Here is a 55,896-nt window from a genome sequence, read left to right on the forward strand (position 1 = left end):
CTAAATCAGACAAACACATACACACACATGCATATCTCCATCACAAGGACATTTCATAACAGTTTTTGCACAGAGCGAATAATATATATGTATATATATCAGTTTTCAGTGTATATTTTCTGAAACAGCTACAACGCATCCATTAATCATTGTTAGCCTAATCATTACTAATAATACAGGCTAATTATTTCTACAGATTCAAGACATTCTAATCACGTTAGAATTGCACCAGTAATTCAATCGTATTAATTCTCACTATCTGAATCAGTCATGTATGAAATCTGTATCTTAGTGTGTGCTGATGATTCAGTTGAGGACATGTTAAGTTACTCCTAAATAACTATTTAGATCAAAGAAAATCCGCGGAAGCTTCTGTCTGGACTCCTGGTTTGTCCTGGATAGTTTAAAGCATCTGTCTCTTTATTTAAAATAGCTACCCTGCCCAGTGCGTGTGTAAAGTATTGATTGTTTGAAATTAATGATCTATAAGCCCTAAACCTGCAGATGGATCACAACGGAGGCTGCTCGGATGAGTCAGTCTGAAGATACTTTACCCTTGTTGCGTTTTTGGTTGCCCTGACAACTTTACATTCTTTCCACGAAAAGTAGGTGGCAGTATTGTACAAGATTCGTCGTTCTTCTTAAACTGTGGTACGCGCGCCTCCAGGTGGTTCGATTCAGGAAATTAAAGGCACAATATGTAAAATTTTCGTAATAAAATATCCAAAAATTACTTGCACAGTGTATATATTTCATACAGTGGTGTACTTACGTTATTCCAAAAGTGTAAATCCAGTGAAATTTTAATTTTAAATAATGGCTAGGCCCTGGTCATTGTCGCCTATCAATGACGTAATATCCGCACTATCCTCAGTTTCCGTTTGTAGAAACTATGGCAACACACTGACACAAATGCTGCTGTAAAGTTAAACTAAATGCATTACGGCTGTTTCGAATAAAATTAAAATTAACTGAAACGCGTTGACGGCAGCACTAAATTAGATCTGCACAATGATTGTTTTATGTGTTTTTACAGTATTGAGCATTATAACCAATCACACACGAGTCCGCTGAGCGTATGAATGCAATGGCCAATCAGAGGCGTTCACATGAGTATTAAATAAGAAAGAAATCTGGATGCTAGTCGTTTTAACGAGTTAAATGCTAAAACTAAAATTTTAAATAAATTCAAAAGTGAACAGGAAAACAGTGAAGGGGGCCAATATTTGTGTAATATATTCTCACTTTTGCATTCCTGTTAACAAACAAGCAGGAGCATTCTGTATCATCTGCAAACATGTGAGGGAGGCCTGGTTAATACCCACATAAAGGCCATTAAAGAAGTTCAGGCGGGTCAAGATAAAAAATATACATGTATAACCCTTTCAAAATCATTAAAAGACTTGACTTTGGATAATTGCTTCAACTGGAAAAGCTAGTTTAATAACTGGTTTAATCTGTTTATCCACTTTAAAGTCAGTGTCTATAATAATGCAGGTTTGTGCTTTTATAGCACCAAGATCTAGATAAGAGGACATCAAGATTAAGGCCATCCAGGCTTTAATATCCTTTAGCCAGTCCATCTATGGTGCTATGAAATTGGCATCTTTCTGTTTCAAAGGCAGAGAAAGTTTTGTATAATCTGCATACCAGTGAAATGAGATGCCATATACTTCCTACAAATAAGGAAAGCGTATATAAGGACAACAGGATAGGTCCGAAAATGAATCCTTGAGGGACTCCACACAAGAGAGATGGTGAGGAGGACACAAAATCTTCATGGGAGACAGAAAAATGTATGTCAGACAGATAAGATCAAAACCACTCCAAAACAGTACCTTTAATGCTAACACAATGTAATAAATCAGAAATCACGACGTTATGGCCTACAGTAGGGGTGTCAAACTCAATTCCTGGAGGGACACAACCCTGTAGTCTAGGCTGTAGAGTTTAGCTCCAACCCTAATTAAACACACCTGATCCAGCTAATCAAGTCCTTCAGGCTCAATTGAAAACTACATGGTTTGTGTGTTGGAGCAGGGTTGGAACTAAACTCTGCAGGGCTGCGGCCCTCCAGGAACTGAGTTTGACACCCCTGGCCTACAGTATCATGAGAACAGCATAATCGTCCGAGTCAGTGGCTAGTAGCAGATCATTAAAAACTTTTACCAGTGCTGTTTCAATGCTGTGAAGGGATTTAAAACCAGACTGGAACGCTTCTTGAAAATCATGTAGATCTCAGAAAGATTGCAATTAGCAACTTCAGTGGTCCCACTATTGCATGTTTAAAATTCTGAGGTACAACTTCTGAGGCAAGACTGCTATTTATAATTATTTGAATTTTAGGTCCAATGGTTTCAAAAACTTTTTTTTTTTTTTTTTTTTTGGAGAACATAAGTGGGGGAAATGAGGGATAACATAAGATTTAAAAAAAATAATAAAATAAGGAGGTCTATGCAACAAGCAGATGATTTCATCTTACAAATAATATCTCTCAAAGAAGAAAGACACTAAATCGTTGCTGGTCCCCAATGACTTCCATAATATTTTGTTATACTATAGAAGTCAATGGCTACCAGCAAATATCTCCTTTTGTGTTCAACAGAAGAAAGAAACTCATATGTGACTGAATTAGTAAAAGAGTACAAATATCTTGGCATCATTGTTGACGATGTCCTATCTTTTGGCTCTCATATTACTCAACTGAAGAAAAATTTAAGCCAGGAAAATTAAGCTTATTAAGGTTTTATTTTAGGAACAAGTTTTGTTTTTCATTTAATGCAAGAAAGAAATTAGTTTCTGCTACTTTTTTACTTGATTATGGTGATGTAGTGTATCAGTTTGCACCTTCATATCTTCTTTCTACTTTAGATGCTGTTTATCATGGTGCTTTAAGATTGATATCAGATTGTAAACCCTCAACTCATCATTGTACCCTGTATAGCAGATTAGGTTGGCCTTCTGTGTCTATTAGGAGAAAAATGCATTGGTATGTAATTATTTATAAAGCCATCTTGGAGATGTTGCCTTCATATCTTTACGGTCTTATACAACAGAAAATTGTCAAGAAATATTTTCTTCATTCGCAAAATTGTTATACTCTCTCTGTTCCTTTTGTTCGATCTGAACTAGGTAAGAGGGCTTCTATGTATGCAGCTCCGTCTGACTGGAATCTTCTTCAATCGAAACTGAAATTGCAAAATTTACTGTCTTTGGATCATTTTAAAACAGTTATTCAGCAAATGGAAGTTGGCTCGGTGATCCTTGTTCCATGTGTTTTTAGTTTGTTTGTGTTGTGTAAATCTGCGTTGAAACTGATTGTATTGCTGCCCATCTTGGCCAGGACACTCCTGTGAAAGAGATTTTTCTCAGAGAGTCTTTTCTGGTGAAATAAAGGTGAAATAATAATAATAATAAAAAATAAAATAAAATAAAATAAAAAAATATATATATCTATATATATATATAAGCTTGGACCAACTTGACAAAATTTTCATTTTGGGGTGAAATATCTCCAAAGGCTAATTTATGTGATGTGATCCATATGCAGAAACATTAATGAAATGGTAGATTACAAATAACAGATTAAAGAAGAAGGTAAATTTTTTAATAATTTGTTGCTACACTCTACTGATTGTTGTTTAATTAACAGGTTTACTGATGAATAGTAGATACAATAGTGCAGATATTTTAATCTCATTTTTACTTCACTTGGTAATGAATTGAATCTTCTATGTGGATTAGGAAAATTTACTTGAGTTTTTGCTGAATCATTCACTTCTCCAGAATAAGGGTCAATAGACACCTCAGACGTCAATCATTAACTCTAGTATGATAATGATTCTAGGCTGACTGAGGTCCAGTGAAAACTAGATTAAACCAGGACCAAAAAAAAAAAAAAAAAAAACATTTATTGTGCAAAATATGAGGTATGGATAGCAATACAATTTATTTTAATGTTATTTTGTATTCTGAATATTGGGGCTGTTATTTTTGTCATGTTATGTTGACATTGCTGTTTGGCCATCACTGTTTGTGCATTGCTGTTCTACAAAACAGCAAGTATTTAAATAAAAGTGATGTCCACATTTTAGTTTGTGTATAATACTGTTGGAGTTTGTAATATTTGTATCATACTATGTTTTTGGAATGGTATAATGGTAATATCATGGGTTTTGGACATGGTAACATCATGTGGTATTCTTTAAACCATGCTTTATTTGGTTATACAGTATTCAAATACAGTATTGCTTAATATACTGATATTAATTACTATGGAATTAATATCTGTTGTTAAAAATGCACCATGGCACCATTATAGACTCTTATAATAAGTGTGATAAACAATGTGAAGTATCAGAATGTGAAAATTTTGTGTGCTGGAATGAGTGAAGCAAAAGTATTGGTCTGTGAGATCAAGATTGCTGGGTGAGGTGAAGGTTGAGACACATTTCATAAGCGTTTCAAAATCTATTGATAGCACAGAACTTTCTAGTGGATTAAATCGTATTACTGTATTTAATATACATATTTCATATTACTGTTTTTACTATACTGTATTTCAAATGTAATTTACACGCTTGCATTGCAGCTAGGCTGTGGCTAACAAAACTATATTAAACTGTATGTATACTCTTGTATTTTTAAAATGTTAATCATGATGGCTTTATTGACCCTGTATTGAAATCAATCTTAGATCATAATGAAGATAACTGCACAGCTTTTGAAGACACTCCCCTAAAACAGCAGATATTACGTTTGTAATGGTAGCCTATTAAAAAGATTTCTTCTTTGGCAGTAAACACATAATACATTTATAAGCTTATATAACTTCTTTTGCAAGAACACTCAAATAATCTACATTGGAAGCATGTGTCACTATATAATCTACTTACCGATTTAAATGGGATTGCATGTCTGTATAGTTTTGGTTCTTTAAATTCAGTTTCATTCCCTATGTTCAATCCTGGGCTGTTTCTGGAATTGCCCCCTATACCCTGAAATAGGGCACTACTAGACATTTGTAGTAGTTCTGAAACCATAGTGGGCCTTATCAAGTGCACTCATTCTCATAATGCACCTAACTGATGTACACTCAAGGGATATACCCAAAATGCACTGTGAGGGTCATGCCGAATAAATTCCGCATCTTGCCTTAAGATGATGCCTGCAGCTGAATGATCCATCCATCCATCGATTTTCTAAACTGTCCATTGTGAGCACAACATAATATTTTACAGGTATATTGGGGATTTTGAACACAACCCTGGTGTTTTTCCACAGTTACTCATTGGTTGATTGATTAGTCCCACCTGTGCCTTGCTTTGTCCCACATTAAGCCATTCTTGCCCAATCACTTTTCTTTATCCGACAAAGCCCTGAGAAGTGCCCTCCACTAATTATGGCACACTAAGTAAATATGAGCAAAAAAGTCTATGGAAAAATGCTTTTTCTGTTGGATCCTTCATTCAAAATACACTCTTAAAAATCTGAACTTTAATTAAAAGTAAAACAACTGCAATAAGTTATGATCATAAAATAGATTTTTCTTGATTATTGTCATCCTTTTATTTTTTGCCTCGCTTTGATAAAATTACAGCTCTTCTTCTATTGTTCTGATACCATTTCCACATGCAGAGCTTTTCAGATGCTTCATATTCTGTGGTCCAAGCTTGTGTACTCTCCTCTTCAGCTCACCCTACTGGGTTTCTATGGAGTTTAGGTCAGGCCACTATTTTTCTTTGAAAGCCTGGGGGATTGGAATGGCCAGGGCAAAGCCTTGATTCTGTGGTCAGTGAACCATTTTGTGTTGATTTTGATATTTACTTTGGATCATTGTCCTGCTGGAAGATTCAACTGATGCTTCTACATGCTTTAAACTTCATGACAGAGGCAGCCAGGTGTTGATTTAATTTTGTATATGAAATAAAAACTGCCCCACAACATCTAAGATCCACCACCGCACTCTAAAATAGGGATTTGTTTTTTCCAAAAAGCTTTATTCTTCCGACCAAAGAACCTAGTCCCAGTGAAATGTCTGGTAATGTTTGGCAAACTGTACGCACATTTTATAACAGGAAATGTGCTTATGCGTCACCTGACACAGTTTTGGAGACTTTCAGATGCAGGATTCTTACTAATATCAGACTGCAGGTGATTCTAGGAGATTGTTTGGGCACTCAAACCATCCCCACTATGGGGCCAATAGATACACATCTTCCATGTTAACGTCTCCATTTTATATACAGAAATACTGAACGCAATTTTTGTTTAACTAACTTCTAGGAAATCACGTTATCACATATTATGCAATATTTGACTAAAATACAACAGAATCAAGAATTCCCTTACCCAAGGCTTGTTTGATTGGCATGTCTGAATTACTGCCCAGACAAACACAGCCAGGTCAATACACGAGATATTCTTTTGATTGATAACCTGCAAGCCAATCACATTATATAACAACTATAAAATTTTGGCATATGTCCTGGTAAAATGACCTAAAGTGCCAGTCAGGGTTTGTGAATGGTTGGCATTTGTAAGGTTAGCTCTTGGTTCGACTGATTATGATTTGGTTTTGGATCCTACATTCCAAAAAGCGTCCAAAAAGCGTCATTTTTTACTGTAGGCTATTATGTTTATTTAATTTGATCAATTATCAATGCAGTGAAAACATTTTATGTATGAGGAACTCGTTTTGTTAAACATAGCTGGGGCAACAACAAAATGTCCTATTCACAGAGGCAAATTAGGGCTGCCCTATTTCCCGCCTTTGTTTTCCTGCTAGTTGCTCTTGTTTTAAATTTCAAGAATAATGTGATTAAAAGTATAAGAATTCAAGATAAAGAATAAAGAAAATGTCCCAATTCACACATGACTCCCCAATTTTCTTATATTTGGCAGTTTTTGGATTCACACATGTTTGGGCTTTTGGTTTTGTCTATATGATTTCTTATGATATGTCTTATGTTCTGTTTTTCTTGTTATTCTGTAAGGCCTATTGTTAACACAATTTCAAGTCACTAGGCACGAATACATTTTTTTTTAAATAAATAAAACAATACAAGTTTAATTTTGTTTTGGACCCTCAAAAGTATTATATCGATTATAATCTTCTAGTTTACTCTTATAAAAACAAACAGATATATTTATATATCTTATAAATATAGTGGTAGCAACAACGCATCACATTATAGAGCCTACACATTTGTCTTGTTTTTACACCATGATTTCAACAATGCTTCTAAAACTGTGGAAACTTTCGGTTCCACCCCCTCGCTATTGGTAGTCTGATTGCTGGCCTGCAATACAGTTGTGCTGAAATAAATAGCAACAGTGTCTGCTGAATCCTCCTTTCCCGCAGAGGAACAACTCCAATCTGGACTTGCAAAGGTATGATTAGTGTAATTAGTGTAATATCTAGCTACATGTAGATTGCTTAAAAATGCAAGCGTAATAGCAAATTGTCCCATAGACTGTGCGCAATGACAAAAGGACACATGCTTGTTTCGTGTCGTATTCGTAAATTAGTCTTGTGTGAGCGAATAAAAAATAAACAAATGAATATCGCCTAGTTCATGTAAAGTTCATGTCATATGTGATTTGACTAATGTGTTGGCTTCTTTTCAGTATAGTAGCCTAAACTCTGTGACATGCTATGTTGTAGGCTATAAATGAAATCGTGCCATAAATGTCCGGTTAAATATTTGGGTTGTTGTGGGCGTATCTGGTCGATCGAACTTTGTGTGACCCTGCAGTGCACTCTGATTGAGCAGCTATCCTTCAGTGATGAGCCTTTTCTTTGGTGGGTTTCACTGCTTTCTGATATTCACTCATTTTAAAAAAACTTCTCTGTTGCCCGGCTTGGAATGTTACTGCTTGGTGATATTCGTGAACGAACCGAATCATTCTTTTGAACCGGTTCTTTTCAGTAAACCAGTTGAACCTGTTCGCCAAAATCGAATTGGCCACTTACACACTACAGCTAAATTCGGGTGTCAGTTCACCTTTTACTCCTTAATCGCGTTCTGTACACACATAATTCACTAAAATACGGGAGTGACAACCGCATTTAGAGAAATTCTACGCAGTGTGTACAGAACTGAACTGAACAACTTGACGTATTTGAACGTGCATCAGTGTATTCGTCTGTGTGTGAGATGCAAGAAAACACTGAAAGAAGTCTTAACTTAGCACGCGCTCATGAACCAAGTGTGTTGCCAGATCTTCATAAGAAAAAACAAGGACAAGCACAAAAAAAAACACTAAACCTAAAACCCAAATGCTTTGTTTTATAACAAAAAAAACAACAACATATATCTCATATCCGTGACAGACCACTTTATTAACTTCAAACTATTTTGTTTCTTTTTTGTCTTTGGGAAAATAAATGGGGAATAAATATAGATCTGATGAGTACAAACAGGAGGAGTTTAACAATTAAAAAGGTGAAAAATCTTCTCAGGAAATATACAGCTGCAAACCCAGTGTGGGGAACATGACCAAAACAGCCAAATTTAATATGCATCATGTACTATAAATGTTGGTTGCTCCTATGACAAATTGCTTGTGATTTTCCTAATTTTTAAGTCACTTTGTATAAAAGTGTCTGCTAAATGGTGTGGGGCAGTTGTGGCCTGATGGAGAGTGTCAGGCTTATAACCCAAGGTCACGGGTTTGAGTCTCTGTACTGGCAATGATTGTAGATGGGGGAGTGAATGTACAGCGCTGTCTTCCACCTTAATACCTCAACTGAGGTGAGATCCTCGAGCGAAGCACCAAACCCCTGGGCCCCGCAGCAAAAATGGCTGCCCACTGCTGTGTGTGTGTGTGTGTGTGTGTGTGTGTGTGTGTGTGTTTGTTCACTAATCACTGCTCGCTACATACTTGGCCATATGTCATGTCCTTTCCTTTCCTAAATGAATACATGTAAATTGTTTTGGTGTACAGGTTTAAACTTTATTAACTTTGTTGCATAGCTTTAAGATAATTCTTAAATTATAGTGCCCCATTGCATTGTAAATGGATAAAATATTTTCTTTAATGTGTACCAAGTTCTGTGAAGTTTAGAACAGTGCCTGAAAAATTGTCTCTGGGCAGGGTAAAGGTAGTTTCAACATTGTTCCAATTCCTCTTTTTTCCTCCATATAAGCATATAATATTTGGAATGGGCAGAGCAGAGGGGAAAATTTTTTGTGACTAATCAATAAAATAAATACATAAGCTATACAATTATAGGTATGAAATTATAGACTACAATATTAGTTAATTTTATCTTTCTTGGAGCTTGACACTTCTGGTTCACTTGGATTTATATGGACACCTAATGTATGACATGTTGCATGGGGTCCTAAATTGCATACAATATAGCGAATTAAGCAATTAACATAATTATTCAAAATGAAAGTATAAGAACCGCACAGCTAAAGCAGTTCTAGGGAGGTCTTCAGTGCATTACAGGTCCATAAAATTACGCCAAACACTCATGATACATGTACACAGAGACATTTAGGCTGATGATACATTGGGCAACTTTTGAGCAATGTTGCTGGGCAACTTTGGGAAATGTTGCTGTCAGTGGGCATCCAGGTGAGACACAGAGCCCATGACCAATATAAAATATCCAGAAACATTGGCCAAACACTGTTAAGAGCCACACATACTTTTTTTAGAAGAATTTTAAGTCTTCTAAAGTGTCTCAGTATCACTCTTTACACTTGTCACATTTTATAAAAAAATAGGATATATTATTGGGAGTTACAGACCTTCCTGTATTAAACATTTTAGAGCTAATATAATTTTGTAAAGGCTAGTAACTCCCTAAACATCTATGCTGTAAAAATGGCATACAGAGTAAAATAAATGTTTACATTTGCAAGGCATAAAAACAGATGTACATAATAAATTATTATAAGATCATCGAGTTGTAAGAATGTCCAAAAAGGGCAATTGACAGTTCTGGCTTGAAACGCTCACATTGGCCTCGTTTTCCAGTCCATCTTTACTACTGAGCCCTGGTAAAGTTAAGTGTCCTGCTCAAGGGCACAATCATGATAAAGGTTGCTAAGTGAATTCCCTATTCTTACTTTGCACATGCTTACCAGTACAAACACTGATTCACTAAGCAACAGTTTTGGAGGGTTCTTCTTTGACCGGAGTCAGTGGCAGGCCAGACTACCTGAATTTCCCTTGAACATGCTTTTGCATAGCAAGCATAGGCTTGTGAATTCATTCTAAAGCAATGTATCATAAGAACCAACAGTATCTGCAGTACAAAATTCCAAATTTTACTTTTTAAGACAAGCTAGAGAAGTGAAATGCAGAAAGAGAGAAAAGAGTTTTTTTTTTTATAGGAAGTGCATTTATTTACAGTGCTTGTAAAAGATGTCATCAAACTATTTCATACTTAATTTTAAAACTAATATGCTACCATGTATAGTAATAGTAGTAGGTGTATGTGTAGTCAGTAATAGTTTATTTAACCTGTATGTGTTCCTTTAATTTCAGATGAAGATTGCTGTGATTGGCCAGAGTCTCTTTGGACAGGAAGTGTACAAAGAACTGAAGAAAGATGGCCACACAATTGTTGGTGTCTTCACCATCCCTGACAAAGATGGAAAAATGGACCCACTTGGTAAGTCTCTGTTTCTGTAAGGATCATTGATGTTACTCTTAAAGAGATAATTCTTTCATAATTTACCTTTGCTATACCACACTGTAAAAAATTATTGTGATTTTAATGGTAAAAAACTGTAAAAATGTCACAGTAAAAACCTGTTAAATGATTAACAGTAAGTTTTCTTACTATATACAGTGAATAACTGTAATAGATCTAACCTTTGTTTTCGAGAAAGTAGCCTCAGAATCGACACTCATAGACTGTATCTGAAACCACCCCCTACACCCTACACCCTACACCCTCATTCAGTAGTCCCTACATCATTATATAGTCCACTAGACAGAGTGATTGAGAACATATGAGTGAATTCAAGACTACAACTGACATACAGCCACATCCTTAAATGAAATCGACTGAAATAAAACAGCAGAGGATGAATAAACAGCTCCACTTATTACTAAGCAGTTTGACTTCATTTCTGTCATATATCTACAACTTAACAGAGATTTATATTTTATTTCAAATGTTTTGTTTGACCTCACCATTTTGGTGATCAGTGTTTGCTTTAGTTACTGTATGCTCTTGACCCTTGACTCTTTAATATTAGTTTTTTTTTTGGCTGTAATAACTGTTTGTGACGCATATTTGTTATGACAAGAAAAGCCAAGAGAATTTAAGTAGATTTGATTTACAACTAATGACCTGATTCATTGATCTTAGCTAGTGTCAAATGATATGGGTGATTTGTAATTAATTTCATATTGTTTATGGTAGTAATATTACTCCACAAGATAAGCTGACAAACGATTACGAAGGAATTTAAAAACATTTTATGCACAAAACCTTTAAAGCTACAGCACCATTTAGACACACAGACATCAAGAATCAGCACATGAACCTCAACAATGGTGACTATCAATAATAAAAATCAATTCATGCCGCAAAGCATGCTGGGTGCCAGTACAAAACTCCCAGCATGCATTGCGGCATGAATAAATTATGCAGGTGAATGTTCTTACTATTTTCTTTATTTGCTTTTACTTTGGTGCTGTTTTGGTTGTGACTTTCAGTAGACTGTTTTGTGATATTCAGAGTTGAACCGATTTTTAATAACTTGTGTTTTATCATTTTTTTATTGTGACCAGTTTTGAGATTCATACGCTGATTGTTGATGTCTGTGTGTGTTTGTTCTGCCGTAGTTCAATGCATTTATTTGTGCATGTTGTGCTTAGCGCTGTTTCACAATATTTGATTGCTGTAGTATCAACATATCACATCTTTAATAAGAGATTAAACATTGGTTAAGATCAGTGAATTAGACTAGATCATGATGGTGATCTTCTAGATCACAAACATCAGTCTCATCTGATCATGCATTTTTTTTGTTATTTCTTGCTTTAAAAACTGTACTTAATAAACACAGTTAATTAAAGCAAACACATAAAAACCAACTTTAATAAGTCAAGGTTCAAGAGCCCAAGTAAAACACTGATCACCAATATGGTGACTTCAAATGAAAGCACAACACCTAACAGAGCTTTTGTACACATATGAGGGAGATAAAGTCAAAGTGTTTATGTAATAAGAAGCTGGTGATCCTGTTTGTGGAGTTGTTTAATCACTCTCTTCTGAGATCTTGAGAGATTTAATGTGTTTTATTTCAGTTGATTTAATCTTTGGCTGCAAGTTTTGTTTCTCTGCTCTTGTTTCTCTTTCCTTCGGTGATTCTACTAGTTAACAGCAGGTGTTCATCACTAAAGTTCAATCCTCATTTAATTAGTCACTTCATTCTCTCATTAACTTTAGTGTTACTTCAACACTCTGTAGTGTGGACATATAAGTGCTCTTTAAAACCGAGGATTTTGCTGTGGGATTAAAGGGGTTAAATGTGTGAGATGAAAAAAAAAAATACACAAACGTAATTTTAACAGAAATACACCGTAAATTAAAAAAACTGTTGATTACTGGCAACCACAGCTGCCGGTATTTCACCGTAAAATCAAGAAAAAAAAACAGCAAAATACTGTAAAACCTAACAGTCAACTTCCTGTTGTTTTTTGCGGGTCACCATTGTGCTGGAGAGTAGAGCCTGTGTTTAAGTTAAGGACGGACAGAGAAACACTGATGTTATGCTGCATGTTGCTTTATTGAAAGGCAATAACTGTGTAATTACTGATGCAATAAGAATCTCTTCGTTAATTTCAATCATACATGTACTGTATGTGTGCTGCGGTTATCTGCAAGAGATTTGAGTTGAATTGATACTTTTAATGACTTTGCATAAATCGGTAGGTTTTTCTTCATGTGCTTAAGCAAAATAGTTCTCAATACCCTTATGCTCACTTTACATAAACATTATACATATTAGTTTATAAACAAATGGCAGTTGGACAATTTAAGTGCAGTCGGTTTCTGCAAATAAAATGAGTTAACTGAAAATTTGTATATGAAGAGTTCAGATGCAAAACCCTCTAAATCTTCTTTTCTTTTAAATGAGCATTTTTTTTATCAGGCTCCTATGATCAGGTTTAGTAGTTTAATTTTAAGGTAATTAGTTAGTGAATAACAACTTTTCTTCAAAAATATCACTTTAGACAAACCATTGGTTTTTAACAAGTTAGATTTTCTTTTGCGTCAAAACCAGCTAAATCCACTTGTGCTTTTTTTGCAAAAACCTCTGAATCCACCTCTTTGGGACAAGACAGTAAATAGTTGAAAAATCCCTAAATAATGAATACAGGCAAAAAGAAAAGATTCACACAGTATAACCACAATGGCACAAAATGGCAGCATATTTAATTTAACAAAAAAAAAAAGATGTTACACAAACAACCCAACATTAAAAATGCATTAAAAATACATACATCTGGCATAACATCCATATGAGACAGAAGAATGGCATCTTGCTTGACTTTGTCGTTACTGAAATAGAGCTGTTGTTTGTATAATACATCAGATTCCTTCAAAGTAACGGCACTGCATGAAAAACTGTTATGAATGCATGTTACATTTGCGACCCAGCCATTTCCACTGTATCTACTTTCTTTTGCTTTATAACGGGGAGAGATTTGAGGTAAATAACATTTTCTTCTGCTATTCATCGTACACCAGCTTTTATGTTAAAAATCTGAATCTGAATCTAAAACGATCTCCACAGAAAAACCGGCTCCTCAGCGCGCCGTTATATTGAAACCGCTCAGAATCATATGATTCGATTCGCGCCTTCTGATTGGTTCTCGGAACATAGCGGGTTTTGCTGCCGAAGGGAAGTGGCGTTTAGAGGCTTTTGCCAACAAACCGATATTTCTGAATGGGCTGACGCTGGGATTTAGAGGATTTGAAGCAAAAATATTTGTTGAACGTGTGTTATGTGCCGTAAGCATTCGCTTAATGCCATTATCTCATTTTTGACGGCGGTGGCGTTTAGCGGCTTTTTCATCTGAACTCTTCATATTAACATTGTATCAGTTAATGAAATACGGTATTTCACTGTAAATTTAAACAGTTCTGTAAATCCTAAAATGTTGCTACCGTATTTTTCACGGTAAAATTCTGGCAACCACAGCTGCCGGTATTTTACCGTAAATTTAACAGATTTTTTTTTACAGTGCAGGTTTATATGACTTTCTTTCTTCTGCAGAACACAAACAGAAATGTTTTGAAATATAAGCCACCTCTGTGGGTCCATTTAACGTGTGGAGTCACTAGAAGTTTAAACAAACACACAAACAGATACAACGGTATTCCATATGACCCCAATTGTCTTCTAAAGTGAAAAAAAAATAGTGTAAAAAAAAGTGCTAATATTTTAATATTATTTATAAACGATCATTGGGAACTTCAGCACATGAGGCGTGATGAAAGCAATTTGTGAACCTTATGCAAGAAGTCCTCTGTGCTTTCGCATCACTTCTCGTTTCATGATTAAAATGTAATTGTTTTTCTTAAATGCCTATCGTTTTGTTTCAGAAAACAATTGTATGGATTACCGTCATGTTCACTGATACACATTATATGGACTCAGAAATTGATTATTTTTCTAAAAATCTTCATTTGTGTTGTTCTGAGGAAAGGAAGCCATATATCTTGGATAACAAAAGAGTCAGTAAATGATAACAGACCAGTGCCAAAATACGGCAGGCGGCCTGAATGAAATGCAAATTGACTCTCTGACAGTAACAGCACTCTCTTATGTAACGGCAGTAGCTCTGCTCCTGCACCAAACATTCATCTTTTTCAAAAATGCATTAAAAATGGAATTCATACATAAATGAAGTACTTGCATAAAATGATTTGAATACAATTCTTCTATGGTGAATGTTTTTATATACTGTAATAAAATATCATGGTGGCCTGTTAATTGCTGAACTGTTCATAATTAAAAAACATTCATTAAAATTTTAATATTTATATAAAATGTAAATAATTTCAAATATACATGTGCTATCCATTAAATATAAGTAATCTGATGCAACCAACATTTATAAACGTGCAGAAGAACACTCAAAACTTTGTGTTAAGGTCAACAAGTCTCTTGAAATGTAAAATATGACAAGACAAGATTAGTTCAGGTTGTTAAATGGCAAGACAAATTAATTCAGGTCATTAACTATCTTGTTGTGGGAATCCCCAAAATGATGTATTGAATTATAATGAATTAGCTGCACTATGGAACTTTGGCCAACCTCTGTCTTTGAAATATATTTAAAAAAAAAAGCTTTTTCATGGCAGGTGTGCTTCGCCGCTGCTCTTTTTTGCATATGGATCTGAAATAAAACACAAAAGTTACACAAACTGAAATAAATCTTTAAACTTTCCACAGCGACTGAGGCAGAGAAGGATGGCGTGCCAGTGTTCAAGTTTCCCCGCTGGAGGCTGAAGGGAAAGGCCATCACAGAGGTGGTGGATCAGTATAAGGCAGTCGGTGCTGAACTGAATGTTCTTCCTTTCTGCTCTCAATTCATCCCTATGGAAGTGATAGATCATCCAACACATGGGTCCATCATTTATCATCCCTCCTTGCTGCCCAGACACAGAGGTGCCTCTGCCATTAACTGGTATGTCTGTGTGTATGTGTTCTTTTTGTGTTTTATTACTGAGTGTGTGCGTATGTGTGGTAATTAGAAATATTATTCAACTGCTTTGACCCCAGTATTTGGTGTCAATGTTGATACTGTAGACAGAAAACCAGCGTTTGTAGGACGTAGGAAGTATTGATTTGAGCCATAAACCAAAAGTAGGTCTAGGGATGCAACAATTAATCAATGATTTCAATAAAGAAAATAATCAACAACAATGTTCTGTGGCCAAAACACATCTATGAAAAACAGTGGAGGATGCAGAGTGAACTGCTGTGGAAAAAACTGCATGAACCGTGTTATTGTAAACATGAAAATGCTTTATATTTAGTGTTTCAAACAAATTCATGTAATTTAAGGCAGCTTGCTATCAGGTGCTTTGATGGATACATGTTCTAAATTTTAATGCATCTGAGACATGTTTTCCCCAGCACATAAAATTTAATTTTGTAGTTGTACCATTATCTGCAAATGTTATTAAGTATCATATGTGTTTAAAATGTATCATATTTCATTTTTTGGAGCTTGGCACAATATTTTATTCACTGACAGAAACAGCATGAGGATGAGCAAATGATAACACAATTCTCGAGTGTGTAAATTATATAAAATTGCGTTATTTTAACATCCTTTATGTTTTGCTATTTTGTGTCCACTAAGGACTCTGATTCATGGTGATAAGAAGGGTGGGTTTACTATATTCTGGGCAGATGATGGACTGGACACTGGACCAATTCTTTTACAAAGAGAATGTGATGTGGAGCCAAATGACAACGTAAACAGCATCTACAAACGCTTCCTGTTCCCAGAGGGAGTCAAAGGCATGGTGTGGATCAATGCAGAAACAGCTACATCATATTGCAAACTATAGTATAATATGCAGTAAATTTAAAACTGAATTCCATTGACTGTTTTAATCTAGGATCAGTAGGATTTGAAGTCCGATGTAGTTGTTGTATATGAGAGCACCCTTGGATTCTTGTGTGTGTGTGTGTGTTTTTGTTTTAGGTGGAGGCAGTCAGGTTAATTGCAGCAGGTACAGCTCCGAGAATCAAGCAACCAGAGGAAGGAGCCACATATGAGTGTATTCAGAAGAAAGAAAATTCAAAGGTGGAGTTCTCAGCCTATTTATAGATGTATAGCTTCAACCTCGTTGTACACAACATTTAAACAATAACTATGGTTGGTTGAATAGATTGACTGGAACCAGCCAGCAGAAGCCATTCATAACTGGATTAGAGGAAATGACAGAGTACCTGGAGCCTGGGCAGAGATTGATGGCAAAGTGAGTGTTTTAACTAGCACACACAACAGTACAGGAAACATGCAGAGACTCTTAGTCAAATGCATTAAATTATGGGCAAAAACTTCTCTTGTTGCAACAGTATTGTTTTAATTCTTTTGGTAGAATGTTTCATTTTATGGATCAACACTGTTGGAAAATGATCATTCTTCAAGTAATGGTCAAACTCTGGAAATCCCTGGAGCAAGTCGACCAGGTCTGGTTACCAAAAATGGCCTTGTTCTTTTTGGGAATGATGGCAAGACGGTAAGGATATGAAGAAATATTTTTAATTTCTGCTATTAAAATTGCCAAACTTGATAAAGAGAAAACTTGATATAGGCACAAAACATAGTTAACATAGCACCACCTATTTTAGGCAGGATTCATTTGTGCTGGCCTGAGTTGTTGAGGGGATTTGTGATGTCAACCAAAGTTAAAGGGATAGTTCACCCAAAAATTCTGTCATAATTTACTCACACTCATGTTGTCTTAAACATGTATATGTTTATTTCTTCTACTGATAACAAAAGAAGAATGTTGGTAACTAAAAAACTTTGGTGATTTGTATGGTCAAAAAAAAGAGGAGAAAAAACTACAGAACAAAGAAAGTGATACCCTTTTGGAATGACACCAGGATGAGTAAATGACGACACAATTTACATTTTTGGGTGAACTGTCCTTTTAAGTGCAAGCTGCAATCATCACGGTCCAAGAACCTGTGAAGAGACCATAACCAAAATAGGCACATTCAAAAGAATAGATCCTATTGATGCTGTGGATGCAATTGCTTCGGAGTCGAATGTCAACTTCTTCAATCACAGATAGCACAATTAGTTTTTTCTTATGTTATAGCCCCTAGCAACAAGAGGATTTGTCAATGCAAACGTGCTAAACAGAAGTCTTACTGTTTCAGTGTGTCAGTATGAGCTACAGCTGAAAAATCAATTAGATCACATCTTAGAAATGATGTACTGAATCAAAATGTTTTTATCATGAGGGTCTCTAGATGATCAGTACCATAACCGGACAAACAGCCTGTGTGTTACTTAGAAAAAATGTAAAATGTATAGGACTTTTGTCTCAACTCAAGGATTCAACAGAATTCTAGCCCATATGGTAATGGACAATAACATAATTGTACTTGGGTCCTACTAAGTTTAAAGACCTTAAAAGTATAGGTCATTATTCACCCCTAACTCACCATGTTGATCCAAACATTTGACATTCTTTGTTTAGACATTCGACATCTTTCAAAATATCTTTTGTGTGTCACAGAATTAAAAAAAAAAGCATGCAGGTTTAGAATGACACACGGATTGAGTTTTCATTTACACATTTACCCAATATAATGTGCAATGCAAGACTGTAGCTGAGTGTGTGTGTGTGTTTAAGTACATGAAGTTTGTTTGTTTTTTTGTGTAGTTACTTGTGAAGAACCTGCAGTTTGAGGATGGGAAGATGATTGCTGCATCCCAGTATTTTAAAGCTGCTGTCAGTTCCACTGTGGAGCTCTCTGAGGATGAAAAACAATTTGCTGAGCAGATGAGGGTGAAAATATATGACTCATTTCATTACTAGTCACCTTGATATTCTTTGTGTTGTCTGTATGCTACAAACTTGTTAGTATTAAATACTACATTCTCAAAGATAATGTGTGTTGAAGGCAGAGGGTGATAGATTATAGAGTATTTATTGCTTTTTTTTGTCCAGGTGGTGTGGAAGAGTATTTTGACTAATGTAGAGAAGATTGAAGACATTACTGACTTCTTTAAGTCTGGTGCTGCTTCGATGGATGTAGTCAGGTAATGTGTGAATGTAAAATTGTCATCATACTGTATATACATGTACATACTTTATTTTGCTCATTTTTGCCTTTATATAATCCAAAAGATATTTTTCTTATTTTTGTACTATAGACTGGTGGAAGAGGTAAAGTTGAGGGCGACACAGTTGCAGTTGCAGAATGAGGATGTTTACATGGCAACAAGCTTTGAAGAATTCATTCAAATGTGTGTGAGGAAGCTGAGAGGAGAGGATGAGGAAGAAGAGTTCACCGTAGACTATGTTAGTATTGTATCTGTTAAATGGGTAGTAGCTTATAATTATATATATGTATATACAGTATATTGTTTTGAAATATATATATACAGTACATATATAATTTATACACAAAAATGCAGTGCTGAAACAGACACTATTTCAACGTTTTACAGAATATTAGAAATTATATCAGGAACTCTAGAAGTCCAAATATGGAATTTGGAACTGAGGATTTCTAGCAATTGTTGTATGTTTAAGTGGAAATTTTCCCATTATTGCAATAAAGAATCACATTTTAAGGTTTTTAGTTCGAGATATTGTAGATCTACACTTCAAACACAGTGGTAAACGTCAAATTTTGGAACATTGCATGTATCAAACTTAGAATCACTGACTGATTTTTTTTTTATGAAAAAAAAAATTTGATTAGGTAAATTGGATTTTATACAGTTTTTTTTTTTTGTGTATGTATTAGTAATCTTGTATTTTACATGTCTGTTGTAGGTAGAAAAGAAACTGAACAACATGACAATCCAAATCCCACACCAGCTTTTCATAAATGGGGAGTTTGTAGATGCTGAAGGGGGAAAGACCTATAAGACCATTAACCCCACTGATGGACAGGTACACGGGGGACACATTTTCTTTTGTCACTCTGTCTTTCTGCATTATCTATTTTCTTTTTCACATTCACATTTCAGTTTTTGTTTGTGTAGGCAATCTGTGATGTGTCCTTAGCTCAGATCTCGGATGTGGAAAAAGCAGTGGCTGCAGCTAAAGAAGCATTTGAGGAGGGAGAGTGGGGCAAGATGAACCCCAGAGACCGAGGCAAACTACTCTACAAGTAAATGCATATTATATTTAAACATTGCAGTTACACGGGTTTCTTTCTTATGTTTCTCCATTGAACGTGTAATCATTTGAATAAAATATTTAATTTGGCTCTGATTATCTTTGCTCAGACCATACTGGCAAAAAGATTTGATTGACCAAACTGTTCTCTCATTAAGTATCAATAAATTCAACAAGGATCACTACAGAAAGGAAATATCCAACTATATGTGATGGACGATGATTATTTGTAACACAGTCTCTGCAGTGATAAACATAATAGTAAAGTTTCATAATTGTAATTGTGTGTATGTGTCTATTCTCCAGACTGGCTGATCTGATGGAGCAGCATCAGGAAGAGTTGGCCACTATCGAGACCATAGACTCAGGAGCAGTCTATACTCTTGCCCTCAAAACACACATCGGCATGTCTATTCAAACCTTTAGATATTTTGCTGGCTGGTGTGACAAGATTCAGGTTTGTTTGTTATTTATCAGAATATTTTGGGTATTCTGTTATTAAAGTATACATTCTGTGTTTTTTCGAGCTTTATTCACCTTATTTAAACATTTTTGAAAAAAAGTTTTGGAATAAAACAAGGGACAAATTGAATTTTGTGATCATTGATATGCACTGAATGCTGTTGATTGAGTGTAACTTGAACTGAACCCAGAATATTCCTTTAAAGCTAATTTGACTGCATTGTATTAGAAACTACAGTTTTAGTAATATACAAAAATGAACATATCCTTGTGTGTGTCTGAAATATATTAAATTATTCTCCACAGGGCTGCACTATTCCTATCAACCAGGCTCGACCTAATCGAAACCTTACCTTCACCAAGAAAGAACCAATTGGGTAAAATTAACTCTCCTCATGAAAAAAATCACCTCAATTACTATGCATTTAGTTTATCTGGACTGAGTGTTTAGAATATTTAGCTCTTGTTTATGTTCAGTGTGTGTGCTATTGTCATTCCGTGGAATTATCCTCTGATGATGCTGGCATGGAAGACTGCAGCCTGCCTAGCAGCTGGAAACACTGTGGTGCTCAAACCTGCACAGGTAAAGAACTGAAGTTTATAACAAAAATGGACACAGGCATGGCATATTTAACCCGAACAATATACACACAGAATTTAAAGACTCTGTTTCTGCATTCTATTCTAGGTCACACCTTTGACGGCTCTCAAGTTTGCTGAATTAACTGCATTGGCAAAGTTCCCGAAAGGCGTGGTGAACATACTACCAGGATCAGGTACATATAAACAAAACGTACACAACAGAGTTTAGTATAGCCCAAAACTGTCAATGAAAATAAACCGATATACTCTAACTGTTTTCTGTATACAATTCAATATCAATATTGTAAATTCTTTGCACAATTTAGTTTTTTTTTTAGTAAATCTGATTAATTTTTTAAAGCTATCTGCTTGTAGTTTCATTGAATGTTGAATATGTAAATTTCAGGGTCTCTGGTTGGTCAGCGGCTATCTGACCACCCTGATGTTCGAAAACTTGGCTTTACCGGCTCCACTGAGATTGGCAAACAGATAATGAAAAGGTGGATGAGTATCTATTTAAAATCTAAACAATGCTGGAGTTTGAGTATTTCTTTAATTTGAAGTTTTCACATTTCAGTTTTTGTTGTAAATTACAAATGAAATTTAATTAAAAGTTGGAAATCATCAAAATTCTTGTGTATCTTGTAGCTGTGCAGTCAGCAACGTGAAGAAGGTTTCTCTTGAGCTAGGAGGAAAGTCTCCTCTTATCATTTTTAATGACTGTGATCTGGACAAGGCTGTCCGAATGGTTTGTTTATTTCAGTACCATCACACAATTGTATTTGCAGTGTAAATGTTTTGTTGTTATCTCAGACATATTTTATACCCTCCACACACTTATTGTCTACAGGGTATGAGCTCTGTGTTCTTCAATAAGGGAGAGAACTGCATTGCAGCAGGGAGACTTTTCATTGAGGAATCTACCCATGACACTTTTGTGGAGAGAGTGGTAAAGAACAATGCATATGCATTAGTAGCTTCATCTCTATTTTTACATATACTGTATTTCTTTTGATTACCTGTGGCTGAATCCCAGCTATTGTGATACATGGCATTGACGCATTCTTGTGAGTTATGGCCGTATATCAACTCAAGCTTTTGTAAGCAATTTGCAGCTACTAAAAATGTAATCATACTAACCTCTTAAAATGACTTAACTAAGACCATTTGCTTTTAACTGAAGTGTAAAAGGCATACTGTGATAGCATAGATGAGTTAATTGATTTGTAACTCCAGTATTTTAATTCAAAGCTCATAGCATATGGTGTCTCCTTGTCCACTGGTGGTGGACGAGGAGACACCACCCCTCATAATGTAGAGCACTTTGAGTGCTTAGAAAAGCAGAAAAGCGCTATATAAATGTAGGAATTATTATTATTATTATTATATATAACTGCATCAATGTAGGTGAGTGAAATCAAGAAGATGAAGATTGGTGATCCACTGGACCGTTCCACAGACCACGGCCCCCAGAACCACAAAGCTCATCTGGACGAACTGGTGGAATACTGTGAAAAGGGAGTCAAAGAAAGAGCAAAATTAGTGTGTGGAGGGAAACAAGTGAACCGTCCAGGTTAGAGGAGTGTGTGAACATATGCATAAGTCTTTGTAAGGGACAAAGTACAATGTTGTTTACATCTTGTATCTCTGTAGGTTTCTTCTTTGAACCAACTGTTTTCACTGACGTGCAGGATCACATGTATATTGCTGTTGAGGAGTCCTTTGGGCCAGTCATGATCATCTCCAAATTCAGTAATGGGTTGGTATAAATAAGCTACTTTTACCACTAAACTGCTGATTGTTTCACACCAAACTCCGCTTCCAGCAATTTTAAATGATTTGTAATAGATTTAACATTGTACTAATTTTTCAGAGTTGTAACAACGTGACCAAAAACTGCCTTTTCCTCAATCTCTCTCATTCAGAGATGTTGACAAAGTGCTGCAGAGGGCTAATGCTACAGAATATGGTTTAGCATCAGGCGTGTTTACACGTGACATCAGTAAGGCTCTGTACGTGAGTGAAAAACTTCAGGCCGGCACTGTGTTCATCAATACTTACAACAAGACCGATGTGGCTGCTCCTTTTGGTGGCTTCAAACAGTCTGGCTTTGGCAAAGATTTGGGTAAGACAAAAATACGATTGTGCAAATGATATAATTATTCTGATGCATGATAAATGAATTTAAATGAACACATATCCAACAGTTTTTTTTTTTTGAGTAGTCATTGTACTATATTTCAGTAATCATTTATCTTATAATAAATACTTTTTTATATTCAATATGTATATTGTTTTAACTGAGTGTATTTCTCCCCAACAGGACAAGAAGCTCTGAATGAGTATCTAAAGACTAAATGTGTCACTGTTGAATACTAATAAAATACTGGACATATAGTGCACAGCATAAAATGATTGCATTTTAATGCTCTAAAGTGGCAGCTAAGGACCATTTCAGTTTAGCCTTCAAATAAATTGTCATGACTCAGTAATTATTTGTTTTGTGTGTAATAATGGATGGATTAGATTTCAATTGAGGCAATTAAGGAAAATAAATCACAAGTTCCTCTTTAGTTCTTACTTTCCTACTCTTACATGTAAATGTCTTGCTGTATATAAGCTCAGAGAATTCGAGGATCGTACATCAGGTTATTATAACGGATGTTGTTTCACTATATCGGTTATTTTGAGATAATTGTTTGAAATACTGTGAAATAATGACTAGCCATCAAACAGTTTTGGGTAAAAATAGTTTTACATATTATTTACTGCACTGATAATGCTTGATCGTTTTAAAGAATTTATATTAAACTAAAGAGATAACAGAAGAATATTTTATGGTTTAGAAACAATGCCTCCAACATTGTTTTATGCCTTCTTTAATCAGATTAACATATTCCAAGCATGTGCCACAAAAGAATAAAATCAGTCCAGTATTGTCTTCTAATATTGTTTAGTGTGTTTTATTCATGGGCATTTGTGATTTGTGAAAAAAAATACACCTGATTACATGAAATAATGATCTGTACTGTACATTACAACAACTTTAATCCATATCCAACATCACAGCAGCACTGTAACAGTGTTTCACCTGTGAAATTATTTAGAGAATCATTATTAGTCCTAACAATAGGTTATTCAAAGTACAATTCATAACACTGAATTTTTTACAAAAAAAACAAAAAACAGAATATCTTCTGTAGGGTCAATGGGATGCTGGAGCCTATCACAGCATCTAGGGCCACAGACAGGGAACACCCTGGGCACACCACAGGGCTCACACACAGACACAAACACATTCACACCTCCAGACAATTTAGTGTCTCCAATTCGCCAGTGCTGCATGTCTTTGTATTAAGGGGAAAATGGAGCACATTTTCCCCTTAACACACAGACACCATGAAAACATGCAAACTCCACACAGAAAGGCCCCCGGGCTCAGCCACAACTTGAGGAGACCTTCACCATTCTGTCAGGATCCTGCTGCATTTCATTTCATAGGGAGGGTCTATGCCATGGGTTGGGTTCCTTCAGGAATTTCCCTTGACTCCCTGTGTATTTATAATGTCCCAGCTATTTCTAGCTATGCAAGTACAGCTCCTATCTGTATGACTGGGGAAAAAGGAAATAAATATGTAGTCACATGAAATGTACATATCAATAACATGAAATCAGAAAAAGATATGAAAACAATGCTATCATAGGCTAAATTGTGCTTTTTAAGTAAAAAAACAAAAAAAGCATCAATAGCCTTATGGCGATCATACTGAAATGACAATAATTGTACGTTTGTATTGTCTTAGCTGTGTACTACAAAAACAGTTAAAAAAACAAAAACTGCAGAACTACAAGTTGAGGAAAATATAAAAAGAAACTAAAGAAAAGAGAACGATCAAATTAATAACACTTCATGATAAAAAAAAAAAGATTTAGGGTTAAAGGAAAAGAAAGAAAACACGTATAATATGCAATGAGCCAAAGTCCCTCATATTTTAATTAATTTATTTTAATTTATTTATTTTGTGGTAAACCACAGAAAATGAAGCTCCGGACACAACCTTTCTTTCTTTTTTTCAGCCATGTTTTCCTGAGTGGTTGTTCCCATTCCTTTCTGTCACTTGTAGGACCAAATAACTGCATAGTTGTGTTTTAATTTCGTTAATTAAAACTAGATTCATCTAATACAGTCTATGAGCACATGAGCGGACTAACGTTGTTTGCTCTGATAACTGTTACTTTTCTCTGCGCTGTTGACTGAACACCAATAACAATCGTTAACGGTTAAGATAGATTCTTGCACAGTCTTATCTTTTGCAGTGACTGCTATAAAACAGTTTTGCAGTTGTTATATATGCATTTAAACGACAACGTTGTCATGCACAGACTAGTCCAGTCATCTAGTGCGCAGTTAGTTTTAACAGAGGCTCACTGAGAGATTAGGTTCATCATTGTTTTGAGTTCAACCTCCGGTTTTTACGGCTCCATGCGAATTCATCACCACACTGCGCGCTTTTCGTTGCGTTATTTGTGTACTCTCAATAGCGCCCTACGTAGAAAATGCTACAACATTAAACGGGGCGGGCCCAGTTGGTTGGTTGTGGACGACATTTTACTAAACCGAGAGCGCACGAAGCTGTTGATTTTCTAACAAAGCTGGCGTATTTTTCTCGCGTTTGTTTGTAGAAGTCATGCTGCAAGGATTTGCATGCAGAAACTACACCTAAACTTTGTCTAAAACATTCTCATTCAACATACTAACGTTACTTCTTCACCGATTTCAGAAATACACATTTCCACAAACCAAGTAGGACCAGCGTTAACCGTTTAGTTCTGGAGAAAACAGTGATTATTCTGCTGGAGTTTTACTTTACAGCAAGGTAAAGGAGATGAGAGGAAGTTCCTCATATGGAGACCGAGACAGAGATCGAGGACGAGACAGAGGGTGGGCCTTTATTTTTAATTGATGTTTGCTTATTTATGTGTATATCAGTTTATATGGAGATGAGATATTAGGCAATTGATTAGGCTATTTGGTCCCAGCAACAGATTTAGCTATTTGTCCATACACTCCTGGCAAACATTGTTTATCACTGGCACGATTCAAAGTAAAGACATGAATCTTTAACAGGCCTCGCTTTGGATCCAGTCGAGTTGCCCCACCTCCACCCAAAAAGTTTGGGAATCCAGGAGATCGGCTGAGGAAGAAGAAATGGGACCTGGACCAGATGGCCAAGTTTGAGAAGAACTTCTACAGTGAACACCCAGAGGTTCATCACATGAGTCAGGTAATAAATAGCATAATTTAATATATATATATATATATACATACACACACACACACACACACACACATATATACATGTATATATATAAATGCTTGTAATGGCTTAAAAAGCAATAACACTGTTATTTTGGTAAATAATTTTGGTGAACTTTCTACAGTTTTGCCTTGATTTTTACTTCTACTTGTATATTGAATAGTATGATGTAGAAGAATATTGCCAGAAGAGAGAGATCACTGTCAGAGGCTCCGGCTGTCCAAAGCCCGTCACCAACTTCCATCAAGCTCAGTTTCCTCGTAAGTTTAATTCACATGTGAATCATTGTTTTTTTTACAAATTGATTTTGAAGGGAATATGTTCTACTATATCCATGCACACATCGGACAAACATTTGCATGCCCGTTTTTTTCTTTTCAGTGAGTGTTGAATTTTTTTTTCTTTGTCTGGTAATGAAAACACACTCAATAAAATGTTGTCTTTGTCTTGTAGTATTTTCTCCCTTTAAAAATCATACTGCCACCTACAGCTAATTTTCAAACAGTCCACTCGTGTAATATTTCATATTTTTATCCTTTGTTAATAGGAAAAGAGAGGAAGGAACCTAATCAGGGAAAAGATGCTTACACTACACCACACTTCAATACACCTTATTGCTAATACACAATATAAATCCATGTTCGAACTTGAAATAAAGTACTTCCTGAACTATAACTGCTGTTTTTCCCATTACTTGTGGTTCTTTAGTCCCACAGCTAAATTACTTTGTAATTTTGTTCCGTCATAGGCCAAAGTTGATGTTAAAAACATCTGTAAGAAATAATCTGGTCTTGTAGAACAGTGGTCGCATATAAGAATATTGAAGTGATGTTTCTGTGCTTGTTTAAGAATATGTGATGGACGTGCTGCTGCAGCAGAACTTTAAGGAGCCCACTGCTATCCAAGCTCAAGGTTTTCCTTTAGCTCTCAGTGGCAGGGACATGGTGGGCATTGCTCAGACCGGCTCCGGAAAAACACTGGCTGTAAGAGACCCACATCTACAACCTACAGCCATAGAAAATTCACATAGTCAAGTATGCATCCCATGTCTCATGTTTACTCATTTCAATATCCTCAACAGTATCTGCTGCCTGCCATAGTGCATATTAACCATCAGCCCTACCTGGAGAGAGGGGATGGGCCCATTGTAAGTTGCCATACAACTTTTCCGTCATTAATTATGTGCTAATTATGAACCGGAACAATGTTTTTTTTAATATACTTTCAGACCAGAATGAATCCATAGTGCTTTGTTAGCACATTCTTCAATTACACTAATTTTTTCCTGCTCTCTGTTCTGTTTAGTGTCTTGTGTTGGCACCGACGCGTGAATTAGCCCAGCAGGTGCAGCAAGTGGCTTATGACTATGGCAAATCATCTCGGATCAAGAGTACCTGTGTGTATGGAGGAGCCCCTAAGGGTCCACAGATCAGAGATTTAGAAAGAGGTATGGGAACTAACCCACATCTACAACTCGTCATACAAAGTGATTTATTGTTGTTGTTTTTTTTATACAGTAGACCTGTTGTTAATGCATACTGATATAATCATCTTTTATGGCTGCATGATAATAGATGAAATGTGACCCTGGACCACAAAACCAGTCTTAAGGGATAGAGCTGTGGTTCTTAACCCTCTTCCTGAACAAGTGTAATAGTACTGTGATCATTTTTGGATTAATTGACCAGCAATACTTAAGGGCTTTTCTTTAAATAAACATTGCTTGACTTCCTAAAGGTGTTGAAATCTGCATTGCCACACCTGGCCGTCTGATCGATTTCTTGGAGGTAGGAAAAACCAACCTGCGCCGTTGCACATATCTTGTGCTAGATGAGGCTGATCGTATGTTGGACATGGGATTTGAACCCCAAATCCGCAAAATTCTTGACCAAATTAGAGTAAGTACAGTATTTGACAGTTCACGGATGTTAAAATTAAATACACATTCTTGCTGCTCAAAATCAATCTCTGTCTGTCTGTCTGTCTGTCTGTCTGTCTGTCTGTATGTAAACACTCATTTTGCATTTTGTTTTCTGCTATTCCTGTTTCCTTCAGCCTGACAGACAGACTCTCATGTGGAGTGCTACCTGGCCTAAAGAAGTTCGTCAGCTGGCTGAAGATTTCCTCCATGACTATGTCCAAATCAATATAGGAGCTCTAGAATTGAGCGCAAACCACAACATCCTGCAGATAGTTGATGTCTGCATGGAGAATGAAAAAGACAACAAGTAAGCTGATTTACCAGTCATGCTTCTAGTAAAGTATTGGATATGACATTTTGAGCTTTTATTAATTTATTCAGGTTCCTGTTTGCCTGTACAAATCTCAAGATGAAAATGTTTCAAAGAAATGTTTTGTGCTTTAAGGCTGATTCAGCTGATGGAGGAAATCATGGCTGAAAAGGAGAACAAAACCATCATCTTTGTCGAGACAAAGAAACGTTGTGATGAACTTACTCGGAGGATGCGAAGAGATGGGTGAGGCAGATCTTTATAATCACTCATATTTAAAAAAAAAAAAAAAAAGGTTTTTATAAAAATCTGATAAAATGCTGATGTAATGTATGTTGTGTCTTTATCCAGGTGGCCTGCGATGTGTATTCATGGTGACAAGAGCCAACCAGAGAGGGACTGGGTACTAACAGGTAAAGTTAAGCTTCATATTTTATTAAAGAAGACTGTCATGATTTGGCCTGCCTGTTCTCATTTTGTTGCACCTTGTTTTTTCAGAGTTCCGCAGTGGAAAAGCTCCAATTTTGATTGCTACTGACGTTGCCTCACGGGGTCTGGGTATGTTCTGATACTTCATACTTAATCAGAACCATTTCTTTATTTTTTTTTTTTTTTTTTGAGTACAGACCCGAATGTGTTTTGATATCCACTAAATAATTCAGGCAGTATATAGAGAGCACACTGACAACTATAACATTGACACATACAGTCACACATTTTTAGTTTTAAAATTTTAGTTGAGGAGTGAGGACAGAGAGAGACACTGGTTAAGCAGATGTAATTTCCACAAACACAGGGATGCAAACTGCTCATCTTTTTAGAGAAGTTTGTTGTTTTTTAATTAAAATTGGTTTGACTTTCATAGCATTAAGCTTACAATCTCAAAATCATTGATTTGAATCAACTGATTAAAAAAAAAAAACGTCTTCTGATATGTAATTGTCTCACCTTTTTGAGTACTTCTGTGTTTGCATCCCTGCAGTCAACTAATAAAACAGTGTTTTTAAGTTAGTAGTTATATTTGAAAAGGTGAAGGGGTGTTCTCACTGAAAACTATTTGCAATGGCTGTGCCATTCATTTTCAAAGTTGGCAGTTTCCACCAATGAGATCTTTGGTGATGCAACAAAGTTGAGTTGACCTCAAAAAATGAGCTGTGATCCACCACCTGATATAGTTGGATAGTCATTAGTCAAGTAGGAACACTCAGACACAGCCCACATTTTGTGATTTAATTACTATCAGTTTGAATACCCCTTTTACTTCTCTTTAGCTCCGGCTTGATGAACAGAGTGAGAAGAATACTGTATTACATGTATTTAAACACTCTGGTATACTTCATTTTCCACATTCTACTCCACCTCATGCACAGTTGAGCGTTCAAGTCTTCCACTAGTCTTTCGTTTTAATCACTCAAATCACTTGTACATCGGCCGTTGCACAGACGCTGACAGTATGCGCGGACATCAGTAGGCTGTGTTGAAGACAAAAATTATGTCACATAGACTGTCCACAATATGGTGCAAAATGCGGACAAGTGAAGTATACTTTGGGCTTAAGATTTGTCAGACTTTAGTTGGTCTGTTTGTTTACTGATTTTTTCATATGATATGTAGAAGATTATTAGGAAGAGAAGTTTTTAATGCATGGTGCTTAAATTTAAAATATCACCTGAATTTTACTGCCATTGTTTTGCATTCTCTTGGTATGGACTTTAATGTTTTCTTTCACTTACAGCTGGAAAAACATCACGCACCGTACATTTTGTAATCATTTGGTTGGATACTTGTACCTTCGGCAACTTTTTTTTTTTTTTCCCTCTCTCTTCACTTCACCATATCCTTTCCTCTCTTAGCTTTTCTTTCATGCCTTCTGTTGATTTGAGCAATATACATATTTATGAATTGTCGGGTTCACATTTAATTATAAAAAATTACTCTGGGCTGACGGTGACTGACTGGGAGGGCTGCTTTGTCAGTTTCCACATCCACAAGCTGTTCCAAATATGTTAAAGGTGTGCTGTCTGTTTCTTGTTACTGATGTAAAAACCCTCACGCACGTGGGGCTCACCGGCTCGCTGTTGACCCTAGCATGGATCTAGGGGAGCTGCTATCCTTCCCTCCTCTTCCCTGGGTCCGAATGCCAGTCTCCTTCCTGAACAAATGTGTACACGTGTCCAGTTATTTAGCAAGATGTTAATCAATAGTCATGGTCATAATACAGTTGGTCAGAATTTTTTTTTTTTTTTTTTTTTATCGTATTTTTATGAGATCATTGTTAACCCATATATTAGACATTGCTATTCTGTTTTGTTTGGGTTATGCCAGAGGGTCTTACACTATTATTGTTCTTTTTCCCCTTCAGGATTTTTGACTTCCTAACTGGCAGCCCAGGCTTGCTGTGCCAATTTGACACAGTGGCCTCCCTCTACCATGTAACCAGAGCTCTTATCAGACACTAGCACAGGTCTTGATATGGATAGCCTCCCTCAGCTGCTCCTCTATTTATCTGTAGTCTTAAGGGCTAGTGGCATCAACAAGCTTACAATTTAATTTTTTTTTACCTCAAACTCTGGATTGGCCGTTAAAAAAGTCTCAAAGGATACTATGGCCCCTCAGAGCTCTATTAGATTCCAGGAAAGCCTGCCCCTAAGATAGATCTGGGGCCAGATGGCCACGGAGTGGTTGAGAGAGAGGGAGAGAGAAAGTTAAGAGTGCTGGATACAGTCCGGTCCGGTTTGTGGAGGCCCTGCAACCCAGCGAGAGAGAGAGAACTGGGGCAGAGCCGGTTCTGCTCCCGCCTGGCGTTGCTGGGACAGGGCCGAGGGTGAAGGGGGGGCAGCTCAGCGCGTGAGCCCACATTAACCTCTTCCTCTTGGGCCGCTCCACGGGACCCAGGACTGATCCCAGCCAAGAGTAACCTAACCTAGGGTAAGTACCTGATCATGCCCTAGTCACTGCCCTGTTCATGAGAACTGTTTCCATAGTGTGGCAAATGTCCTTTAAGTATGTTTAAACGTGTGTGTGTGTGGTAAGTGCCATGGTATATTAGACCATTATTGTACTGTATATGACTATATTTAGCACTTTGCATTTTTATTAAGATATCTAAAATAATATCTATCATTATCACTTTCTAAAAGGAGACTGTTTTCTTTTAGGGTCAATAGCAGTGTTGTTAGAGCCCCTTTTGAACTGTAATGAGAAACAGACTTTTAAGATGTTGTGTCCAGAAAAAGAAAAATCACCTTTGTTTAACAAACTCCTGACATTTCTCATCTTTAATACCACCTCAAGTGTTGCTTGACACAATTAGTTTTGATATAAACTGAATCATATTTTTAATGTATTGATAGTTAATGTAATACTTGGTTAAATAAGCTGTTTATCTATGGAATAGGTAAGTAGCAAGTCCACAAAGTCTAAAGTTTTGTCATTTATTGTACTCTGTTGTGTCTGTCTGCTTAAGGCAGCGTCTCACTAGCCGACTGAAAACAGATTTTGGTTTCTTCTGTTAGGTTGTTGCATATGGATAATGCGAACAGTGTTTTCCAAACTCGGGAAATGGTTCATATGAACTTCGGTACGGTTTGCTGCTGATGAACACAGTCTTAAATCGTATGGTTTGTCAAATTGTGTCTGGGATCACTTTCCTGACAAGTGGGGTGTACACACTGCAAGCCGAGTGATAAATGTAGAAAAGGAATCCCACATTCTTTGGAACCTTACAAAGGTTTAAAAACCAAAGTGAAAACAAGTGAGGCCATGAGAAGATTTATTCATCGAGGCCAAGAGTTATTCTCATGTGTAGCCTTAACTAAGCAACAGGATTAAACAGCTGCGGCTGTTGAGGAAAAAGTTTGGATCAGATCCTAGAGGGACTGTGGCTTGTTAGCACTTCAGAAATTCGCTGCTGTCCACAAGTATCTCCAACCACCTCCTGAATGATAATTTTAAACAAGACTAAAGCTGACTTCTGGTCATCAAGTCGCAGCAAGGACTTAATGCTTCATCACAGAGTTTCTCCTTTGGAAACTGACTGAAAAATCGGCCAGTGAGACACTGTCTTTAAGTTGACTTAAGGCAAACCTTTTTCTGAATGATTAGTGATGCACTGATATTTTAGCAAACAAAAATATTTTTGGAGGCCCAAAACAGTGACATTTAAGTAGCACCTCTTCGATGTCGCAGTCTGACAGTCAGTGTCTACTATGTGTACAACATGGATAAATTACAACATGTACACGTGAGCTGTGAGGATTTTTTTTTAGTTTTTAATCAATCTTCATTTTGATGAACCAAGATCTCTTAGTCTATGCTGTTTTCAGTTTATGCATTAACAAAACTTTACTTAAACATTTTGTAGTGTGCCTATTATCCAATATTCACAAACTTTGTGCTTTGTTACTTTTTATACAAAAACAAAGACTGAGCTTTCAGATTTTGTCATGACATTCAGATAATAAATGTTGTAACTGACTGCTGTTGCCATCTCAGTTCAAGCAGCAGAACAGTGTCTGTGAACCAACCATCTCTTCCTGTTTACTACTATTTACAGCACAGAATAAATTAGACCATCAGAAGTTATGTTAAAAGAAACAGTACAACTTACTGAAATGTATCATGTCTTATGTAATTGCTCACACAGTGTTTCAACTAGCTTGCATTTCTATTTTTACCTCAAACTCTGGACTGGCCGTCACAAAGTAACTAACATTTACCTCAGAAAAAGTCATTCAATGTCCATAGCTCATCTGAAAAAAAGGAGGGAAAAAATGTAGAGAGGGGCATTTTGCTAACTTAAGTGCAATTTGAGTGTGTATATACAATTAAGTTCTTGAGTCTAGCTTATTATACCAGTCTGATTAATTCATTGATTATTAAACAATATTTGGTGTTTGGCTAAATGAAAACTTAAGGTTTTGTTATTTTTAGAAATATTTATTATACAATTAAGACCTGTATATTTCTGACTGCTGATGAGACGGCATACAAAAATACTCGTTCAGGCATTTTAAAGTGTATTGATGTCATTGGATAACTTTAGAACTAAAAGACAAGTCAGAGAACCAAAGAGATCCCAAACCCAGATGACTGAATAATGCCACTGTTGCTGTCACAGTGAACTAGACAATGGTCCATTCCTTCTGTCTACCACACTTTTTAATTTTAATTTTTTTCTTTTTCCATTAATTGCTTAACCTTGGTCCCATGAAGATGTGGAGGATGTTAAATTTGTCATCAACTATGACTATCCAAACTCTTCGGAGGATTATGTTCATCGCATTGGGCGGACAGCCCGCAGCACCAACAAAGGAACTGCCTATACCTTCTTCACCCCTGGGAACCTTCGGCAGGCTCGTGATTTGGTACGGGTTCTTGAGGAGGCTAGACAGGCCATCAACCCCAAACTTCTGCAGCTGGTGGACACAGGCCGTGGCGGAGGTGAGAGTTTTAAAATGAGCTTTAGTTGGACATTCATATTTCAGTTTGTATTATGTACTCTGAGTGAAAAACTAAATTTCCAGGCTAGTCGGACATCTTTTGGAGGTACATTTATTTTTTTTAACATTTCAAAATTTCTTATCACAAGCCTAAACCCTGGACTCTCACTGCTTACTTCTGTAGGTGGACGGATGCGCTATCGTGGCAACAACTCGGGCTCAAATAACCCCAACCTGATGTACCAGGATGAATGCGATCGCCGCATGCACTCTGTAACTGGAAGTAACAAGGGCAGCCGCAGCAACATGAGCCGTGATGCAAGATCAGGGGGGAACGGCCGTGATGACCGTATGTCCTCTTCTTACAGAGACCGCAGCAGGGATGGACGAAACAACTACAACTCAGGACCCTCCTACAACAGTGGAGGAGGTGACCAATATCAGAGTTGTGGGGTCGGAGGAGGGGGGCAGTATGGCTCCAGAGGGGGAGGCTCACATCCAGGTGGGGGCGGTAGTGGGGGTGCAGGAGGGCAAGATCAGGCTGGACCTCCCCAAGGTCTGTTTGGAGCACCTCCACCAACTCCTCCTCAGCCTGGGCCGGGTCCGCAACCACTCATGGCACAACCGTTCCCTCCTCCACCACAGCCTATCATAGGGTTCATGGGTCCTGGGCCATACCCATTTGCCTCACCACCACCCCCCCTTCCTCCTCCTCCTCCTAGAAAGTAGCATCCAGAGACTTTGCTGTCTCTTCATTTTTATTTTTTGTAATGGTAACCTGCCCTGTTTCCAGTCTGAACTTTTGAATATAGCGGTGTAATACATGGTGTACTCTTTATTTTCCATTGTGTTGTTGTAGAAAAGGATGGCTTTGCATTTAATCAAGCCAGTGTTCCAGGTGTTTGAGTGAAGGGCTTCTCGTCCAATACAATGCTTTTTAGTTCTGTGGTAATCAAATCTGGTCCCTAAAGTGAAACCAGTTAGGAACAATCTTTAGATATCTTGACTTTTTTGTGTATTTTCCCAAATAAAATAGTTCATCTTTTGATTAGTTGGTTAGTACTTATTGATGTTTTAAGTACTTAATTGATTTCCACCCTCCGGTGTCATCAGTCTCAGACTTGTAGAATGATTTATAGACGGAGATCTTTTTTTTTTTTGTAGGTAACTTACAGAAAGCGAACTTATCTGCATCTTACCTTAGCATACCATTAGGTACTTAGTGGGATCCTGAACAGACTCGGCGGAATCAACTTTGTTAGCACCACAAGGGACCTGGAAATAAATATCAATTCTTTTTGTATAATCGCTTTGTTTTTCAGATTTTAATAAAAGAGTTCAATCCAAATCACTGTCATTAATGGCTTTGATTATTACTTCTTTCAACTGTTGTTAAATATTAAAAAAAATTAACTAAGAATGAAAACACATTTTAAACCCCAGAGAAAAAGAATAACTTTATTTCCCTTAAATACATATTTGCACTACATTCACTTCCCCATATGTTTAGTCTCTGTATTAATTTTTGGCAAATGTACATAATAGCAATACCGATATTATTTACACTTCATGTTGGAAGGACATTAATGATCTGGAATGCAACTGACCTCATCACAGACCTTTAACTAAGGAGTGACAAACTAGAATTGTTTAATTTGGGAACACAGTGATTTCAATTACTGTCTACAGAAAATTCAGATGCAGGAGTATCCTGATTCCACTTAAATATAACTGAAGTACCGTTATTTAAATGACCTGTGTTATCATCTTGATTACAGAATTCTTCAATTATCTCGTATAGGAATGGTAAAGGTGAAAGTATTCATTAAACTACTGCACTGAGAGAGCCCAGCTTACATGTGGAACCATCAAGGAATCGGAAAACAAAAGACAATCTCAACAAACAAAAGGGGAAAACTGTTACACTGCCAATTAAAAACAATCAACGCAAAATGTCTATACTGACATTAGCATGAAAAAAAGTTATCTGATTAGGCACGTACGGTAAATATAAACAAGACAGTGTGATGTTCAAGAGCAGTACAGTGCACAAGGGGCAATTTTTGGACAATCATAAATTAAGATGAAAAAATTACAGTGAATGACACGGGGCTGTATGATTTATAATATATAGACCATTTGAATTTGAAGTATTTCTTGCTAAGAAATAGATTTTTTAGTTGCCATTAAAACCACATGCAGCCTGACAATACAATCAAGCAAACACACACAAAATAAGATCAAGAATGTGTGCAAGTGAACAAAACCTATTGATCAACACAATGAAACAATTAGTGCAGAAACTGAACCTGCTCTATGCCATTGCTGCTGACTGAGACTATTATCTCAATTCACACATGGATATAATGTCATAAATGACCACAAAACTCAAGTCTCTAACTTTCAAACATTTAAAGCTTCATACAAAAAGGTCCTGACATACCAGAAAACAAAGCTGAAAAAAGGGGAGAACAACTGGAATTAAAAATGAGTTCATTTAAAGACCTCCTCCCAGTACTCATTCAAACATTAAGGAGAAGATAGAAGGATGTAGACCAAAGGCAGAGCCATTGACAGTCTGGATATGAACTGCCATAAGGAAGCAGACGGGCCACTAGCAGGAAATCAGTCTGTTCTTTAAAGGTTTCCCCAGGACTCTGGTGGAGGGAACTGCTCTACATCTCCGCTCTCGTCGTGTGATTCTTGTCCTAAATCAAATGTCAGTTTGTATCTCAACCGCACCTTCTCCTTCAAAAAGAAAGAAAACGTATATGAAAGTATGAACTTGACGAAATGCAATGTAATCAGATAATCTCTGCAAATCAGCAACAAAGACAGCCACACGTCTGACATAAGCCACAAACCATAACCATCACAGTTTCACAACCATCATGTTTCAGTGCATACCTCCATATTGGAGTCACATTTTGGTACAGTAGAGAGAAAAATAATCTTGAAATTCTTCATGTAAAAACACAGTGGCACAGTTACAAGTCTTTCACCGCTAAATCTGAGGTTTCAGATATACATTTTTAATTTAAATAAAAAAAATAAAAAAAATTTTTTTTTTTTCCTCAGACAAATTTTGTTGCATGTGTACATAGAAACTGTTAATACTTAATTAGTTTGATAATGGCGGAGGGGGGGTTCTTATTTCTAGTATATTTGGGCTTGTAAGTTCTAGCTCTTAAATATTTGTTTTTCCCCCATTTGGTTTACTCTTTGTCATTTTAAGGACCATACCGTAAGCCCTATATCTGCATCTAATATATACAGTATGTACTACTGCAGCCCAACTACAACACAGTATTCCCTGAATATGACTGTTTATTTACCTTGTGAGGGTTGGCTAAAAGCAGGACCTGTGTAATGGCGGCAGGGGGCAATAAAGGATTGAAGGCAGGTAAATCTGATCCCAATGGTGGCTGCAGCTTTACTCTCATAGTCTGCACATACATACAATACAGCTTCAATACAGCATTATATACAGGTTCAGTAATGATGGATGATAAATAGAGTTACCTTAGGAGCGGCCGCCTGGAATCGCACATTTGTGATGGGCACAGGGGCAGATGACAACATTGAGATAATCACCACTAAAACATCTGGCCGGGTTGGTGGAGAGTCTCTTGCAAAATGGAACAGAACTCGAAGGCTGTGTTTATCAAAGATGGTCACAGGTAACAAGCTACCTGTCACAAATAGGAAAAAACAACTTGGTCAACAACACATCCTCACATTAAAGGGTTACTCCACTCCAAAATGAAAATTGTGTCATCAATCACTTACCCCCATGTCGTTCCAAACCCGTAAAAGCTTTGTCCGTCTTCGGAACACAATTTAAGATATTTTAGATGAGGGAGGCTCGTGACTGTCCCATGAACTGCCAAGTAATTCTCCCTGTCAAAGCACAGAAAAGCATCATCAGGGTCTGCCATCAGTGGTTCAATCTGAATTTTATGATGCGACGAGAATACTTTTTGTATGCAAAGAAAATAAAAATAACTTTTTCCAACAACTCGTCTCCTCTCTGTGCCACCGTAGCGCCATTTTAGAGATTATCCACTGAACGCAAACTGCGTACGCTCTTCTGTATCAGCCGCAACACAAGGATGTGCTATTCTATGTGTATTTACGCTTTGATTTGAACAAAAATAATGGATAATCTCTAAAATGGCGCTACGGTGACACGGAGAGACAGAGAGGAGACGAGTTGTTGGAAAGAAGTCGTTATTTTTATTTTCTTTGCGTACAAAAGGTATTCTCGTCGCATCATAAAATTCAGATTGAACCACTGATGGCAGATGGACTACCCTGATGATGCTTTTCATACTTTTCTGTGCTTTGACCGTGAGAATTACTTGCCAGTCAATGGGACAGTCACAAGCCTCCCGGTTTTCATCTAAAATATCTTAAATTGTGTTTCGAAAATGAACGAAGCTTTTACGGGTTTGGAACGACATGGGGGTAAGTGATTAATGACAAAATTTTAATTTTGGGGTGGAGTAACCCTTTAAAACAAACAACAAATCCGCAACATCACCACAATTTGCAGAGTATAGACCACTAAATATTAATTCACACTCATGTAAATCCAAACCATTTCATTTTCTTTCTTCCATGGAACACATAAAAACACATCTTTAAAAAACGTAAATTAGTCCCCATAGGGACTGAGGCCTTCAAGCGTCAAAAACAACACAAAGGCACCATTAAAGAGATCTATATAACTTGTCTGCCATCTTCCAAGACTTCAAAAGTAATACAATAGCTTTACAGACTTAAATGTAATTTTTATTGGTAATATTGCTCTATTTTAAGCTGATAACTGCCATAAAAGCGCAAGAATAGACATATTTTAGGTGAAAGTGATCATGAGGCTCAGTCATTGTTTATATCTACAAGGCTGCTTTACAAAACTTTACAAATTTTGAAATTAGTTCTGTATTTTTAAGTTTAGAATTTAATAAAAGCAGGCTTTACCTAGAGAAAAACACATTCAAATAAATGACATTACACTTCAAGCAGCAGGGGAAACGGCTGTCGCTACACTACATTTTCTGCATCTTTAACAGTGAACTGTATCCTGTCTGTCTGTTCCTAAATGTGAGATATTTGCAAACTATAAAGATATAACATTTTCTACAGCCTTAAATTCTGAAACTAAATTCAAAACATCTTGATACTTTTTATTGTAATTGCATAGAAAAGCATGACCAGCCCAATTAAACGTTTGCTCAAAGTCTTACTAGGTTTGATAGACTCCAGGGGCACAATCACATTCGCCAATGATATCTCATCCTGAGGGGTAGAAGCTGGAGTGATGCCTTCTGGGAGCTGCGAATTCAGGAGAGAGCCTGGCTCAGAGGAGAAGGCCAACACAGGGCTGGGGGTTGTAGCAGTGTTGGTTCCAGACTTGATCTGAAGGTCTCGCAGTGTGGGCTTGGACTGAGACTGAAGTTTGTCCCTATTGAAGAAGTGTCGATGCATATCTGTTGCACTGATATGTAGCCATATATATTTTTAAAGCATGAATATTAATCACATTTTTCCATAATCTTGTATTTATTTTGCAGGTATTTTCACAATAAACATTTGCACGCAAACATTAACAAGCAACCATTTTCCAATGATACATTCCAAAGGCCTTAAGTAAAATTATGTTTGAGGTGCTTTGCTGAATTAATGAAAAAAAAAAAAAAAAGAGGAAATTTACCATTTGACTTGAAGACTTTCTGGGGGTAGAGACTGCTGAAGCAGGGTCTTACCCAACAGGTCTAACTCATCTAAGGATTTAGTGGATGTCACAGGCACAGTAACGGGCGTCTTGGTAGCACTTGCCACTGGCAGCAGCACTGCTGGCGTAACAGCTGCATCCACAGACTCTGATGACTAACAAAACCGGTCAAGTGTTATGGTAAGCAGGGATCCATATAACATTTAACCAAGCCATTAACAGACTAGGGATGTGAAAATCTACACATTTTCATAAGCGACTAGTAGGTGCATGACTAGTCAGTCTTAAAGGAACACTCTGCCGATCTCTGGGTCTGGCGGTAGCACTTTTAGCTTAGCTTAGCATAGATCATTGAATTTGATTATACCGTTAGCATTGCGCTCTAAAATGACCGAAGATTTTCGATATTTTTCCTATTTAAAACTTGACTCATCTGTAGTTACATCGTGTACTAAGACTGACGGAAAATGAACAGTTGCGATTTTCTAGGCCGATATGGCTAGGAACTATTCCGGCGTAATAATCAAGGAACTTTGCTGCTGTACCATGGGGTGCAGCAGGCGCTGCGTAATATCATGGTATTTTTTGCATTCAGTGCGTACCACAAATTTTTTTTTTTTTTCCTTCACACTATTCAAAACCTACCTTTCCCATTCTCCTAAAAACGCATTTAGTTGCAAGATGCATTTATAAGTTTTAACTAGGGGTTTGCATGACTAGTTGAATGTCTGATCTGCAATTAATACTTGACATGTAAATAATTGCAGCTGGCCTTACTGCTAACAGAAATGGTGACAAAATCTTAATTATTTTAAAGTGCCCCTATTATGGATTTTTGAAAATTACCTTTCATGAAGTGTGTAACAGCTCTAAGTGAATGAAAACATCCTGCAAAATTTGAAATCTGAAAGTGCACCGTGTATAAAGTTATTGTCTCTCAAAAGAAAGAGTAGACTCTGAATCATTGAAACTAGTTGTTTTTTAAAACGAATCTTAAGACGTTTCCTGTTGACATCAAAATGAAACATTAGCATATTGCCCGCCCACTTTTTGCCACTAGGTGCCGCTTTCCCCAGTAACGGCTGTACACAAATCAGCACTGCTCACAATCACAAACACTGCTTTAAATGAAATAGACCAATCGGACCAATCACTGCAGATTAGCGTCACACAAAGGAGGGGTTTGGAAAAATGAATCGTTGAGCGAATCGTTTGGGAGTCGCTGAGCAAATAATGTAAAATTAAATGCATATTATAAGAAAATGAAAGTGTTTTTTGATTTTGCATGCATGTCAACCTGTTGTTGGAGACTCCCAAAACCAAAAAAAAAGAACCTTTCATAAACCATAATAGGGGCTTCTTTCATGTAGCGCCGTTGCGTTTCGGGTCCCATCTCACGAACCTTTCCTGATCCCCCCCTCCTCAACCACTTTGCTTCCTGTCAGCCTACTGTCCTATCTAAATAAAAAGCATGCAACAAAAAAATTCTCTCTCAACTTAAATTAAATAAACAAATAACTGAATATTTTTTAATAAAACATTCAAATCCAAAATTACTAAAAAAATGCCCATCCCTATTTTTTACTAAAGGAAAGTAAATCATTCTTTAATTAAATCCTGAATGGCACAAATCCTGTTTTTAATTTGACACACCATCATAAAACTCATGGCACCAGAAAAACAGACCTGTACAAATACAAATGTAATCTGTTTTTGTTTTGTCAAATCATAACTCACAACTTGATAATTCATCATTTTTAATAAAAAAAAACTGCACTGTAGAATGCATTTTCATTGAATTTGAGATGCAAGTAAAGAAAAAAAATCTGCCCCAATAGTCTGTCAAAAGACGTGAGATTATTGGCATGCTGCAATAAATACTGTTAATTAAATTAAAAATCAAATCTAGATTAATTAGTCAAGTAGCTGCTTGGTGGATGACTAGACAACCATCCTGGTACTTCCATAAAACATTGGTCTTTATCCCATGATTACAACACAAATAAATGTAACGGATTATTATCGTGCTCACCTGAAAAGTATTCCATGTCATTGCATCTCCAGATTGAGAAATTGCCAGATTAGAATTGACTTCAGTCAAGCCTGAAACAGAGATACAAACAAACATGATTATATTAAGTCACATGTATGTGGTCACAAAACTTAAGAGTCTGAAAAGTTCCTACAGAGTTAACTTCAAGTTCCAAGTTCCAACTAGTTAACTAACTACTGAAACACAGTTTACCAAACCACTTCTTCTGAAAGAAACCATAGCCAGTGGCCTTATATTGTCTCCCTCAGCCAGTGCCATCCAGACAATAGTCAGATGTCTTTATGCATTTGTTGATAATTATATACTATATAAAAATACATTTAATGGTTTGAACATTACATGGAATTAAATGTAAATTTCAATATTAATCACAATATCAACGGAAATCTAAAATTATGATTTTTGTCCCTAGGGGCCAGCTCACACGACATGCGTACCTGCATTGAAACACATCCTAAGACCTCTATGTTGTTTAGTTTCATGGATTCAGTCTAACTGAATTCTGTTTTATTTAATTTGTGAATAGATCACAAAAACTGCTATTACAACCAATGAAACTGATGTAGAAAATTCAGAAGCGAAGACCAGGAAGTCTAGTGTATCTTTTTAGCAGGAATGTGCTGTGTGGCAATGCAGTCATCAAAGGAATCTGCACATTGTAGTTTTATATACATTTTGGGGGCAATACTTAGAGGTGGGGACCCAGCACTTAAGTCCCATTCTTAAACAGTTATAAGAATCCAACCAGACCCTAGAGTTCACCAGTCCTAGTCCAGTCAGTATAACTGAGCCAATCAGAGACTTATTATCTTAGAAATGAAGAAAAATCCAGACCGAAGGCTTTGCATTTGCACTTAACCGAGGTATTTAGGAGCATAAATAAAATTTAGAACTAGGTCAGTAAGCTTGCAATGAACAAAGATGATTTTAAATGAATTTCTTCTCTGCGGAGATTTATGTACATGCCCGACTGCATTCATGCGCCCAACAGACATGAATGTGATCAGCTACAATGCTAAACACATTGCAAGTAGTAACCTTGGATGCAGTGGAAGTAAATATAAATATAAAATATAATGCTTTAATGGACATTTTTCATGATTAGGTTATCAAAGGCAGCTGTAATTGCGATTATTTTTTTAGAGAAATTGTAGAGCAGTGTATCAGTTTCTTAAATGATTTCATTACACTGACAAAAAAAAATAATACAATTATAAAATAAGCAGCCTTTTCTTAAAAGAAAAATCACTAAAACCAAGATGGCTAATTTTGACCTCCTTTTTGCATTCATTTAGTATTTTTGAGTCATACATTCTAGGGTTTTATGTAACCCTTCATATGCCCCAATTCACAATTCATATAATATCAAGAGAATTACATGGCAAAGTGTCATCACAGATTTCTTACCCAGGGACATGAGCTCATCATCCAAAAGGCTGATGCCCAGCTCTTGTGAAGATGGTGTCTTAAAGGGAAATTCAGAGAAAGACTGAGCCGAAGGAGAGGTATCCAGCCCAGTCAGATCCAAGAGAGCGGTACTGCAGCCTATGAACACCAAGAGTATGAAATCAGAAGTAACACAGAAATTAGTGGGAACTCTATTACACAAGAAATTCCCACGAGCCAAAAACCACAGAATAAATTCTCTCAATATCTGTAGACTTCACTGAGCTCAAGGATGGCATCAGTGCTGTACCTGGGAGTCTGGCTGTGCTGCTGGTGTCTCCATTCACCTCCTCACCTTTCACCAGCTGTCTGTACAGATTTATCACCTGTGTTAGGCTGTCATTCGCCTGTAAGATCTCAGCTGAAGACAAACACAAAGAAAGCATCAGAAACAGACTAATTCAGTTTGTAGTCAGGTCACCTTTATTTCTATAGTGCTTTATACAATAAATGCTGTGTCAAAGCAGCTTCTAGAGCTCAATTACAGAAACTCAACTATAGAGGAAACTCAGATACTGCTGAAAAACAGCTCTAAAAGACAACAATAACATTATTTAGCTCAAGTCAGTTCAGATCAATAACAGTGTAAAGTCAATTTGAAAATGAGTTCAATTCAGCTATAACCAGTTCTACAAAAGACAACAATGTAATTATTCAGTCAGTTCAATATTGATTAAATTCAGGTCAATACAAGTGTCAATGTTGCAAAATGTGAATTTAACACCATTTGTGTAAATACAGGTTTTGCCCTTCAGCCAGTATGCCTTACCGAGAGCTTCATCATTGTCTTCGGTATCACTGGCCAGTCTAAATAGAGTAGGTCTCATTTTCTCACAGCGCTGGTACAGATCCTACAATGACACAAAGACCATACAGAATTATTTAACAAAAACAAATACTTAACTAGCATTATGTGAAAAATTTGCTGCTTTGATTGTGTTGAGTGAAAAAGTAGTTCTGAGTCCACTACTGCCATGTCAGGAGTGTGACAGGCTGTTGTGCAAACACATGTGTTAGAGACCTTAATTAGCTCCTCGTTGCTATGTGAGCCGCTCTCTTTGCTGTAATCTCCCAGTAACTGTGTGAGAAGCCCAACACTCTCCTTTACTTCCTGAATAGCATTCACTCTCTTTGACACCTTCTCCATACGCTTCTGATCCTGAAAACAGAGTGTACAAATTACACACAGCAGATCATCAGAGCTCACAGTAAAAAGTACAGCTCACGGACTTATTCTCACTTAATGTATACATTTTTGCTGCTTTGAATTTCACCATTCCCAAAAACCCCTCAAAAGACGTTAAACCTGTTAAATGTCAAGAATGTAAAACTTGTATTTCCTGGTTCTGTTCTTCTGACAACTGGATTAAAAAGAGCAGCTAATAGGTGAACTGTGTGCTGCGGCATCTATTGTACCCCTGTAATTTTTTTTTCAGACAGATACTTGTTTTGCTTTTGGTGTAAATAGACCATTCTTTGTCCTTTCATAGATACTAAGAACCCACTAAGAGTTAATCCAATATCTAGGACAGACAGAGACACACACACACACACACCTACACACCTCCTGAACCATTTCTTTAATGAGTTTGTTTGCTGCCCGCAGGTCCTCAGGGTGAGAGCTATTCAGAAGGCGAGACAACATCTATTGAATCAAAAAAAACAAAAAACAGTAAGAGAGTGCACAAATGTAAGTAAGGTCATAATTATTTCTCCTTTATGTACCTGAACTCATCTTAAAACACTCAAGCTCATTGTTTACAAACATATAGTTACATAGTTTTGTGTCTTGTCCCACAGGTCAAATTAACCAACCTTACTCCCGAATCTTTCTTAAAGGGGTCATCGGATGCGACATGCACTTTTACAAGTTATTTGAACTGAAATGTGTATTGGCAGTGTGTGTACACAACAACCATATAATGATAAAAATCCACCCAGTGTTTTTTTTTTATTCTACTAAAATCATAACCCCTTTCTCAAATCAAGCCGTTCTCAGCTTCTTGTCTGTGTGACGTCACACAGATGAAGGCCGCTCCCACGATTGTTGATTGACAGTAGCGTTTCAGCACAGACTAGACTGGTGTCTTACCTTAGACCCGCCCTGAGTGAGCTGTCATAAGTCCGCCATTGTTTCGACACCGGAGCAGATGTAGACAAAAATGTCTCCTAAGCGATTGGGGTGTTTTGTTGTTGGATGTAATAATGAACATAGCAGTCGTCATTTACTCCCGACATCTGAGCCTCAGAAGACGCAGTGGATTAAGTTTGTTTTTGAAGGGAATGTGCCCCCGATCTACCTAAATGCATTTATGTTCGCGCAAATCATTCGTGATCCAGCCTCGCCTACAGAAGAAGCGAGTATAAGGTTTTTTATGAATCTTTGCAAATCGCCTTTCCTAATAATGTTCTAGTTTCACGATGAATGTGGCTTAAGTTTACGGTCTCTCAGAGAGCGGCTCAGAAGAGAGGGGCGGGGTGAGCAGAGCTCATTTGCATTTAAAGCGGCATGAAAAAAACGGCTTGCTCTGAAGAGAGGTATTTTTGATAGGGTACAAAGGGTGTTGTTTTAAACCTTTGATTTCTCCTCATCCTCAAAGATGGCATTTTTGGGCCTGGGCGGGGGAGGGCAGGGCTTGTCATCAGGAAGGTCTGGGTCCTGTTTAATAATACCTAAAAGGAGACAATGTAGCTCATGTATTACCAAACAAACACTCCAAAACACACAATCACAACACCAACATAGGACATACAGCGAGTCCGGTGAGAAAGTACCAATGCCAGAATAACAACTGACCAAACATGTATCAGGTGTTAAATGCATGTTAGTTATGACAAATCGGCACCCTGCATGTCAGGTTACCTTGTTTCTTAAGCATCTGATAAGCATCAGAAATCTTTGTCTCTTCTGGTAAACTCACAGTCCAGCTGTACATCATTTCTAAAACCTTTTTCTTCACTGGTTCTGGGGCTCGAGAACCAAGATACTGTAACAAAAATAGAGTACAGGGACAGTTATTGAATTTAAATTAAAGGAAAAATTTAGACATTAAAGATATTGACTATTAATATTCCCATTCTAAGCAGCAGGAGACAGTCTCCTCAGTATAAGGTGTATAACTGCTCTGAAACCACAAACCTTTAGAATGTGCAACAGCGCCACAGTTTTTTAATCTGAATGTGCAATGCTCACATTCATTTAAAATAAGTCATAGCCTTCTGAAGCTATAATTACATTAGGCCATATGGTCTTCCATTTAGGACTTTTCTTATACAATTTAAGATATTTACTTTTCACATTATTCACTTAATCCTTTTACAGAATAGCTACAAATTCCTTCAATGTTATGTTTTGTGATTATAGTAACATTCGTGGTGTGAATTCTAAAAAAGGGACAGTGCTGATTTTTATACACAGACAAAACATACCTTAGGGGAAACCACTTTGATAAGCTCATTCAGGAAACGGAACTTCCCCACCTCATTATGGAATCTTTTCCCACAGTTCTTCACACAGGTCTCTAGAACCTTAGGACAAAAACAGACAGCGCCAAAAAGTTATGCTTTCCCTAACAGAAAGAATAATGTAGGTAGATCATTTCTTAATATTAGCTGTATGATTCATACAGAACATTTATTCCCAATACCATTTCATGTTTTGAATTGTGAATAATTCGGAAATGACATTTCTTAGAAAACAAAAACATTTTTTCCACAATTTCATCATACAGGCCAACCAACATGAAGAAAAAACAAAACAGGTATATAGATGGAACCTTGCAGACACTCTATAAGAGAAAATAAGAAAATGGTGCACTGGTCTACTGCCCACTTCAAGCACTTACTACAGATATGATTTTATCAGCCTCTGGTATAAGAAACTCTTTTCTTCGGATACAACAGTGATCGGTGCTGTTAACAAGAGTTGCAGAGTAAGAGACGCTCTTTTTGTGCTTAAATTGAGGAACCTCCTGTTGTGAGGATTGCTATTTTTTAAATGTTTTTTTTTTTTTTTGCTTGGTTACATTACATGACATTCTAGAGAGTGATTAAATTAAACCTTTGTCAATGATTAGGAAGGATTAATATTTCTTCTAGCCATCAAGATTCTAAGGTTACCAGCAAAAATGTACATTATCTTATTATAGTGCCACCTTGTGGACGATTCTCCCTAAATTGAATACACAGCTTCATGCAAGTTATTAACTGCAGAAATTTGATTGGCTGATGGCAGCCATTTTTGTTGATTTGTATGATTATTTTTTATGGCTTGATCAACACTTGCCTTAAAGAAGATACACATCAAATTTAATTTTCCTTGATCAAATGGTTGTTGATTTATGACAGGTTTATATTTGTATTATATATGTTTATATTTGTAGAACAAATATTGTGTTCATCCTTAGAATATCCTGTTGTCTATGTGTTTCATTAAGTCTGACATTCATCAGTACTAAGTCAATTAGTCAAACTGGGTTAAAAGTAGACCATTTAATGGGCTTATATCTTAGCAGTGCTTTCATAAATCAAAATTTAGCATATTTTAGTGCTGGGACCCCTAATCAGTCTTTGACTACATAGTCATCCACACCCCTGAGAAAAGAATGCTGATCTTACCATGAGCGCCTGCATGGCCTCCCACTCCTGAGGGGACTGAATCTTGTGAGCAAGAAGCCTGGTGGCCAACTGTGGACTAAAGACACAACGTTATTTAGCACAATAAAAAGAATAATCCGTAAATCAGGAACATTCACACTAACAAAAGCAAAAGATTTTTGAGCAATTTATTTTTACATTAGCTCGTAATTAAGACTTGACTTTCTCCACATTTCCCAGTCACGTGAAGCTTACCTAAATAAGGACAGCTAACTTTACCCTTTAATTGTGTTTCCCGCTTTGGGCCTGTTATATGAACATGCACGGCCCCAATGACAAAAAAAAACACATTCAATAAACCCTAGAAGAAGCTTAAGGAAAACTCAAATACAAGTACACCAATGGCTTTTCAATTCTTCAGAAGCTCAGTGGTCACTGTAATGTGAGTTTGCTCAACCCCCCCCTAACAGGAGAGAAGTTAATTTGTAGTCAGTAAGACCAATATCTCACCAAGGTATTGAGCCACTGCTTGAGGCTTAAAATAAATGAAACAGACTAGTGAAATGTCAGCATTCAGTGTGAACAGTCCCTCGCTTTGCATATTTGAGAAGAAACATTTAAGTTTAAAAATGACGGAAATGTGGACGCACCCTTCAGGTTCATTGCTGAGTTGGTCACAGAACAGTTGAATACTCTCCCAGTCAGTTTCTCGATTTAAAGGGTTGGTCGCTTTGTCTACAGGTGAGACATCAAAAAAGTAAAAAAGTTAGAAAGACTACAATAACCAACAACAAGCATTTCAGCAATTTTGCATAAAGATCACAACATCTGTAATTCAACACTAATACGTGAAAGCAAACAATAAGAAATCCTTTCAAATAGGGCTGCTTGATTAATCGAAATGAAATCTCAATCGCGATTAGGCAAAAGCTGCGATTGTCATGCGCATCTTGTCAGTGAAGCACAGTTCTGTGATCAGTAGTAAATCTCCATCCGAAGGCCAGAGGGCCAAAAACACCCTGCAGAAGAAATCCAGGAAATCCCTATAGGTAGCTGAATAAACAAAAGATTTAACTGCTTTCATTAATTCAATGACTAATAAACACAGGACTAAGATAATATATGATTTTTCGGAATTCTTATAATTATTATTATAATTATATATTTTCATTATAATAAAGTATATAATAATGCAATGCTAATCGACATAGCCTTTATCACTGCTTAGAATACTATGAAATATGTTGTGTGCCTTATTCTGTGTAAGAAGCCACATCATCTCACAGAAGGATTTATTTCAAACACTCGACTGACGTTATGAAGTGAGTTTGGAGTAAAAACATAACATTAAATGTGGTATTTTCTAGGGATGCGGCCATAAATCGGAACCGGACGTTTTTAGCTTATAATGCGTTTTTTTGTCTTTTTTTTCAGCCGATTATTCGTGCACACTACATTGTAATCATTTGCGAACATGTCATTTGTGTGGAAGACATTTGGCACAAGCACAACAAACACAGAAAAACAGATACCAAGAAGCAAACAGCTGTTGGTGTAACGTTACTGGTGCACAAATAAGAGCCGCTTTCCTGCGCAAGCGTAGACAGTGAACGGTTGTTCAGCGCAGCTTCTCACGTGTTGGATGAGAAATGAAACAGACCAACTTGTAACAAAGCTGAAATGCTTCTTTTTGTAAATAATGTTTTTTTTTTTGTTTTTTTTTAACTTGCATGCACTTTTGAAAAGCAAGAAGTAAACGTCAGTTCTGTACAGGGTGATTATTTTACCTTAAAATTACATTGACTTAATTTGATTTAAAAAGCACCTGCTGTAGCATCTTTGTTTTACTCGTTGCACTAAACATTATTTGATTTTACATTTTGGAAAAATGTATTTATATAGACTACTTTGGTTTTATTTAGTTTCACTGGTAAAGACCTTTTTTCTTTACACCAAATTTAAAAATGAAAACAAATGCTGAATGATGATTAAGTAACATCTTTGTTTGGACTGTTGAATGTGTGTTGATTGTGTTGTTTGGATTGTAACTGTGCAGTTGTTGCCTTTAATTTCACATGGTTACAGGTAATGTTTTCATTTAAGGCCAGTTTTATGTAGTTTCAACCCAATTTAAAAACAAAAGCTAAATGCTGATGTCAGTGCCATCTATGTTTCTATTGAATGTACTTAGTGCTCAGTTACTGCCTTTAATTTCAGATGGTTACAGTTATTGTTTTCAATAGCCAGTTTGGCCTGTTAAAAACCAAATAAACACCTTGTTTATGTATACTTTCATTCTTGTTTGTTGCTTAAAGAAAATAAATGGGAAATCGGTATCGGGCAGCTTGCTTGTAAAAAAATCGGTATCGGCCATGAAAAATCATGATCAGTGCATCACTAGTATTTTCACGTGCTTTCAGATGGAGCAGCATTTGTTATTACACAGAGCCATAGTTCACCGAGAAGCTACACAAACAGCTGTCATTGAGGGGTGTAACGGTACGTGTATCGTATATCGAACAGTTCACGGGCAGTTCCAAATGGAAGTGATCATCCCTATCCCCTTGGAGTGGGGACTTTGGAGTGAGCAGGGCACGTGCGTGCCATTATGTAGTCGTTTGGAATGCACTTGGTGAAGGGAGCGTAGTGTCCTCATTATCTTCAGCTGTGATGTTCCCGTGACAACACAGCACTGTGTTCGTCACCAGTGATTTTCATTCCTGTTCCCCGGGACCCACTGCTCTCCCTTATCTGACACACTCATTTGGTTCATGGTGCTCTTTCCTAATGAGCTGATGATCTGAATCAGCCAGGTGTGTAAATTAGGGAGACATGCAAAATGTGCAGAGCTGTGGGTCCCCAGGAACAAGTTTGAAAACCACTGCGATACATGATACGCGTACCATTACACCCCTAGTCATTATCGCAGAACAATTTTTTTTATTTCATAATTGCGCGATTAAATCGGCCTGCGATTATGAACACGATATTGCATAGCTTGTCAGCGAACTACGGCTCTGTGTATTAAATTCTGCTCCATCTGAAAGCACGTGATGGAGATTTACTACCGATTACAGAACCGGCGTTACTGACTAGATGCGCATGACAATCGCATTTGATTAATCGAGCAGCCCTACTTTCAAAGTATTTCCCCTTTACATTTAGTCATTTAGCAGACGCTTTTATCCAAAGCAACTTACAAATGACGACAATGGAAACAGTCAAATTCAACAAAAGAGCAATGATATTCAAGTGCTATAGCAAGTCTCAGTTAGCCTAACAGTGCACGTAGCAAGGGTTTTTGCTGTTGTTGTTTTTTTTTAATTATATAATAAATAAAAAGAAAACAGATAGAACAGAAAAAGAGTAATCGAGGGTTAGAGGCATTTTTTGCTTTATGTTAATTTTATAATAAATAAAAAGAAAACAAATACATAGAATACAAAAAGAATAGAGAATCTAGAGATTTTTAAAAAAATAATAGAATTGGAATCGAGTTTTAAAACAACAATAACCAAGATCAGTTATTAAAAACAAACATCTGAATCTAGAAGCTGATCTACATCAACAAGAAATTGTTTTAAAGTATTTATATAATGTACACAATATTCCTTGTTCATTGTAGGTTCACTGTAGCCTATTATTATCTTACTATCCATAAATCTAATTATTTTCAAAGTCAAAATTCCCTCTCCAGTATGCCAGACTAGTTTCATAGGTTGTTGACTGCATTGTGAAAAGTGTATATACATTGTATAATGGAATAAAGGCAGATCTGAATGTGACTAAAGATTAGGTCGTCAATGAAAATGTATACAAAATTAAATGCATGGAAAAAAATCACAATAACCCAGTGACATAATTAAAGAAAATATATAGAAGTCCATTTTAATTTAATATTGACTTTAGAAAATATTTCATAAGTATTAATTTCTTTGTGCACAATGTTCCAATTAAGAAACATATACCTGTAATAAGTAATGTTATTGGTGTTGAGTCCATATTTCTTTTTAAAGACACTAATTCAAATGGTTGGAGACAGGGTAGAAACGGTTCCTCAAAGTAAATGATGTCTGTGACTTTAGCATTACAAGTGGACACACAAAACTGACAAAAGAGTAAGTCGAATGTGGCCCCTTTAAGGAAACAGGCGAATGAATCATCTTTTCTTGACTGACATGTTGGATGGTTGTACGGAACTATGGTGTAAATAGGGACTTCACACAATAGAAGCGTAACAAATATTTTGTTATTGAATGTATTCATTCAATAGTTTATTTATTATGTGATTCTGCTTTTTACACAGACTCCTCCCTTTCGACTCACGGACAGATAGCCTGCAAACTCTTCTTTAACTTACCTGTCCAGCACAGAACACACACTCCCACAACAGCAAAAATAAATGCACAAAACACACTAAAACAAAAGTGTGTCAGAAACTCAACTATATCGGCGTTAGCATGCTAATAACTCAACTGCCAACAACACCATGACACTCCGCATCTGCGTTCAGTTTACCGTTTGCGTCAAGGTATCATCTTGAGCATATGTATTTCCTTGTTATTCACACTGTCACATTAGAATGTAATATATTTGTAGTTTAAATATGTTTGACTTACTGATGCGGGACTCTAAGCTCTGCTCGTCAGGCGGAGCCGCCATCTTCACCCGAGATCACAAGACTCAGATCTCGCGATGAAACACGTGACATCTCGAACAACAGAAGTACTTCTGCATTTTTATTTTCATATAATGAAACACCTAATCAAACTTGTAGAAGTGTAGTAGTAGGCTACTTGACTGAGTATGTTTCATGATGCCTGAAAGTTTTTTTTTATGTGGAAACTTTTTTTATAAGAAAGAAAGAGTTTTTTCTTCTCTTTAAGTTCCTGTTTAATTACAGAAATTCAAGGTGTTCTTGTTCTTCATTAATTTCAGCTATAAGAAATAATGATACCGTTTCTTTTGACATCTAGGAAGGTATAGAAATAGTGTAGAAAGGAATCTATTCCTGTGTAAAAAATATAAAAAATAATTTTCCAAGAATAATAATGTTAATTCAGTCATTCTTGAGAAGTGGGACAAAACAGTGTGCAAAATTGAAAAAATAAAACCTTGTACTCAGACAAATGAAACTACATTTATGTATCTAATATGTACTAAGCTACTGAGCTATGCTTTGATACAACCTCCCAACTTTTCTCTTTTTTTTAACAAAATGTGCTTTTTTACCTTGGACTGTGTAATATAATTTCAACTTTATCTTTAACAGCATTCAAGATGTTTTTAACATTTCAAAACACATTCTCATGTTAGCAGACAGATTGCACTTTTACATGTGACCAACAATTCCACAACAAATATAAAATATCATAATGAAATATTATAGAAATATTCCTCTGACGGACGTGACAGAACTGACAGAGTTGACACATCTAACGGTGGTCACGAAAACCCGAATTTGTAGACTTTTTAACTATCAAATACCTTGGATCAATCAATTACTGTATTAAAACAAACACAACAAAAAGTGAGTATGTTATTGTTTATCAAGCTTTTATTCAAGACTAGTCACATTGAAGTATTTTGATATATTATTGGAACACAAAATCTGACGGTGTTGACAAATTTGGCATTTCTTTCACAAAACAAATGGAGTTCATATAGTTGTGACACAGGAAATATTAACATTAGGATTTAAAATATCCTAACGTTAATAATTCTAAAACTATAAAACTGACCAGAGCCTGTCTGACACTGATGTACTCTGCAGAGGAGGACTGTAGCAAGGGGGTCCTTAAGAGTGACTGCTGCCCCTGATATTCCCTGATTTTATTACATTTTAATGAATGTCCGATGGTGTTGAAAAAAAGTGGGGACACAAATTTGAAACCTTATGAAACATGCATGTGTCACTGAAAAACAACCTTGCTTTGATATGAGATGATATTATTAAGTGTTACATTTGATAAAACAAGGGTTTAAAAAAAAAAAAAAAAAAATCATTAAAAATTTTTTTTTTGCTTTTTACAGCATATTAATCATTGAACCCTTCTCTGTGGACACACTGTTTTAGATGTAGTGAGAAGACAATAAGTGTCATAAATTTCACATAATAATAATCTAATTAAATTGAAGGGTATAATTGTGTTAAATACATTCTATTATTAATCCCCATAACATTTACAATTTAATTTTTTTTTTTTTTTAAACTGAAAGCAGTTACAATTGCTGGACATGTTTTGTCCCATGTCTCAATAATGACTGAATTGCTAAATCATGTTTTGTCTTTCATATACCAAGATCACATTTTCCTTGTTTTAAACGTAGAGAGATTTATTAAAATAACCAATGCAAAATGCAAATCCTGCCAAAAAAAAAGTACAAGCAAATTTACAATCATGAAATAAATGTTCTGTTGTTTCAATCTGTTCCTCACAAAACTCAAGCACTTTTAGAAAACTACAGACCGGTATCCCTTCTTACACTCATTGCAAAGACACTTGAGAGAGTTGCGTTCAACCAACTCTCTATGTTTCTTGCACAGAACAACCTCCTGGACAACTATGATATGAGAATATGAGACTCCCTTGTTCTTGGTTACTGAAGCCCTGAGACTGGCAAGAGCAGCTTCCAAATCCTCAGTACTCATCTTGCTGTACCTGTCTGCTGCTTTTGACACAGTTAACCACCAGATCCTCCTGTCCCACCCTCAGAAAGATTAGCATTTCAGGAATCCTGTGGTTCAAGTCTTACCTATCTCAGGTAGGTCCTTCAGGGTGTCTTGGAGGGGTGAGGTTTCTAAGTCACAACTTCTTGCTACTGGGGTTACTCAAGGCTCAGTGCTTGGACCACTTCTCTTCTCCATCTACATGTCATCATTAGAATCTGTCATTCCGAAGCATGGGTTTTCTTATCACTGCTATGCTGTTGACACTCAACTCTACTTCTCATTCTAACCAGATGATCTCACGGTAGCTGCTCGCATTGCAGCCTGTCTGAGAGACATTTCTAGCTGGATGAAGGACCATCACCTTCAGCTCAACCTTGCTAAGACAGAACTGCTCGTGGTCTCAACCAACCCATCACTTCATTACAACTTCTCTATAGAGCTGGGTTTGTCATCCATAACTCCTTCCAGGACAGCCAGGAACCTTGGAGTTGTGATCGATGATCAGTTAAGCTTCACAGACCATATTGCTACAACAGCCCAGTCATGCAGATTTGCCTTATACAACATTAGGAAGATTAGACCCTTCCTGTCAGAGCAAGCCGCACAACTCCTTGTCCAAGCTCTTGTTCTCTCCAGACTGGACTATTGTAATGCTCTCTTGGCAGGCCTTCCTGCTTGTACTATCAAGCCTCTGCAACTGATCCAGAATTTCCTGGAATCTGCCCAGCTGGTGGAATGACTTCCCGATCTCAATTCGAACAGCTGAGTCTATAGCCATTTTCAAAAAACATCTAAAGACTAATCTTTTTCACCAGCACCTGACGAACTAATACTAGCACTTACCTATTCTATTCCGTTCTATTTATATTAAATAATAATAAAAAAAAAATGCTAGCCCCATGTACTGTGCTACACTAACTAAGACTTTGGATATCATATCCTATAAAACAGTCCAGTATCCCTTAAAAAAAAGAACAGTTCTCTGACCTGAGTTAATTCCGTTATACTCAGGGCTGTTTTTAAGTCTCTGCACCCCTTTTTCCTTTATTTTTATGGATTATTTTCCATCCTCCTCCTCTCTTTGTCTTGAATTTCCTACACTGTAGAATCACATGCTCCACTGACTCTTCTTCTTGACAGTCTTCACATAGACCAGACTGGTGCTTCCCTACCATTTTTAATGTTTTATTTAGAGCACAATGTCCCAACCTCCACCTAGTCAATACAATTTCCTCTTTCCTGTTCCCAATTCCTACCTTATTTACCTTAATACTCTTTTGAATTTGATATAGATGTCTCCAGTGGTGTAGTCTAGTTTTTTTGTAGTGAGTATACTGTGATTTTTCCCTCAGCCTCATACTCACCCATCCCAGAGCAACACCCCATAAGCACCACCACACTCACTAAACGGGGCTCTGCGCTTACTTTTATTTTTAGGAGCACTTGTGCTGCTAATTAAAAAAAAAAAAAAGGTGTACAGGAGC

The 55,896-nt window shown here is 36.6% G+C and overlaps 3 protein-coding genes across 6 annotated transcripts; 2 read left to right on the forward strand and 1 right to left on the reverse strand.

The window, feature by feature from the left end:
• Positions 1-7,270: 7,270 nt before the first annotated feature.
• Positions 7,271-23,863, forward strand: LOC306845112 (cytosolic 10-formyltetrahydrofolate dehydrogenase-like). The gene is made up of 23 exons (XM_079377701.1): positions 7,271-7,392; positions 10,507-10,633; positions 15,441-15,675; positions 16,357-16,522; positions 16,705-16,806; positions 16,892-16,981; positions 17,105-17,245; positions 18,404-18,529; positions 18,692-18,783; positions 18,898-19,045; positions 19,526-19,645; positions 19,738-19,865; positions 20,180-20,330; positions 20,642-20,712; positions 20,813-20,918; positions 21,024-21,111; positions 21,324-21,417; positions 21,566-21,665; positions 21,768-21,866; positions 22,325-22,490; positions 22,571-22,676; positions 22,843-23,042; positions 23,241-23,863. The coding sequence occupies exons 2-23, from the start codon at positions 10,507-10,509 to the stop codon at positions 23,294-23,296; spliced, it is 2,712 nt and encodes a 903-aa protein (XP_079233827.1). The 5' UTR covers positions 7,271-7,392; the 3' UTR covers positions 23,297-23,863.
• Positions 23,864-25,481: 1,618 nt separating this feature from the next.
• Positions 25,482-35,263, forward strand: ddx17 (DEAD-box helicase 17). Its single transcript, XM_079376844.1, has 13 exons — positions 25,482-25,859; positions 26,046-26,202; positions 26,399-26,495; positions 27,085-27,218; positions 27,317-27,382; positions 27,541-27,682; positions 27,973-28,133; positions 28,291-28,463; positions 28,602-28,712; positions 28,818-28,879; positions 28,965-29,024; positions 33,681-33,908; positions 34,092-35,263. The coding sequence occupies exons 1-13, from the start codon at positions 25,804-25,806 to the stop codon at positions 34,634-34,636; spliced, it is 1,992 nt and encodes a 663-aa protein (XP_079232970.1). The 5' UTR covers positions 25,482-25,803; the 3' UTR covers positions 34,637-35,263.
• An 82-nt stretch (positions 35,264-35,345) lies between these two features.
• On the reverse strand, positions 35,346-52,436 carry gga1 (golgi-associated, gamma adaptin ear containing, ARF binding protein 1). Of its 4 annotated transcripts, none has more exons than XR_013781927.1 (18): positions 52,359-52,433; positions 48,390-48,474; positions 47,761-47,836; positions 46,573-46,671; positions 46,007-46,130; positions 45,719-45,816; positions 44,708-44,788; positions 44,165-44,302; positions 43,913-43,994; positions 43,394-43,504; positions 43,105-43,242; positions 41,677-41,747; positions 39,624-39,799; positions 39,157-39,374; positions 37,697-37,807; positions 37,430-37,599; positions 37,243-37,353; positions 35,346-36,655 (listed from the first exon to the last, which is right to left on the reverse strand). XR_013781927.1 is itself a non-coding variant. In XM_079376846.1 (17 exons), the coding sequence occupies exons 1-17, from the start codon at positions 52,399-52,401 to the stop codon at positions 36,545-36,547; spliced, it is 1,932 nt and encodes a 643-aa protein (XP_079232972.1). In that variant the 5' UTR covers positions 52,402-52,436; the 3' UTR covers positions 35,346-36,544. The 4 variants fall into 4 exon arrangements, 2 of the variants coding, with proteins under 2 accessions (XP_079232972.1, XP_079232971.1); XR_013781928.1 differs by having other exon boundaries at positions 39,157-39,407; XM_079376846.1 differs by lacking the exon at positions 37,697-37,807 and having other exon boundaries at positions 52,359-52,436.
• Positions 52,437-55,896: the final 3,460 nt, after the last annotated feature.

This window comes from Barbus barbus (assembly GCF_936440315.1).
Source record: "Barbus barbus genome assembly, chromosome: 25".
Classification (NCBI taxonomy): domain Eukaryota; kingdom Metazoa; phylum Chordata; class Actinopteri; order Cypriniformes; family Cyprinidae; genus Barbus; species Barbus barbus.

Excerpts from the sequence above, each read along its gene's own strand:
- LOC306845112 (XM_079377701.1), top strand. The coding sequence starts at position 10,507 with ATGAAGATTGCTGTGATTGGCCAGAGTCTCTTTGGACAGGAAGTGTAC. Across the intron at positions 21,666-21,767 it reads TGGACAAGGCTGTCCGAATG|GGTATGAGCTCTGTGTTCTT; the intron begins GTTTGTTTATTT and ends TATTGTCTACAG. Across the intron at positions 22,677-22,842 it reads ATCTCCAAATTCAGTAATGG|AGATGTTGACAAAGTGCTGC; the intron begins GTTGGTATAAAT and ends TCTCTCATTCAG.
- gga1 (XM_079376845.1), bottom strand. The coding sequence starts at position 52,401 with ATGGCGGCTCCGCCTGACGAGCAGAGCTTAGAGTCCCGCATCA. Across the intron at positions 43,243-43,393 it reads CAGCACAGCCAGACTCCCAG|GCTGCAGTACCGCTCTCTTG; the intron begins GTACAGCACTGA and ends TGGTGTTCATAG. Across the intron at positions 36,656-37,242 it reads TTTTAGCCAACCCTCACAAG|GAGAAGGTGCGGTTGAGATA; the intron begins GTAAATAAACAG and ends TTCTTTTTGAAG.
- ddx17 (XM_079376844.1), top strand. The coding sequence starts at position 25,804 with ATGAGAGGAAGTTCCTCATATGGAGACCGAGACAGAGATCGAGGACGA. Across the intron at positions 25,860-26,045 it reads GATCGAGGACGAGACAGAGG|GCCTCGCTTTGGATCCAGTC; the intron begins GTGGGCCTTTAT and ends AATCTTTAACAG. Across the intron at positions 33,909-34,091 it reads GGACACAGGCCGTGGCGGAG|GTGGACGGATGCGCTATCGT; the intron begins GTGAGAGTTTTA and ends TTACTTCTGTAG.